Source organism: Mesoplodon densirostris, chromosome 12, assembly GCF_025265405.1.
Source record: "Mesoplodon densirostris isolate mMesDen1 chromosome 12, mMesDen1 primary haplotype, whole genome shotgun sequence".
NCBI classification, from domain to species: Eukaryota; Metazoa; Chordata; class Mammalia; order Artiodactyla; family Ziphiidae; genus Mesoplodon; species Mesoplodon densirostris.
Genome location: NC_082672.1, coordinates 3,487,251 through 3,559,339, shown reverse-complemented (window position 1 = coordinate 3,559,339; position 72,089 = coordinate 3,487,251). Strand labels below are relative to the sequence as shown.

At 44.5% G+C, this 72,089-nt stretch overlaps 1 protein-coding gene and 1 non-coding gene across 4 annotated transcripts; one reads left to right on the top strand and one right to left on the bottom strand.

The window, feature by feature from the left end:
• Window positions 1-27,786: 27,786 nt before the first annotated feature.
• TBXT (T-box transcription factor T) lies at window positions 27,787-35,963 on the bottom strand. 3 transcript variants are annotated; one of them, XM_060115165.1, is made up of 8 exons: window positions 35,758-35,963; window positions 35,016-35,280; window positions 34,121-34,255; window positions 33,242-33,303; window positions 33,064-33,125; window positions 31,138-31,314; window positions 29,953-30,082; window positions 27,787-28,060 (listed from the first exon to the last, which is right to left on the bottom strand). In XM_060115165.1, the coding sequence occupies exons 1-8, from the start codon at window positions 35,961-35,963 to the stop codon at window positions 27,787-27,789; spliced, it is 1,311 nt and encodes a 436-aa protein (XP_059971148.1). The 3 variants fall into 3 exon arrangements, with proteins under 3 accessions (XP_059971148.1, XP_059971147.1, XP_059971150.1); XM_060115164.1 differs by having other exon boundaries at window positions 31,138-31,311; XM_060115167.1 differs by lacking the exon at window positions 31,138-31,314.
• Window positions 35,964-62,071: 26,108 nt separating this feature from the next.
• LOC132500456 (U6 spliceosomal RNA) lies at window positions 62,072-62,176 on the top strand. The gene has a single exon (XR_009534046.1). It is a non-coding gene; the product is annotated as a U6 spliceosomal RNA (small nuclear RNA).
• Window positions 62,177-72,089: the final 9,913 nt, after the last annotated feature.

The window sequence follows — 72,089 nt, the reverse complement described above, 5'->3', positions numbered from 1 at the left end:
AGATATCAATTAGATAAAGGTGGTAGATAGTATTGTTCAATCATCTGTGTCTTTACTAATTTTTTGTCAGTTTGTTCTACCAGTTGCAGAAAGAGGCATAATAACTCTTAGCCATAATTGCAGAATTGTCTGTATGTCCCAATTCTGTCCATTTTTGCTTTATGTATCTGACGCTCTGTTATTAAGCATATATACATATTTAATTGCTAAGTCTTCCTGACGAATGGTTACTTTTTATTATTATGATAATAAAATGTCTCTGGTAATACTCTGATATTACAATAACCACTCAAGCTTTCTTATATGGTATTTATTCTTGCTCATGGTGTATGCTTTTTGTTCCATTTCTTTCAAGCTATCTTTGTCTTTATATTTAAAGTATGTCTCTTGTCACCAGCATATAGTTTGGTCTGACAATCTCTGGCTTTTAATTACCATGTTTAAACCATCAACATTTAATGTAAGCGTTGAAATAGTGGGGTCCTTGTCTTCCATTTTATTATTATTTTCTTGCTTTGTTCCTCTGATCCTCCTTTCTTTTGGATAATCTGATTTTTTTCTATTTTATTTTAATTCATCTATGGGCTTTTCAGCTATATCCCTTTGTGTTTATAGTGGCTGCTCTATGGGTTAAAATATACATACCTAATTTTTCACATTTGACTTAGAGTTATATTGTCCCACAGACTTGCAGACCTATTGGACCCTCTATACCTCCATCCTGCAAAGCTATCGTTCAGATTTGAAGGAGAGATAATGAGTTACAAAAAAGCAAAAGCTAAAAGATTTCAGCACCACTAAACTGCCCTTACAAGAAATGTTCATGCAGCTCAATATCAAAAAAACAAACAACCCAATCCAAAAATGGGCAGAAGACCTAAACAGACATTTCTCCAAAGAAGATGTATAGATTGCCAACAAACACTTGAAAGGATGCTCAACATTAATCATTAGAGAAATGCAAATCAAAACTACAATGAGGTATCATCTCACAATGGTCAGAATGGCCATCAACAAAAAACCTACAAACCATAAATGCTGGAAATGGTGTGGAGAAAAGGGAACCCTCTTGCACCATTGGTGGGAACGTAAATGATACAGCCACTATGGAGAACAGTATGGAGGTTCCTTAAAAAACTAAAAATAGAACTACCATATGACCCAGCAATCCCACTACTGGACATATACCCTGAGAAAACCATAATTCACAAAGAGTCATGTACCACAATGTTCACTGCAGCTCTATTTACAATAGCCAGGACATGGAAGCAACCTAAGTGTCCATCGACAGATGAATGGATAAAGAAGATGTGGTACATATACACAATGGAATATTACTCAGCCATAAAAAGAAATGAAATTGAGTTATTTGTAGTGAGGTGAATGGACCTAGAGTCTGCCATACAAAGTAAAGTAAGTCAGAAAGAGAAAAACAAATACCATATGCTAACACATATATATGGAATCTAAAAACAACAAAAAAAAGGTTCTGAAGAACCTAGGGGCAGGACAGGAATAAAGACACAGACATAGAGAATGGACTTGAGGACACGGGGAGGGGGAAGGGTAAGCTGGGACGAAGTGAGAGAGTGGCACAGACATATATACTCTGCAAAATGTAAAATAGATAGCTAGTGGGAAGCAGCTGCATAGCACAGGGAGATCAGCTTGGTGCTTTGTGACCACTTAGAGGGGTGGGATAGGGAGGGTGGGAGGGAGACACAAGAGGGAAGGGATATGGGGATATATGTATACGTATAGCTGATTCACTTTGTTATACAGCAGAGACTCATATAACATTGTAAAGCAATTATACTCCAATAAATATGTTAAAAAAGAAAAAAAAGATATAGAGTGGCTGAATGGATTTAAAAACAAAATCCATCTGTATGCTGCCAAAAGAGATTAACTTTGGATCTAAAAACACATACAGACTGAAAGTGAGGGGATGGAAAAATGTATTCCATGCAAATGGAAATCAGAAGAAAGCTGGGGTAGCAATACTTATATCAGACAAAATTGACTTTAAAATAAGGACTGTTACAAGAGACAAGAATGACATTACCTAATGATCAAGGGATCAATCCAAGAAGAAGATATAACAATTGTAAACATATGCACTCAACATAGGAGCACCTAAATACATAAAGCAAATATTAACAGACATTAGAGAGAAATCGACAGTAACACAATAATAGTAGGGGACTTTAACACCTCACTTACATCAATGGACAAATCATCCAGACAGGAAATCCATGAGGAAACAGTAGACACTTTAGACCAGATGGAGTTAATAGAAACATATGGAGCATTCCATCCAAAAGCAGCAGAATACACATTCTTTTCAAGTGCACATGGAACAGTCTCCAGGATAGATCACATGCTAGGCCACAAAACAAGCCTCAGTACATTTAAGAAAATTGAAATAATATCAAGCATTTTTCTGACCACAACAGTATGAGAATAGAAGTTAACTACAAGAAAAAAAACCCACAAACACATGGAAGCTAAACAATATGCTACTAAACAACAAATGGGTCACTGAAGAAATCTAAGAGGAAATCAAAAAATACTTGGGGACAAATGAAAATGGAAACACAATGATCCAAAATCTATGGGACACAGCAAAAGCAGTTCTAAAAGGAAAGTTTATAGCGATACAAGTCTGCCACAGGAAACAAGAACAATCTTAAATAAACAATGTAACCTTACACCTAAAAAAAAAACTAGAAAAAGAACAAACCATGCCTAAAATAAAAAGTATCAGAGCAGAAATAAATGAAATAAAGAGTAGAAAAACAGTGGAAAAGATCAACAAAGCTAAGAACACTTTTTTAAAAAGATAAACAACATTGATAAACCTTTAGCCAGACTCATCAAGAAAAAAAGAGGTCTCAAATAAATAAAATCAGAAATGAAAGAGAAGTTACAACCAACACAACTGAAATCCAAAAGATCATAAAAATTACCATGAAAAATTATATGTCAATAAAATGGACAACCTATAAGAAACGGATAAATTCTTAGAAATATACAATCTCACAAGACTGAATCAGGAAGAATAGAAAATATGAACAGACAAATTACCAGTAACAAAATTGAATCAGTAATTTTTAAAATTACTAACAAACAAAAGTCCAGGAGCAGATGGCTTCAAATGTGAATTATACCAAATATTTAAATAAGAGTTAGTATATCCTTCATGAACTATTCCAAAAAGTTGCAAAGGAACACTTCCAAACTCATTCTTTGAGGCCAGCATCATCCTGATACCAAAACCAGAAAAAGACAGTACAAAAAATATTACAGGCCAATATCACTGATGAGCATAGGTACAAAATTTTACAACAAAATATTAGCAAACTGAACCCAACTATACATTAAATGGATCATACACCATGATCAAATGGGATTTATCCCAAGGGTGGTTCAATATCCACAAATCCATCAACATGATACACCACAGTAACTAATTGAAGAATAAAAATTATATGATCATCCCAGTGGATGCAGAAAAAGATTTTGACAAAACTCAACATTTATTTATGATAAAAACTCTCAACAATGTAGGTATATAGGGAGCATACCTCAATAAAGGCCATATATAACAAACACACAGCTAACAACATACTCAATGGTAAAAAGCTGAAAGCATTTCTTCTAAGATCAGGAATAAGACAAAGATGTCCACTCTTACCACTTTTATTCAACATAGTATTGGAAGCCCTAACCACAGCAATCAGAGAAGAAAAAGAAATAAAAGAAATCTAAATTGGAAAGGAAGAAGTAAAACTGTCACTGTTTGCAGATGACATGATTCTATATAGAGAAAATCCTAAAGATGTCACTAGAAAACTATTAGAACTAATAAATGAATCAGCAAAGTTGCAGGATACAAAATTAATACACAGAAATCTGTTGCATTTCTATGCACTCACAATGAGCTATAAGAAAGAGAAATTAAGAAAACAATCCCATTTGGAATTCCCTGGTGGTCCAGTGGTTGGGACTCTGCATTTTCACTGCTGAGGGCCCGGGTTCAATCCCTGGTCAGGGAACTAAAGATCCCACAAGCTGCACAGCATGGCCAAAAAGAAAAAAAGAAAAGAAAAGAGAAGAAAGGATTCCCATTTACAGTTTCATCAAAAACAATAAAATACCTAAGAATAAATCTAACCAAGGAGGTAAAAAACTTGTACTCAGAAAACTATAAGACACTGATGAATGAAATTCAAGATGATACAAACAAATAGAAAGATATACCATGCTCATGAGTTGAAAGAATTAATATTGCTCAAATTACCATACTACCCAGGGCAATCCACAGATTCAATGCAATTGCTATCAAAACACCAATGACATTTTTCTCAGAACTAAAACATACAATTTTTAAATTTGTATGGAAACACAGAAGACCCTGAATAGCCAAAACAATCTTGAGAGAGACAGAGTTGGAGGAATCACACTCTCTGACTTCAGACTATACTACAAAGTTACAATAATCAAAACAGTATGGTACTATACCATACTGTTTTAAAGACACAGACCTACTAGAGAATGGACTTGAGGATATGGGGAGGGGGAAGGGTAAGCTGTGACAAAGTGAGAGAGTGGCACGGACATATATACACTACCAAACGTAAAATAGATAGCTAGTGGGAAGCAGCCGCATAGCACAGGGAGATCAGCTCGGTGCTTTGTGACCACCTAGAGGGGTGGGATAGGGAGGGTGGGAGGGGGGGAGACACAAGAGGGAAGAGATATGGGAACATATATATATGTATAACTGATTCACTTTGTTATAAAGCAGAAACTAGCACACCATTGTAAAGCAATTATACTCCAATAAAGATGTAAAAAAAATTATATATACAATAAAAAATACAGTATGGTACTGGCACAAAAACACACACACAGATCCATGGAAAAGAATATGGAGCCCAGAAATAAACCCACACTTATATGATCAATTAATTTATGACAAAGGAGATAAGAATATACAATGGGGAAAAGACAGCTTCTTCAATACGGTGCTGGGAAACTGGACAGCTACATGCAAAAGAATCAAACTGGGCTACTTTCTCACACCATATACTAAAATAAAGTCAAAATGGATTAAAGACTTAAATGTAAGACCATTAAAGACTTACATGAAATCATAGAACTTCTAAAGGAAAACATAAGCAGTATACTCTGTCACATTGGTCTTAGTAATATATTTTGTGTTTGCCTCCTCAGGCAAGAGAAACAAAAGCAAAAATAAACAAATGGGACTACATCAAACTAAAAATCTTTTGCACAGTGAAGGAAAGTAGCAACAAAACAAAAAGACAGCCTACTGAATGGGAGAAGATATTTGCAAATGATATATCTAATAAGGGTTAATTTCTAAAATATACAAAGAATTCTTACTACTGCACATCAAAAAAAAAAATTTTTAATGTGTGGAGGACCTAAATAAACATTGTTCCAAAAAAGACATACAGCTGGCCAACAGACACATAAAAAGATACTCAACATCAATAATCATCAGGGGAACGCAAATCAAAACCACAATGAGATGCCACCTCACACTTGTCAGAATGATTATCAACAAAAAGACAACAAATAACAAACTGCCATATGTTCTAGAAAATACCACATGATCTCACTTATATGTGGAAGTCAAAAACCAAAGCAAGCAAACAAACAAAGTGAAAACAGATGACTAGAAATAGAAGACAAACAGTGTGTTGTTGGGAGGGGGGTTGGTGTTGGGCAAAATAGGTAAAGGAGATTAAGATGTTCAAACTTCCAGCTTTAAAATAAATAAGCTGGGGCTTCCCTGGTGGCGCAGTGGTTAATTATCAGCCTGCCAATGCAGGGGACACAGGTTCGAGCCCTGGTCCGGGAACATCCCACATGCCATGGAGCAACTAAGTCCGTGTGCTACAACTACTGAGCCCACGCGCCTAGAGCCCGTGCTCTGCAACAAGAGAAGCCACTGCAATGAGAGGCCCGCACACCGCAACAAAGAGCAGCCCCCGCTCACTGCAACTAGAGAAAATCCATGTGCAGCAACGAAGACCCAACACAGCCAAAATAAATAAAAATTAAAATAATAATAATAATAAACTAAAATAAATAAGCCGTGGGAATGTAATATACAGCATAAGGAAGATGGTCAATAATATTGTAATAACTTGGTTGGGGACAGATGGTTACTAGACTTGGTATCATTTCTTAATGTATGCAAATGTCAAAGCAATATGTAGTACACTTATAACATAATACAACTATATTTCAATTAAATAAACATTAAATATAGTGTGACCGTATGCCCCAGCAATTCTACTCCTAGGAGTAGAATCTCCACTCAAGAGAAATGAAAACATAAGTCTACACAAAACATATATAAATGTTTATAGTAGCATTATTCTTAATAGCCAAAACATAGGTGTTTGTTTGGAAATGAACACAATTCAGAACAGTTCCCTGGGGCTTCCCTGGTGGCGCAGTGGTTGAGAGTCTGCCTGCCGATGCAGGTGACACGGGTTCGTGCCCTGGTCCGGGAAGATCCCACATGCCGCGGAGCGGCTGGGCCTGTGAGCCACAACTACTGAGCCTGCGCGTCTGGAGCCTGTGCTCCGCAACGGGAGGGGCCGCGACAGTGAGAGGCCCGCGCACCTCAATGAAGAGTGGCCCCCACTTGCCGCAACTGGAGAAAGCCCTAGCACGGCAACGAAGACCCAACACAGCCAAAAATAAAAATACATAAATAAATAAATTTTAAGAACAGTTCCCTGCAGTCAGGATTGTGGAGAATACAATCAGAAAGATGTTTAGAGAGGTGACTTTATTTTGCATTATAGATATTAAGGTGCTAATTGCATTATTCTTTGAAATTTTTGTATATGTTTTTATAACAAATTATTAAAAGGAAAGTGCACAAAAATTTGTATAGACGATCTTACTTACAAAGCAGAAATAGAGACACAGACGCAGAGAACAAATGTATGGATACCAAGGGGGAAAGGGGTGAGGTGGGATGAATTGGGAGATCGGGATTGACATATATACACTATTGATACTATGTATAAAATAGACAACTAATGAGAACCTGCTGTATAGCACAGGGAACTCTACTCAATGTTCTGTGGTGACTTAAATGGGAAGAAAATCCAAAAAAGAGGGGATATATGTATACATATAGCCGATTCACTTTGCTGTACAGTAGAAACTAACACAACATTGTAAAGCAATTATACTCCAATACAAATTTAAAAAAGAAAAAGAAAGTGAACAGAAAAAAGACAATACAAAAATGGTTGCAATCAACGTCATGAGTCCAGAAATGTCCTGGGAACTTCCCACAGGACCCAGGATTCAAGCTTCTGGTTTGAAAAACTTGACAGGGTCAGCAAATACCTTTGCTTTGTGGTGGTACTTTTTTCTCCACTGCGGGTTGCCTCCAAGGAAAAGAGTGTTTCTGTGGGATGCCCTGTGTCCCTGCGATGCAAGAAAGGGGAATCAGATGGAGAAGGAGGAAAAATCCTTCAAAAACCATGATTTCCGTGCCTAGAACTGTCTTGTGTTCACAGAGAGACGCCATCTGCCCATCCAGGAGGGTGCAGTGAGATTCTCTGCCCAGGCTCAGCAGGCTCCTGTGAACTATTTTTGTCGGAATTGATAACTCATAGCTTCAACAGAGAACAGTAGCCAGTCCCTAGCAACCATGCACCATTTTTCCCCCAGACATTTCCTACTTCTCTAGATTCCTATGGAGACCATTATTTTCTTCTTGCTTTAATCTTTGTGTGACACAAGCAAAACCTTCACAGCTTTTTTGCTTTCTTATCGGCAGGAGTGGTTGTGGATTGAGCCAAAACAAGAGGAAAGTAACAGTTGTGAACCCAAATCCCTCAAACCGCCAGACTGCTTTCGTATTTTTTTCAACCCTGAGGGACAGCTACGAGGAGTCATCTCAGCTCCCTCTTGGCTTTTACCAACTGCTTCTTGGCCTCTGGGGCGGGATGGACCCTGGACCAGACACACAAGGTTCATATGGCTTCCTGATTCTGGATGCTGCTATCGAACATCCAATAAAACACTGCAGAGAGCAAGGTGAAGAGCCACGGCAGATTTGCAGATGGATAAGAATAAAGAGGAGGAAAATTGAGCTGTTTTTCTAGCACTTCGTCTTTTAAACCTGGTTCTTAGGATTTGCTTCCACATTTTAGTCCTCATCATACTGGGCAGGGCTTAAGTCCCCATTGAAGTTCTCTTCCCTCATCTGTCAGTCCATCAGTGCTGTTTTAGCCCTTCCATTTCACCATCTTGTGGTCTTTGCCAGCTCCTTGCCCTTTCTGATCTATAAATGACAGTCCCTCCTTGGGGAATTCCCTGGCGGTTCAGTGGTTAGGAATCCACGGCATTCTCACTGCCATGGCCAGTGTTCAATCCCTGGTCAGGGAACTAAGATCCTGCAAGCCGCACGATTTGGTAAAAAAAAAAAAAAAAAAAAAAAAAAAAAGTCCCTCCGATTTCCATGCAGACCCCTCTTCTGTGCCTCACCTCAAAGTCTGCTAAGAAACCTCATCCACTCTTTGACTTCATCCACCCGTGCACAACAACTCCCATATTTATATACCCAGCTCAGACTTCCTAAAATGGTATTTGACGAATCCATGTGAAAATCTCACAGCTGCATCAAGCGATATGTCTACACTCGTCTGTTTCCCACCTGACGGGCTCTCCCCCTGTGTTCACTACCTCCACTAATCCTGCCATCATCTCCCTTCTCCCTCGTAACTGACCTGGGTGTCATTCTTGGAAGTGAGGGTAGTCATCAATTAGATCCATTAAACTGGAATTGGCTTAATAAATAATGAACCTGCCTTCACTGATTGAGCTCTCTTTGTTTTCACAAAAACTTTCATGTCCTCCAAGGGGCATGTAGTCTGAACATTAAGATGTTTGCTTGAGTTATTTTTCTGGAACTTGGAGTCAGCTGTGTCCAGTTCCAGTTCAAGCTGGTTAAGACTGGTTGGGACCCATCGACCCTCCAACTGGGCATGTGCGAGTGTCCAACAGGTGACCACTTGATGTCAGAGAGCCAGAAAATCCACCCTCAGAGCTGGCTAACGCTGCCATTTTCTGAGCATGCATCCCGTGAAGAAGTCTGTAGCAAGGCTGCATGTGGGCAAATCTCAAATATTCCTCCTGAAGGCAAAGGGCTCCGGATATTTATGGGAAAAAGAAACAGGGTGGTCTGAGGCCCGGGGAGCTTGGGGGAAAGTGATTTGAGATTTGTTCTCCCATCTCCTCAGGTGGCTGCCTCGAGTTTCAACCCTTTTTCCGCAGCAAACCTCTGCATCTCAGTGTTGGCTTTGCTGCATGTGGGGCAAACTGACCTAGCTGGGTAACACGCTTACCGCCCCACCCCCCTGCCCCTGGCGCCTCAGCTGCATCGAATCTTTTTCACTCCTCCAGGGAAATCTCCCTCTTGGGGCTGGAGTGCAAGTGCCTTGGGGCAGCAGGGGAGGCAACATCCTTTCTGACACCCCACAGAGTCCTGGGGCGGCTGCGTTTCCAGGAGGACAGGGCGCGGGGACAGTGGTGACGGTACTCAGTCCTGGGGCCAGAGGAGGGACCGGTGATGGCTGCCCGGGGCCAGGGCCGGGGCCGGGGGCACGCTGCGCTGAGACTTCCCTCCACGGCGCTTCCTTGGAGGTGAGGGAATATGGGAGCAGGGGAGCCAGGATTCCTGCAGCAGGTGGGAGACTTGGGAGTGTCACCCACCGCGCACAGCTCTGTCCCGGCTGCTGCGAGGCTGCACCTGGGAAGCACTGGGAGAGGGTGATGCGTCATTTTTCCAGTTACTGGGATCCACTTTCTGCCTCCTCCCCCAGGTAAAAAGTGTTCCCAGAGTATGACAGCTGTGTGAAAATCAGCAAGTTCCTGAAACAGCCGACTTCCCCTCCCATCACCCCCAGGTCTCGTAGGCCTGGAGGAGGGCAAACAACTTAGAAACAACACATAACAGTTTGTTTGTGCACGTCTCCATGAAGCCAACCTGCTTCTCAGACACATAAGCTCCTTGTCCCCTCCATCTGAGCAGCGCCGCAGTGAGAGCGCGTGGGACACCCTGGCAAGGTGTCACCCCCGAATTCCAAGGGGCACCGTGGGGCACGTACAGAAGCTGAGTCATGGCTCGGAGGACGGTGTACGTGACAGATGCCAGGTCTGCAGTGGAGGGTCGGGGCGTCTGGAGGCGTGGGGACAATGGGAGCGCCGGGAGCATGCGGAGGGCTCAGCCTGCAGCCCTCTAAGAAGGGTCCTTTGTGGGCAGTGAGCCTCATCAGCCTTGTCCGAGCCAGGCCAGCCATACAGGGTCAAGGATCAAGGGCACACGGCCAAGCTCACAGGACGGCTGCTGAGGAAGTGCTTCCCCCTTCTAGACTCAGGCAAGGGGGCGAGGACCGCATGTGTTCATTATTAATTACGTAGTATTAATTATGAATTTTCCTGTGCAAATTCTCTCCTATCTCTGAAATGTATTTTGCTCAGAACGGCAGAATGAGAAGAACCACTTCATAAATTGTAATAAAGATTAAAAAGGCGATGATTAAGTTTTTCCTAACTGGGTTTTCCTGACAGATGAACTTTTAAAATAGCAAGAAACATTTTATTCTTTGTGCACTTGTATACACTATTCACAGTTAAAGGACCTTTATCGCTATTTTCCTTTTAATTTCACCCTTGCCGAAATAAAGCTTTTGGTTGGGAAAAAGTAAAATAAAATAAAAATTAAAATATATGTGTGTCGGGGGCTTCCCTGGTGGCACAGTGGTTGAGAGTCCGCCTGCCGATGCAGGGGACACAGGTTCGTGCCCCAGTCTGGGAAGATCCCACATGCCGCGGAGCGGCTGGGCCCGTGAGCCATGGCCGCTGAGCCTGCGCGTCCGGAGCCTGTGCTCCACAACAGGAGAGGCCACAACACTGAGAGGCCCGCGTACCACAAAAAATAAAAAAATAAATAAATAAAATATATGTGTGTGTGGACATGTATATATGTTTATGAATGTGTATATGTGTATTAATATGTACATTATGTATATCTATAAGATAAGTATATGTACATTATATGAATATATATGTGTGCATGTGAGCCTATATGAATATGTACCTATGTGTGTGGATATGGATATGTGTGTATGCCTAAATGAATATGTATATATGTATATGAGTATGTATGTGGTATGTAAAGTGACCATCACATGATCACCTCCTTGACCCCTGCCCCAGGTAGGCCAAGCCGCCCGCCTGCACCCACACCACCCCAGGTCCCAGAGACCCCTTCCTGCCTGAGAGCAGTGCCCTGCGGAGGCTTTGCCCTCCTGCATCCTGGGGGGGGCCACACCAGCCTCTGCAAGTCAAAGGTGTGGCCAGTATCCTCAGGACCGTCCAGCTTGAGCTGACTCCTCCAAGAGATTGTCACACCAAGTCACTCTGTCACCCAGATCGTCCTCACCCAGACCCTTTCCTCTGCTCCGTGCACTCCCAAACCCTTCCACTGCACACCTGAAAGCTCTTTTTGTTTCAAATTTGTACAGCTTTACTGGTATATAAGTAACATATAATAAGCTGCACGTGTTCAATTTGTGCAGTTTGATGAGTTGTGACATGTGTGTGCTCCTGTGAGGTCACCACCACGATCAAGGTCATGAGCATGTCCATTACACCCAAACATTTCTCGTACCTTTTTGTGAGCCATCTCTCCCTCCCAAATTCCACCCTGAAGCAACCACAGATGTGTTCTCTGTAACTGTATATAATTTATATAATTTTATATAAATGGAATAATATACTATGACCTTTTTGTTGTCTGTCTTCTTTTTTTTTTTTTTTTTTTTTTGCGGTTTGCGGGCCTCTCACTGTTGTGGCCTCCCCCGTCGCGGAGCACAGGCTCCGGACGCGCAGGCTCCGGACGCGCAGGCTCAGCGGCCATGGCTCACGGGCCCAGCCGCTCCGCGGCATATGGGATCCTCCCAGACCGGGGCACGAACCCGTATCCCCTGCATCGGCAGGCGGACTCTCAACCACTTGCGCCACCAGGGAGGCCCTGTCTGTCTTCTTTTATGCAACATAATTATATTTAGATTCTTCAGTGTTATTTCATGTATAAATAGTTTATTCTTTGCTATTACTGAGTAGTATTCCATTGTGTGGATACACCCAAAATATGCTTATCCATTCACCTGTTGATGGACATTTGGGTTGTTTTCAGTTGATAGGTAGTACAAATAAAGCTTCTGTAAGCATTGTACACCAGTATTTCTGTGGAACAAAATTTCCATTTCTCTTGGACAAATATCTAGGAGTGGAAAAGCTGGACCACATATAGATATGTCTTCAATTTTTAAAGAAACTACCAAACATTTTCCAGAGTAGGTGTACACTTTTACATTGCTACCACCAGTGTGTGAGAGTTCCCAAATCTTTGTCAATAATTATTACAATCAGTCTTTTAAATTTTAGCCATGATAGCAGGTGTGTGGTGGTTTCTCATTGTAGTTTCAATTTGCATTTCCATAATAATTTTATATAGTGTATTTTCATTTTTATTTGTTATCTATATATCTTATTTTGTGAAGTGTCTGTCCAAATCTTCTGTCCATTTTAAATGAGTTGTTTGTTTTCATATAATTTAGCAGTAAGAGGTCTGTATATGTACAAGTCCTTTGCCGGATATATATTTTCTTCCAGGCTGTGACTTGCTTTTTCATTTTCATAACAATGTATAGGTATTTTAAACAGAAAACATTTTCACTTTGAGGAAGTCAAACTTATTGATTTTTTTGTCTTTTATAATTTGTGGCATTGGGGTTTAAACTTCTTTAAATTTTTGCCAAACTCAAGGTCACTAAGCTTGTCTCCTGTGTTTTCTTCTAGAAGTTTTATGGTTTTATCTGTTGCATTTGGGCCTGGGGCCTATTTCAAGTTGATGCTTTAAATGGTGAGAAGTAGGTGTTTACACTTTTGTTTTTGTTTTTATATGGCTACCAATTGCCCCAGGACCATTTGTTGAGGAGATTATCCTTGAATTGCCTTTGCACGTTTGTCAATTGATTATAGATATGTGGATCTATTTTTGTAGTTTTTATTTAATTTATCTTTTTTATCTTTATGCTAGTAACACACAGCTTTGATTAATGTAGTTTTATGATATGTCTTGAAATCATTTAGGATTTTGTCCTTTTTCAATGTTACTTTGACTATATTAGGTCATTTTCATTTCCATTTAGAGTTTACAATTAGTTTTCAACACCTAACAAAAAAGGCCTGCTGGGATTTAATTGAAATTGCCTTGAATCTATAGGTCAATTTAAGGAGAACCAGCATCTTAATAATATCGCCTTCTAATCTAATCCCTTAACATAGTGTATCTCTCCATTTATCTAGATCTTCTTTTATTTTTCTCAGCAATGTTTTGCAGCAAGATATTACAGATAAGACAAATGTCCATAATTAGGTAATTTGTAATGTATCCATGTTATATCAGGTAAGAGACAAGTTTTACTAGATAAAATAGAAAACTCAAATTACAGTAGATTGAAAAGATTGAAGTTTAATTTTCTCTAACGTATAAATCTCGACAGAGGCAATTCAAGGCTTGTACTAAAGGTCCATGATGTCTTAGAGGCCCAGGTCCTTCTAGATTTCTTTTCTATCATTGTTGTCACAAGGCTCCCATCTAAGGTCAAAGAGACTGCTGGAGCTATAGTCAGTGTGTCTGTAATACACACAGAAATTCAGATGGGGATGACAGTGGAAGGAAAACTGCTTAAGACACAGTAGTGAGGTTTAGGACACAATTCAGAAGCAAGCAGAATAGAGTGGGAATGAACAATGATTCGAAGAAGTAAAGGTAAAAGTGATGAGTGCAAATGACATGCATATAATGCATGACAAATGTATAACAGATACCCCCAAAACAGGGAACCAAAAGAACAGGACAAGTGTCAAGCTATAAATTATACAGAAATACAGAACAAGTTCAAAGAAATTTTTTAAATATATTCTTTAGGTTGAAAAGTCCACAGCAGCCACTGAAAAACAGACACCGAACATTTCACAAGTTACTGAAAAGCAAGGTAAAGAAGAAACCTTTAAACATCCAGACAAAAAAGACTAAGTCACCTGTCAGAGAAAAATATCAGACTGGTTCCAGAATAATTACTAGAAACGTTCCATCCATCTGTGGAAAAATATCTACAGGTTTTCTAAGAAAGAATGTGACCGATAAATTTTCTACCAAGCCAAATTGTCACTTAAATATAAAAGGATAGAACAGGAAGTATAAATGGATAATAATAAAAGTAACTGCTAGAACAAAATACAAATGTCCAGCTTACTAGAAGTACACAAGTAAAACAAAACAACCACAAAAACAAACACAGATCAATTTAGTGGAAAACATGTTTTAAATAAGCAATAAAAATAGTAAATGTAACGTAAAAATATGACAAAATACTAAAAACATCCTCCATAACAATCAATGCAATTGAACTAATCTCATTGGTAAAATATAGACTCTCAGGTCAAATCAAAAGGCAAAACCTAACATATGCAATACTGAAAAAAATAAAAAATAAAACCAACGAAAACGAAGTACAACTGAGTGAGAAGCTCATGATGGTCTCGCCTGAGAAATGGGACCACCACCGTCTGAAGTGAGACAATGACTTTTTCTTTTCCACAGATGACACTGTATATAAAAGGGTCTCAATTCAGTGTTTGCAAGAACCAGGAAGATACAGTTAATTAGTTAAAAAAGCAGAACAGAATAACAGGCATTGATGGGACCTACCTGGAAAAGGCATTTAAATTCAAATTATTTTTAAAACTAGGTGACCAAACGAAATGTTTCTGCAGGTCAGACACACAGGACAAGAGTCTCTGATCCTGGTAGTTTTACTCAAAGGAAAAAAAAGTCTTTACATAAGAGGCAAAATAAGGAAGTCAAATTACTGTTGGAGTGATGGGGGGCGGGAGAGAGTTCTGAAGGGGCCAGTCTGTGAGGGGCTTGTAGGAGAGCCTGCAGGACCAAGAAGGAGCAGGTCAGGCATTAGCAGTGGTGGGCTGTGCGGAGGGTAAGCAGAGCAGCTCAGCATGTAGTCACTGAAGTTCAGTTCATGTCTATCCCATGGCACTGTGAGCTTCATGTTATTACTTCCTTATCTGCTCCTGTGCTTTGTACTTGAAAGAGAGACCACCTAGAGTCACAGAAAATCACCAGCTTTGGAGCTGGATGAGCATGGATTCAATCCCAACCAATTACTACCCACATTCACAACAGCTATGCTATTTGGCTTCGGCCAAGTACAGTAAGATATGTGAAATATTGAGGGCAATACTACATATTGCAACGTTTATCCTTAGGACCGAAAGTCAGGCAAAGGCCAGGTCTCAGCCCCAGGTGCTGGCGGTCATCCTCTCTCCACACCCCAGGCCCCAGCTCATCTCCCTCCCACTGCACTTCTGCCCCCACTGTCCTTGGATTCAGAACTGTAAGACTTTCCTTCAACCTAGTAAAGCATCCAGAACAAGGGCCCACTATGAACTTGTGCACAGTTACTTTTGCAAGTCACTCAACCAGCCTTAGGAGCCCTGCAGTCCGACCTGTTTACCCTCCTGAATAACCACGCGTTCAAGAACACACATGGGCTCTGTCTGCCTCATCTGGAGGGAATGTTCTCACAGTCAGGACTGCAATAGGCAGAGTCGTATATCACCCTCCTCCCCTTGACATTTTTGATCCACTGCCACCCCACCCACACCCAGAAGGACGGACTCTACACCGCCAGCCACATCTAATTAAAAGTTATGGGGCCTAAAAGGTGTTTTGGAAACAAATGAGAAATCCATCTTAAAGAATTCTAACTCAAATAGGTAACTAATGAGAATCTGCTGTATAAAAAAAATAAAAATAATAAAATTTAAAAAAAAAAGAATTCTAATTCAACATGTTCTCTTCCTAAAAATTGCATCAGAAACTTTTTCATGAGTCGTCACCATGACATGAAGAAAATATCCACAACAGTGCCAGATTCGCGCTGGGAGAATCTTATGCCCACCCAACTTTCAGTTAGCTGGACAGAAAGCAACAATTAGGCACCCTGGCCACCTCGTCATCCACAGAAGGTAACTCAGCCACCACTCTGGGACGTGCAGTCACTCTGCTGTGCTGATCACCTCGCCCGAGAACACATGGACACCATGGGTAAAAATCCCTGTGGCTTTACCTACAGGAAGCTAGAAAACCATCTCAGTAAATATGGTTCCATCACGTCTTCAGGATTTTTTAAATCTTTTCTGTGACGTTCAATGTTATCCACTGGAAATTGTTTTCAATTGCATTATCCATGGCATTAATTTACCACGATAACGAAAAGAACTAAACAGATTTCACAGTAATACTTTAAATTTAGACGGTAAGAAATTTTGAACAATTGAGACAAGTGTCATCCCGTTTGAAGCATACACTGTCATACTTTAAAGAGTTATGTGGAATGACTTTTAAAATGACTAATCCAACAATCTAAGTTTAACTTAGTTACATTAGATGAGAGGGACCACGTCCCATGGTAACTATCTTGTCCCTGTAAGCAACCTGGGCAAGAAGTAGTGGAAAGGTCACTGGCTTTAGAGACAGATACAGACCTGGGGTTCACTTTCAGCAACCCATTAAGTAAGTAAGCTTGGCCAAGCGTCTGAAAACTCCAAGATGCAGTAAGATTATAAAAGTAGTTATGTAACCCCTACCCCATCAAAGTTGTTGTGGTGACAGATAGCTATGGCGGGGCATCTCACTGTCCAGCATAAGACTGACATGTTGATTTCCCTTTGACCTCCTGTGGTTTTCTGTAGTTCACATCTGAATTTGGGAATGTGTTGTATTCTGAGGTCCCAGGGCTCTGCCGTATAAATTGCATGTAGGAACGGCGCTTGCCCCAATGGGTTAGTGTGGAGAGAAAATAAGAACACATTATTAGGTATAATTCCTGGCACAGAGTAAGTGAGTCTGCAGAGTGAGTGAGTCTGTGAGCTATGATGACCATGCTTTTTCAAGGTTCTGTCTGACTTTTTGAAAGGTCAATATCTGTAATAGAAACAGAAAATGAAACTGTGGAAGAGATGCTATGAAAGGAGCAGAAGGTGAGAAGTTAGTAAGGGAAGAGCAGAGAGAAAAACTATCCATGTCATGGAAAGCAGCTAATTCTGACCAAGGCAGAAGACATGAGGGGAATAACCATTCAAAAATAGAATTTATCTTACTATACTCTGTGTTCTTCTCCATGACGGTGTTCATGCAGAAATGAAACAAGATACATGGAACTACTCATTAACACTAAGGCCATTAGGCTAATCTATGCCTTGCAAAACTTACACAGATAGAGTGGACACATTTTCAAAACCAAAAATGGAAGCCCAGAATTAAGTAACACAACAAAATAGTTTATTTCTGGTAGTACAGTAAACTAAAAATTGCAAACAAATAATTCATATTTCATGAGTGCTTACCATGTTTCTAATACAAGATTCTTAAAAATGCAATCCTTTCTTGCTTTTGAATACTCTCAACATAGTAGCATTCTTTTGAAAACAACAAAACTAGGTTATTTCTAATTCTTAAATAATTTGCGTGCTCTTTCTTTAATCTCATCTCAATATATCGAATAACAATGTAAAACATCTCAGAAACATTCTTAGTTCACAAAATACTGTTCTCTGGGTATGTTCTTCAGGGTATTCATTTTCCCTAATATGAAAATATGTGTTAAAAACAAGTCACACGAATGCCAATTGTTTTTATGAGACACTTTATTTAAAAAGTCAGATATAAGTCACGGTTCAACCATAGCTAGTTATCTGTGTCAAAAACGAGCCCTTTAGACACTCTGAAGAGGTGCCACTTTCTTCAAAAACATGTACCGTTTAACTGGAATCCGCATCACCTCCTGCTTTTCAGCCCACCTTCCATCAATCACTCAAGCCCAAGGAATTTTCCTCAACGCTGTCTGAACTATGTGTTTTTCCTGATGAGAAAATTCTCCTACATAGGTGAGGAATGGCATTCATTTACACACTAGGCCTCTAAGGGCAGAGCACACACACAAGACTTGGATGGAGACGCAGCCTGCAGTGGGAGATCGGAGCTACGCACCCCCTGTCCCCGTGTGTGCTGGCCTCAGGGCAGCCCCAATTCCTACCAGAGAGACATCGTCGTAGCTGTGTCGGGGGAGTGCTTTCTTGTCTCTATAAAATGAATCAACAAAAATGATTTTAACAAAATCTTGGTCTTTGACAGGAAAATAGCATGTCCAAATATTGCCGTAGAAATGGTATGTCCACGTTCTGAGGGAAGTTGCCTAAAAGAACATGATATAGTCAGGAATACTCTGGAAGCCCTATCTGGGCTGGAGGAGATTATTTGAAGAGCAAGGTCATGAAAGAAATCTGTTCTACACTTCATGTAATTTTTCAAACCATTTTTGGTCTGTCTTCTAGTATATTATTAAGCAACATTGCTAAGTAGAAAATAAGGCAGAATTCTTGCTTCTAGAAAATTAGGCATAAATTCAAAGCAATGAAAAGGGATGAGGATGAAGCTACAATATGTAGTACCATCTGAGAAGGAGCTGGACAAAAGGTTATATAGATGGTGGTATCATTCGTGAAGGACCCGAAAGATACTCCCTTGGCCACCACCATCACTTGTCAACATTTCAACACCCATGTCACATTGGAAGCTCCATTTCCTAGAGAAGCTTCAGTAATCTGCACATTTTCTTAGCTTACTCAGCCCTCTTTTACTTTGTTTGTTGTTACCACAGAGATTATAAAAGCTGTCTGTAGAGCTTTTTTCAGCCTCCCGCACTGGAGGCCTGGAAAGGTAGCAGTCCCCCGACAAGGCAAAAACATAAGGGTTAAATTCAACGTGGCAAAGACTGCGGAGCTGAGAAAAGAATCTGGGCTCCTGTTAGCAACATGAAGCCTTATCATAAATCCTGGACTACCCCTCGCCAGTTTCTCATTATGTGATGCAAAAAGAAGGTCCAACTTTACCCAGGACTATTTGGGGTCATGTGGTTTTTGCAAAACTCATACCCCTCTTGGGTATAAATAAATTCTAATCAGAGCCTCAGATCCCATATACATTAAATCAAGTAAAAATATTCGTTGAGCCATGTGGACTTAGAATTTTGGTGGGCTGCAAGGAAGAATCAAGAGTGAAAGGCGTGTAGGTATGCCCCCTACATGCAGCCTGCTTTCAGTGGATTTTGGAGCAATACTGCTGCAGGGCCCAGTGTTGAGGCACTAAGTTGTACCTAATTGCATGCATACCAAGGATCTGGTAGAAGCTGATTTCTATGATGGCTGAAGAGCCCGGTGTGATGGGCTTGACCCAGGAACAAGGTGTTAACTGTCATTTTGTGTGCTGTAGTGAATGTCTCTTTAGGCAGAAGACAGTTGTAAGGGTTTTTCGAATTAGAAAAAAAAGAAAACATTTCACTAAAAATTCTATTAATCCCTAAGGGACAAACAAAAAATTTTTGGAACTCCTCTTACAGAGTGAAATACAAAAGTGAGATGGGCACGCTTTCCCCAAATATGCCAGTCATCTTTTACCTTTGGCACTGCAAGGGTTCCAAGGCAAACCTGGTGGCCCCCAGGCAAGGACAGCTTCAGTGAAAGCCTTCGGTGTTCAGCCAGAGATGTAATACTTGACAAACGGGAGCACACCCAGGTTTTTAAAACTACAGCAGTCTCCAGGTGAGGCAGGTACTGTATATAATAGTGCAGGATGTGTCTGTCTGAGTGCACCAGGGAGAGAAGAGTTGTGTCCGAAAGCCAGCTTGCACCCCATGCTGCCCACCCAACATGGCTGCATCAGTCCAGAGCAGGTCTTCACTCTGATATGACAAGGATTCCATATGGGCTAAAGCCAGCTCTGGAGACACCGTTCAGTGGAGAAAGAGCACAGTCCCGAGGACTTGCAAAATTACGAGAGGGAAATTTTGAGGAATCCAGAACATTACCTCAGGGCCTGAGAATGAGAGTCAATAGTAGCTGGGTTATTACTCTGATGAAGGCCTAGAAACTCAGATTACATGGTTAACGTAACCCATGAAAGTCAGACTGCGATACAAATTACTATACATTTAATTACATGCTAAATTATATGTGTCAAAAAGAAGTGCTCAAGAACTTCAGACTTAAATTACGATCATTAAGAATTTAAAAATCAAGAAGTTAAATTGGAAGTGAAGATATCCACAGACAGGTTATATTGGAAGAGATAAGTGTGTCATAGAGACAGAAGAGTGACACCACATCATAAGCACAGTACATTTTTTCACCTATCTCCATTAGAGACATGCATGCTCACACACACACATGCACACGCACACACGTGTACACACACACATCTGGGGAACAAGGGAAATTCCTGCTAGTGTAAAGCATGGTCTTACACTTTCCTTTCAATAGCTGGGCAGGAAAAAAATCTCATTTTATGTAAAGATGATTAATGAAAAAGTAACCAGCTCAATACCTAGACATTTAAATCTCAAAAAAAAAAAAAAGTCAGAGGAAAGAAAAAGGAAAGCATTTGATAGGTGAATAACACATTGACACATCAGAGGAGTTTTTGCTTCTGTTCTGAATTAAAAAACAAGTTGCCTGAGACCATTGATTTTAACTTAATAAGAAAAAGGAGGTAAGCTACAAAATGACAAAATTTGTTCAGATTTCTGAGGACACAAAGATATGCAAATGAACTAAAGTCTAGAAAGTGACAAGCCATTCACAGAAGGGAAGACACCCAAGAATGCTCGCATCCATGACAGAATGGCAAGACTAGGATGAATCTACCATGGATGAGGGTAAGAAGAAATAGCCAAATTTTTTACATCTGCATGTGAGCTGGATGGGCTAGATAGAATCCTGAGTAGCCGGAATCTTGAATCAATTCTGCTCCCAACTGCCAGCCGTTCTCCATAGGCCTCCACTGAGCACTTCACTGGGTGCTGAGAGCAAAAGCTGATCAGAGAATGAGAGCTGAGAGTGAGTCCAGTCAGGTGTGCTGGGTCTCACCCAGGTACAGGGAATCACTTTCAGAAGGCCAGAGGTGCACAAGAGAGCGGCCAGCATCCCTTCTGAGGTGTCCTGAGACTTTCAAGACTTTCAAGATTGCAGGGCAACAGCTAAGATGTGAAAGAGCTGAGACAGCCCCTGGAACCACGCCCGTGCTCAAATCCCAGGCTCTGCTGACCCATCCATCAAAATATGTCAGCAAGTAGTGAACTGAATCCAAGTGAAACAGCAACAAAACCCACACTGCACTGAAGTACAGATCACACTGGCTTATCCCCTCACTTCAGCCTGACCAAGTAAGATCTTGCCTCTGTCTGGAGGTAAATATTATTTACTTTAGTCTCTACTATTCTTTTCTACAAAAATATCCAGCAGAAAATGGAAAATTACAAGACACATGAAAAAGTAAGGAAAAGAGACCCATGTTTTTAAAAAAAGGAAATTGTCAATAAACTCAGAAGTTTTAAAGAGTTTTTAAGAGTCAGAGACTTTAAAATGGCTATGTTAAAAATGCTAAGGTATCCAGTGGAAAAAGATAGCATGTATAAGAGACAGCTAAACTCAGCAGACACATGAACACATGAACTCAGCAGACACATGAACACTAGGAATTAGAACCAGTTTCTAGAATGCTAGATGTTAGAAACACAGCAATTAATAATAAAGAATTCATTACATAAGTTTAATAGTAGATTGGATGCTGCAAATCAGTGAATCGAAGACACGTCAATGGAAAGAATCCTCACTGAACAAAAAGAAAAAGAAGTGGAGGAAAATCAGGCAGGAGCAAACAATATTTGTGGGACAACATCAAACATGCAAATAATTGGAGTCCCAGAGGAAGAGGAGAGAGATAATGCAACAGAGGAAACCTATCAAGGGACAATAGCTAAGAACTTCCCCAAATTGGTGAAAAACACTAACTCGTAGATACAAAATCCTCAGCAAACCCTAAGCAGGATTAATGCAAAGAAAAATAAACCTAGGAACATCATAGTAAAACTGATGAAAACAAAAGATAATTAACAGATCTTAAAAGCATCAGAGAAAAAAGTAAAGTGATCTAGGTATAGCACAATATATAATAGTGATGTGAATGACGTCCAGCTTCTCACCAGAAAAAGTGGAGGCCAGAAGACAAGGGAATGACCAAAAAACACCCACGGTATATAAACAAACAAACAAACTAGAATTCTATACCTGGTAAAAATATTATTCAAAATTGAAAGTGAAATAAAGATAGTCACTGACCAAAACTGAAAGGATTCCTCTCCAGCAAACCCATCCTATGAGAAATGCTAATAGAAATTTCCCAGATGGAACTCCAGATCTGAAGGAAAAGGTGAAGATTACCAGAAAGGGTAAATATTATATCACACATTGATGGTTTAAACCAAAAATAATAACCATTTGTCAGAGGTATATATATGTATGTGTGTATATATATATATATATATATATATATATATTATAAAGTAATAAAGAAGAATAAAGTTGGAGAGCTTACACTCCTTAAATTCAAGAATTATTATAAAGCAAGGCAGTGAGGGTCTTCCCTGGTGGCACAGTGGTTAAGAATCCACCTGCCAATGCAGAGGACATGGGCTCAAGCCCTGGTCCGGGAAGATCCCACATGCCGCGGAGCAACTAAGCCCGTGCGCCACAACTACTGAGCCTGCGCTCTAGAGCCCGCAAGCCACAACTACTGAGCCCACGTGCCACAACTACTGAAGCCTGCATGCCTAGAGCCCATGCTCTGCAACAAACGAAGCCCACGCACCACAGCAAAGAGTAGCCCCCGCTTGCCGCAACTAGAGAAAACCCATGCACAGCAACAAAGACCCAACACAGCCAAAAACTAATTAATTAATTAATTAAAAAGCAAGACAGTGAAACACTGGCATAAAGATAGGAAAACAGATCAGTAGAACAGAATAGAAAGTGAAGCATAGACCCATACCTGTATGGCCAATTAATTGTTAACCAATGTAGAAAGGAACTTTTTTTTTAACAACCATAGGTGGAACAACTAGACATCTCCATGGAAAAAAAAATGAAAAGTAACCCCCTACCTGATTTCATACTCAGAAAATAAAATGTATGGTACAGAGCAAACCTAAGTATAAAACTAAGAACCACACAAATTCTAGAAAACTTGGAGAATATCTTCACAATTTTGGGTGAAGTTACAAACTCCCTCACCACCTCTGACAGCCATCCCCAGGCCTGGCACATAAGGTGTGTTCAACACAGACTTGTGAAGGGAGGGAGGGAGGGAGGGCCAGGGGGGTGGGGGTGGCTGGGCAACAGCAGCGCGTGGAGGTTCGGGGTGACCCACTAACGTGCTGTGGACGCTCTGCAGGCCCATGGGCGGCTCTTACTCTTTCATGGTCCAGTCACACCTCAGCATCTTGGTCCCTGCACCCTATCCCCACCTCCACCTCAGCATCCAGTCTCAGGTCCTTGTAAGGCAGGGTAAGCCATGTCTTCGCTGCACGCCGTCATCAAGGTATCAGATGCGGGGCTTCTCTGGTGGCGCAGTGGTTGATAGTCCGCCTGCCTATGCAGGGGCCACGGGTTCGTGCCCCGGTCCGGCAAGATCCCACATGCCACAGAGCGGCTGGGCCCGTGAGCCATGGCCGCTGAGCCTGCACGTCCGGAGCCTGTGCTCCGCAACGGGAGAGGCCACAACAGTAAGAGGCCCGCGTACCGCAAAAAAAATAAAAGGTATCAGATGCCTCTTGTGATTCTAACAGCTCACCAGACCCTTCTCCTAGTACTATGGCAGGCACCTCTGTGCATCCCGCTCGACCCTCCGTGGTCCCACGTGATTAGACCAGGGAAGCCACCTGACTTGCTTTGCTGGGCCAAGCCCACGGGGAGCAAGCAGGGGTTCCACACTCAGATTTCCCGGGAGCACCTCTCACCCCTCCCCTCGCTGGCTGTATGACCTGACCTTGGACAAGGTATTACACTTCTCTGTACCTCCACCTGCTTTTCTGTAAAAAGAGGAGGGGTTTCTTAGGAGGTCAAAGTGACACAAGCAATGTACTTAGAACAGGGATAGGCACATAATAAGCACCCAGAATGATAGCTGTTATCCGCTCCCAGGAATTTAAAACTGGGAGCCAGATCGGAGAGCTTTCTCTGGGCTGGCTGGAACTAAGTGATGTGTGTTTGGGTGCGAGAAGCAGCATCCTCTACCATGTGGATTCTTAGTGGGATCTACTGGGGAGGGGAGTTTGGGAACCTTTATGAGGCCTTAGAATTGAACAATTTCTTTTCGTTTGATGTCCGGAGGTTTTTACACCTGAGTCAATGAAGATCCTGGTGAGTCGGCCGTAAACCTTTCTTCTAAGTGGAAAAAGGGCAGTAGTGAAAGGTTGGGAACGGGGACCCTCCACCTCAAGGTCCTTCTCAAGCAGACCCGCTTTAGGAAAGAGGAAACGTGGGACTGAGGATCTGGGAAAATGTGTCCAAACTTTCACCAGAGAAAGACGCTCTGCAGAGAAAACAGGTGTGGATGCTCCTTTGCAGCCCTTATACCATGGATCGGACGTCTTACACGCCCCCTTCCCATGCATTCACCTATGGGACATTGCACCTTCTCACATGGAAGTGTCCAGTGTAGGTTTTGTTTTGCTTTACTTGTATTTTTGGTTTTCTAAGGGATTTTGCTATTTCCATTAATAAATGTCTTTGTAATTACAGTGCTTTCTTGTTTTTATTTTTTAATCAATTTATTTATTTTTGGCTGCACTGGGTCTTTGTCGCTGCACGCGGGCTTTCTCTAGTTGCGGTGAGTGGGGGGCTACTCTTCGTTGCGGTGCACGGGCTTCTCATCGCGGTGGCTTCTCTTGTTGTGGAGCACGGGCTGTAAGTGCATGGGCTTCAGTAGTTGTGGCACGCTGGCTCAGTTGTGGCTTGCAGGCTCTAGAGCGCAGGCTCAGTAGTTGTGGCGCACGGGCTTAGTTGCTCCACGGCATGTGGTATCTTCCCCGAGCGGGGATCGAACCCGTGTCCCCTGCCTTGGCAGGCGGATTCTTAACCACTGCGCCACAAGGGAAGTCCCCTTTCTTGTTTCTAAAGCCAAATTTTATTTTAAGAAGAAGAATGTTTGCTAACACAGGTCTTCTGTCCGTCCGTGGTAGACAGTAATTACAGGTTAAAATGCAGGGAAGGATAAAAGGGGGGTAAGCTGTCCTCTCTCTACTTGTGGCCACCTTCTGCCGTCTGTACTGTCACCCAGGCTCAGATGCAGCGCCCCTCCCAACAATGTGAAATCCTCTTCAGATGCTGTCATTCCAATAACTTCTACTTCTCCTTTCCCTGGTGGCCTCTTTCCCTCCTCTTGTGTGACACAGTCCTTTTCCTTTGTATGCTGTTGATGAAAAGTCCTGGTGTCTTATAGGTTACGTTTCTTCTTGCTGATAGATGTCACAGCATTTTTCAACTGGCCGATGGGACACACGGAGGTCCTGATGTGTGCTCAGGGTAAAACAGATCCATTTTAACACCACCCAGTTTTTTCCTTCTCCACCTTGACAGATAAGGAACTTGAACTTCTGGAGTGGTAACTAACTTTCCCGGGGTCCCACAGCAAGGGAGGCAAATGGACACTCATATCCAGGCCTTTTGTACCAAGTTGCAGGCTCCTTGCGCTATGCGGCTGCCACTGCCCCACTGCATAGCTGAAAAGATGCTATTTGGTATATTAGAATATGAACTCCTTGGATTTCAACTCTGGGTCACCTTTAGAAACTCAACCATGTCAAAGCCCTAAGTAGAAGGTCCCTGGGGCCCGGACTGTGTGACTCTGTCTCCCCGCAGCCCCCAGCGTGGAGCAGGGCCACGTCCCCCGGCAGTGCTCCCGGGAACACCTCCTCAATAAGCTCGAGTCTCAGTGGACCCAGGCTCCTCTTCGTCTACAGGTCAGTCATTGCTCATTAGCGCTCTGTAAGGCCTGGGAAGGGACGGGGGCTGGGGAAGGTCCTTGGAATATAGTCCCAGCCTTCAGAGAGCAGTCAGGGTGATGGAGGAGACAGACAAGCTTCCTGGGAAACACCTGCACTACAGGATCCCGGGAGCGCAGCGTGTACCATCCACCCCTCACCTCCTTCCCTAAGGCCCCTCACCCTTCTCCAGGAGATCTTACGCCTGGGGCCAGACCACTGAGGCCAGTTTACTTCCCAATCCTACTTGGGCAGTGTTTTTTTAAAAAAAAATATTCTTCCAATACTTTTATATCAAGAAATTTTCTGATCTGGGGTATTTCTACATGAGTTGCAATAAAACCTAGTAGGAATAAAACCCAGAAAAAGTTTAAGTGACAAATAGTTTACAAGAAGCACTTCCCACTTGGAAAGCAGGCACACACACAGTAAAAATACAGCCCTTTACACTTACATTCTAAGCTTACACTCTTTTAGAAAGCAGAGGTTCAGAATATCAAGCTTGAACCAGTAGGATTAAAGTAAGGATTCCGCCACTAGATGGAGAAATTGCCCCAGTCTAGCACAAGCAGGTCTTTGGCTCACTGCTGGGAAATCTTACCTGCAGGAAAGATATTTACAAGTGCCATATTGTTTAAATGACTGTGGCAACTACACCTTACATTTATAAACTGTAACATTTTGTCAATTCATTTTACGTATTTTTGCTTGAATGGGGCAGACATCCCATATTAATCTTTATGGCATCTGTATGTTCTACATTCTGCCATTACCATATTCATGATTCAGGGCTATTTAACTCTCTCCAAAATCTTTTAACACTGTTTGCATTTTGTGGCAATTAGCACTGAGTAAATAAATGTATGCAAATTTCACTTCCAGTCCTGCAACTGATTAGGTAAAATATTAAAGTCTGGAACAGATTGAAACGCTTCTCCAGGACAGTCTTAACCACCAGCTATAACGAACAGCAAAATCTCAATCCAAAAGAGAAGTCTGAATAATAACTAGACCAACCAAATTTTGCACATTGCCTTTATTTTGCAGAAAATGCTTTCTGCTGATTGTCTTTGGCTACATTATCAGAAGAAAAATATAAACAGTTGTAGGTTTAACAGTACAAGAGATTAGCTACATATGTGTAAAATAAACATATTCTAGTGGGCAGAGCTGGACACTGCCATTTTAACTACAATCTGCCGTCCTCAACTATGATTTAATTCTGTCTTTCACAGCTCAGCTCCAACTGTGACCCCTACCACAAAGGGGACCTGAAGGCTACTTGAAAGCAACAAGGAAGAGAATTAAAAGTGTGCTTTTTATCTCACTAGAGTAGGACCAGTGGAGTTTACATATTGATGTGCCAGAGTCACCTACGTGCTGTACGAGAAACAAAGTTTCTGCATGTTAGCAAGTCATTTTTACTGTGAATCACGGCGAGTTAGGCCAACTGCATTGCTTGCACACTTGAATTCACCTGCAGCACACAAGGACCCAGGACGGCACTGGCACCGTCACCACCAAGGATGAGCAACGGTGGTGTCAGTGGGGCTCTCGTACGAACGTGTATTCTCCTCTTATTTAAAGTGAGGTTAACAGGCTTTATTCCCTTCCCCGCCCCATGAGCCTACCAATCAAATCAAGACTTGCTGCCACGAGAAAGTCATTGCATCGTTAAGACACAGGCTCCGGCTCACATGGACGGAGGTGACACGGGCGTCCATGAGGCCAGGAGGCGGGCTTGGGCCGAGGCATCGTACTGGCTGTCGGCAATATCTGTGGCCGAGGAGGCCCCTTCGTACAGTGGGGATCCCGAGGAGGAGGGAGCCGAGACTGGATGGACGAGAGAGGCAGAGTGGGCAGGGGAGCCTCGAAAGAACTGGGCTCCCAGCCCGTTGGATATCCCTGCCGTCTGGGCACCGGGGGTGACGGTGCCGTTGCTCACGGACCACAGGCTGGGGTACTGACTGAAATGGAAAAGTGGAAGAACAGACAAGTGAGAGACCTGGGAAGGGGCTCCAGATCCGCTGCGGGAGGGGAAAACAAACCCCCCAAATCCCACTCCTGGTAAGTGGGTTATACGGCAGCTTTCTTTCAAACGGGCCACTTCCTCTGTGTTATTAAACCACACTCTGACGTGCATAGAAGATATTGTCTCATGTGTTAGCAATGAACAAAATCATTAGGACAAAATCAATAGTTAAAAAGGCTGCTGACGTAGACATAACTCCTGGCAGAGCAAAATACTCCAGCTTTGCGCTCATGTTCAGAATCCAAAATTCTCAGATATACTGAATCAGATGTTTCAAAGGAAGTGTTTAAGTATCTGTTAACTAGCATGCCGCCCACCCTGCAGTGATTCCCTTCGAGGGAGACGACACGCTTCTCCAACACCGAGTGGTGGAGGGTGAGCATCCAGTGGCTGCTGTATGGGCACCACGTCTCCGCACGCGTTAGTTAGCCTGACCCACAGCAGAAAGTGCACCAGCAGTGAGACCCGGAAGCAAACCCCAATTAATTAGCTTTATCACGTTAGCCTTGTTCTGCGACCGCCTCTGAGGCTCTGTTTCCCCATCTCTGAAAGAAGGAATTGGAAATGGGTATTAAACCCCCCGGTCTGGGAACACAGGCTTGAATAGCATCACAGTAGGCTACAATTTTGTCTCAGGAAAATGTCTCTCTCTTATAGTAGAATCCTTTCATAAATGAATAATGAGACGGTACACTGTCGTGGGCTGTACAGTTTACCAAGCCATGTCCTGCGCTTCAGATGCATTTGAACGTGCAAACAGGCCTGAGTTAAGTGAGGTAGGTTACCATCCCCATTTTACAGATGCAGAGAAACAAGGCTCCAAGATACACTGACGTCCTCTAACATCCTCGGGGAGGGGGGGGCCCTTTGTAACCTACAGATCATCCAATTTACAGCAGTTTTCTAGGTGCCTTCAGAGCCCTGGAAGAGCCTGCTGATTATGTATTGCTTGCTTTATTTTTAACAGTAGACAATTAGATTCTTATTTTAAAGGAATTGTTTCCTAAAAATAAAGAATTAAGATCTTAGGCAAATAGCGATATTCTACACACAAAAACTGCGTTGCTTTTGAGGTCAAGATGCCTTGTCTACAGACTCAGTCTGCTGTAAGCCAACTTGTCCAATCATTTAATATCTTTGAGTCCATTTCCTCATTAGAAAATGTGGACTGACCTCTAGCTTTGTTATTTTAGTTCTCTATTGTAACAATCCTATGAAGAAATGCAGTACATTTACCGACCGGCTTGATTTCTTTCAGCCAGGCTCCCTCTATATAATTTTCAAGTTAAGAAAATAGTCATCATTCTTTACAAGTTACCCAGCGTACACGTTAAGAACACTGATTCTATATCCACAGAAATCCAACAAAGTTATTTCCTTAATTTAAATTTGCCTGTCAAAAAAGGTTCTGGAAACATTTCTGCAAAATTCACCTACTGACCCCAATAACCCTGTAAAGACAGGCTGAGGCTGGGGTTATTTAGTGCCCTTTTCTTGAAGAAACAAGGCTCAAGAGACTTGTCCATCACAAGAACTAGTGAATAGCAAAGCCAGGATAGGGTTCCTGGTTCCCTTGCATCACAGCCCAGCTCCCATCCAACCTGAGGGAGCAACTGGTCTTCCCAAAGAAGAGGCTGAAGCAGGCGCTCACAGCAGTCATGTAACCTGGGGTCCCCGGACACACCTGGCTGAATGGTCAAGTTATAAACAAAAACCCAACACCCGTAAGAGAAGGGCAGAATAGAGGCCAGTGACTGAGATGGCATGACATCATAGGCACTCAAGAGTTCCCAGGACAGTTTGCATCATTGCCCAGACATACATTACCTAGAGCCCGTAGGAGGGCCAGTATTCGGAGTCATGGGAAGCATGCTGGTGTGGGCAGGCATTCCAAGGCTGGACCAATTGTCGTGGGATGGGAGCATGGACAAACATGCAGGTGAATTGTCAGAATAGGCTACGGGACATAAGAAAGTGTCATTACTGATGGGATCTTCCAAGAGTGACAAAACGCATTGAAATACTTCCAACAGCTGGAGCTACCCGACATTGAAAACAAAATGTGTGCGATGTTAAGTAGAGAAAACAGTCCACTAGCCTCTGCTAAATTGGTCATCAAAGGCTAATCCTTATTGTCAAATGTATATATTTGAATATATTCCAGTACCCAGGCTTTTTCTTTATCATTAGATCACTAGCTGCCCTGTAGAAATGGAATCCTACTATCACATGACTGAGGATTACTTATCTTTAAACATAAAATCAATGTAATTTTAACCTGCCTTTTCCCCAAAGGATTATTTCTTAAGAATTAAAAGGGCTTTAGAAACCAGGCAAAATTTAAAATATGATCTTCTAGCCTCTGGTTGGACAACTATTTCCTTCCCAAATAAGCTCCTTTCATTTCAAATAAGCTGTAATTGCTTCATTGTTTTATGGTGTTCATTCGCTTTTTCCCTCCTTTTGGAGCCAGACAAAATGAAGTCTGGGCATCCATGGTGTTAGAGAGAATTAGGTCCAGGGATCTTCATGGTCTGGCCCGCTGATCACAAGACTCAAGCCTGCACCAGGGTCGCCTAGGGGCTTGTTAAACCACAAAGTGCTGGGCCCACCTCTAGAGCTTCCGATTCTGTAAATCTGGGGGCTTTTCAGATGATACTGGGGCTGCTGACCCGGGTACCATACGTGGAGAAACACACGTGTGTCAGTCAAGCCAGTAACTCGAGTGCCTGGCTGGCCCGACATCATCACTTTCAAAGGGTTCATAAAATATCCCAACCTGGGCGCCTAGACATGGGCCCACAGTCCTGGAATAAGAACGCTGGAGAAATAACGGTCACATTCAGCCCCAAAGGCCCCCTGGACGGAGCCAGCAGTAACATGGACATGAAAAGAAGGTCCCTCCTGAGCCGAACAAGAGCCTGCTCTCTGGAGCCCTGCAGACTGCCTTTCCCCTTCCAGAGGTCTTCCGGCCACCCCCAAAGCCCCAGCCTCCTTCCGCTCAGGACTTACTTGGAGAATTGTTCCGATGCGCGTAAGGGCTGGGGTAGGGGGCTGGGCGGTGGTTCCTCAGGGCCGGGTACCTTTCACAGCCGTGCGTGGAGGGAAGAGAGAGGGGGCCTCCAAACTGAGGGTGAGGGGTGGCAGGTGGACACAGGGTGCTGGTTCCAGGAATCAACCACCCCCCTGCTGTGAGAGAAGAATGCTGAGTGCCTGACTTTTGCATCACTTCCACCATTTAAAGGACAGGAGGGGAAGCCCCCAGAGGTCCAGAGGTGAGGGCTCCGAACTCTCACTGCCAAGGACCGGGTTCACCCTGGTCAAGGAACTAAGATCCCACAGGTTGAGCAGCATGGCCCCCCAAAAAACCCAAAACACACAAACAAACAAAAACTACCAAAAGACAGGAGGGCAGAGGCCAGGAAGTGGTGGGATTTTTGCTCAGGATTCGTGAACACCGAGCACCCAGCGGAGTCTTCAGGTACCACAGGCTGGCCAAGGTTTCTAAACCCACAGGACAGCCGAAACCCTGGGAGACTGACCCCGACCTCAGCCAAGCCTGAGGCCTCCTGAACACCCCCAGAATCCTCCCAGCCTCTTAGGGGATGTTCCGTTCCCGCAGGCAGGTGAGCTTTCAGGGCCTAACCGCTGAGCTTGAATATAACGTAAAGAAGAGACAGAATTCAGATTCAGAGCCAGGCGCATTCAGGACACCTAGGGCGAGCGCCCCTCGTCCCACCCCACAGCATCACACGGAGGGGCTACTGTCCTGGCTGCAGGGGCACCCATGTTCTGCTCACCTTTCTTCTGCTTTAGGCCCACACTCTCCCCGCCTTACACATCAATCAGAAAATTGTTCCAACATTGCCCTGCCCTCCTTTAAAACTCCAATTTCTTCTCCATTTCCTTTTTAACTTTAAAAAAGAAATCAGAAAAACAACCACGAGGAGGAGGACAACTCTGGCTCCAATTCCCAAACTACAAACAATTCTTCAGACAACATTCAAATGAGGGGAAGGTCCGGGTGTGGCCACAAAGTTGGGGCTCCATCACTTGCCAAAGCAGTTGTTCATATTCTGCTCTATGACACGGCAGCCCATGAGCCACTTAGGAGAGCTGTGTGTTCAATTAGTCCATAAGATGACAAGAAGGAGGGAAGGAAGAAGGAAGGGAGGGAGGGAGGAAGAAAGAAAAAGCAATAGAAAAAAAGAAACACACACAGTTTGAGGAGGGTGCCATGCTGGTTCGTCCAGACTCCTGAAGTGAGCAGCAAACACTAACTTTCCTCTCTCGGGGTCCCCTCCCTGCGTGGAGAGGAGGCCTAGACACAGCCCTTCCTCCTAACAGACTCTGCTGCAGACCTGCATCACTTCGCTGGCTCACGGAACTCCTAAAGGAAGCTAGACTTAAAGCAGACTTTCCCATCCTACGCTCCACTGTTTCCAGCATGAGCTGATGGGCCATTCCCAGAACCGAAGCAGGCTAAGGGGAAACCCACACGTGATCATAAGCATCGTTCCAAACATGGTCCTCCAGTTTTCAGTCATTAACAAAAAGAGAAACCATCTCAAAGTGGGTATGAGCCGGGCTCTCCTCTTGTCCAACACAGCAGGGTGTAAACACCCATCCAGGCCATGGTTGGAGCTGCCTAGAAGCACAGCAAAGAACCCCAGTAAATTCTCCCCAGGCTTCTCTGTCAGGAGTCCTGTGGGCTGGGGGAGCATCCTCAAGCCCCACATGGAGCAGAGGCTGAGGGCCAGTACGTTGAGGACCAGCAGCAACACCATCAACACATAGGGCCAGGTGCCTTGCACAGCAAAGGGCAATGTGCCCCCCAAGCGCACCCAGAAGCTCTGTCTGCTCCATCCCCAGCTCCCAGCTCCCAGCAGGCTAGCCCCTGAAACAAGGTACATCTGGCCAAAGCGCAACAAACCGTACATGGGGAGTGCCCAGATTGCTGGCTGTCTCCAGTTTCTTCCATCATGTCCTTGTGATCGCTTCTGCCAAAGAAGTGCAGCGAATTGTCAAGGAGGACATTCAGAACATAGTATTTGCAGCAATAGTTCATGTTTCTGCACACTTCTTTGCTCAAAGGGTATAGTTAGAATTCTCTCACCTTTCCTTTGCATCAAGGAAAGCTTTTGCAAATGGATTGTATTTAATTTTAAGAGCTGTGATCTGAAAAACAAGAAGTTGCGTTTACTAGTATGTTGCTCATTCGCCAGAGGATTTAATTTGGCACCAAGAAATCAGGAACTACCAGCACCCCCTTTAAATATTCAAATATAAACAGATTTATTTCCAGGTACATTTTTCTATTTGGATCTGAAGTAGCCGAGTAATCACCATATTTTATAAAGAAGAGCACAATTATGAAAAGCTTTTAAATGCTGATTTTCCGAGTGGAATTCACAATAAGTTTAACCTACTGCTGACAATATTCTGTGTGCATCAACCAAACAAACAAGGCACAAAACATAACCCAGGTCTGCTTAGGAACAGTGACTGCTAGTTCTAGTTGGCAGTCAACACCGACAACTTGACCAGCTAATCACAAACCGCCTGTACTTTGGGGGCAGACTTAGATAGGGATTTACAGGCACTAAACTGTATTCTGTATCTAGTTGACTCTTCACACCACAGATTTGGAAGGATGCCCCCAACCCTTTTAGGAAGATTCCCAGAGTAAGGAGAGGCCCCCCTTTCTCTGAAGTCCTGTTCTTAAATTCTTACAGTCCTTTACCCTAAATGTTTTATTCATCTTTTCATTTTGAGCCTTTAGTGGATGCTTCGAGTTTTGGACACTTTTATGGAAAGCTAAAGGGGAAAGTGCTTGAATGAGTACTTATTTTAAAACGTTTCTCCCGCTGTCCCAATTTTACAGTTACGGTAAATTCCTTGACAAGGCATTCATTATCAGTCTAAAAGTACAAGAATCACACAGGCTCTTGGCATTCGCGGCACTCTCCAGACCGAGGGCCGGTGCCCCTCTCACCTCTTCATTCTGATAAGCGGTCACCGCTATGAACTGGGTCTCCGGGAAGCAGTGGCTGGTGATCATGCGCTGCGGACCCCCAACTCTCACGATGTGGATTCGAGGCTCATACTTATGTAAGGAGTTCAACATGATCTGAGAGACATAAACACGGGAATGGTGATCATCAAAGTCCTACCGTTAAGACAACAAAACATCCATTTGTCCTGCTGAGGAGGGGAAAAATACAGCCAAGATGCAGAAAATCCTGCAGCTCACAGGAAAATGTCTTTCCTGTTGAAGTTGGTAGGTTTCCCATCAGGTGCTGCTCTCACGACTAGTTTGGAAAAGGAATGTGGGATGCTGCACACCATTAAAGGCAATGAATGCCCATCACGAAATGCTTTGACCTGGTAGAGTAAAGTTCTAAGGCTTCCAGGGCAGCTGCAGACAGCTTTAAATGCCTGAGCGAGATCGCAGCTTACGGGAACACCGGGTCTCCCAGTAACAATCCCCAAGTAAAGATGTTCTGTAGAAAAGAACAGATTTACAAGTTTGTTCACACTCCACGCAGTAAATATGTGGACATATTCAGCGCTACAGCGACCATTTACTATCAAGACTGATATTTTCTCTACACTTAGGAAAGTTGAGGGCTAGGATGCAAAAGTTCCCCCAAACTTGAGATCTGCCCGAGTGTTCCCAGGGGAGGCTTTGCGCCCTCTCCCCGCTCTCCAGCCCTCGGTGTTACCGTCGTCAGTTTACTATCAACAACACTGCAGGCTGAACTGAGGAAGGCAGATGTCACCTCCGTGCACGCAGAGCCTTTCCAAGGCTCCCCGAGGACAAGGTGCAGAGTCTCGGGGCCCCTCCTCGCGTCGTCCGCCACCCCGTCCCCGCACCCCATCACACCTACCTGGCCCCCTCCATTGAGCTTGTTGGTGAGCTTGACTTTGCTGAAGGAGACCGGCGCCTTCATCCAGTGCGCCCCGAAGTTGGGCGAGTCGGGATGAATGTACACGCAGCTGGGCGCCTGCGGCTCAGGCTTGCCCCCTGGCACCCACTCCCCGTTCACGTACTTCCAGCGGTGGTTGTCGGCCGCCACAAAGTCCAGCAGGAAGGAGTACATGGCGTTGGGGTCCAGGCCAGACACGTTCACCTTCAGCACCGGGAACATCCTCCTGGAAAGGAAGGAGCGCAGCTGGAGGACCCCGGATCTGACCCGTTAGAACGAAGAAGGCAGGGGCATCTGCATTTGGAGCAAAAAGGAGCCCCCTTGGGAACTTACAAAGGGGACGCCCGAGCTCCCCCCTTCCCAGGACTCTCCTAGATCCACAGGCGCCCTCCTCACTACCCCCTGGCCTCCAGAGGCAGGGCGGGAAAGGAGCTGGCAGAGGGTTGCAGTACCCGGGCCCAGCCCTCGGGGCAAGCGTGGGCGAGGCGCGGCTCGGGGGAGTCCCCCGGGAGTCCCTCGTGCCCAGAAGTGAGGATTACGCGAAGTCCCAGAGGGACAATTAGGGGCCACAAGGGTCTGTTCCCCAGTCTGAGCGGAAATGAGCAAAAAGACAGGGAGAAAGTGTTGGAAGGTAAGGAACCCTGCAGCCCGGCTGCCCGGCCCGCCCGAGTGCGTGGCACACGCCGGCTTGGTGCGCGCCTACCTGCCGTTCTTGGTCACGATCATCTCGTTGGTGAGCTCCTTGAAGCGCAGCCACAGCTCGCTCTCCTCCAGGCCCACGCGCAGCTCGCGTTCCGTGGGGTCGCCCTTCTCGCTGCCCGCCTGCAACTCGCTCTCCACGGCGCTCAGCAGGTGGTCCACCCGGTACTGCAGGCTCTTCCCCGCGCCCTCGGTGCCCGGGGAGCTCATCCTCCCGCCCGCCCCTCCCCACCGCCCCCCGAAGCCCCGACTTGCTACCCGAGAGCCACCTTCGCCCCAGTAGGCGGCCGCTCTTCCAGGAAGAGGGGCCGCTCGGGCCAAGACCCGCGACGGCGCCCGGGTGCCTGCACAGACCCGGGAGGAGGGCGAGGACAGAGATCCGGGGGGGAGGGGCGGGGGAAAGGGGTGGGGGGAAGGTTATTCCACTTGAACTCCCGCAAGGAGCTACTGGAGGAGGTCTCAGGGAGAGAAAAATCACCCCTCGGCATAAATAGAGCCTCGAGAGCCGCCGAGGGGGCGCGGCGGATTGGGCCGCGCGCCCTTTGAAGTGCCAGGGCCGCTGCCCATTGGCCGCGAGCGGCCATATCAGACTCAGCCTGGCGCGCCGCGGAGGCGGGGGGGCCAACAATGGGCTCCCGCGCCTACCTTCTGTAAATCCGGAGCCAGGCCCCGCGAGCCCCGGCCCAACGCCTACACCTCCGCCCTCCTCCAAATGTTTGCACCTCCATCAAAGCGGCCGGGCTGGCCCCGAAGGCCGGGAGGGGATGGGGGACGGACGGGGTGGGGATGGACGGACAGGGCTCCCGAGCTCGCCCCGGCACGCACCTCGCCGAGGAGTTGCCCGGCTGCCCGCGAAGCTCCCCAACTCTCGCGCGCGGGGCCCTCCTCTCTCTCTCTCTCTCTCTCTCTCTCTCTCTCTCTCTCTCTCAGCGCACCCGGGACCCCGCAGGTGTGCCAGCCTGGAGTCGGTGTCCGTCCCTCGCCAGCGACCATCGCGCACAGCGCCGCTTAAGGGCGCGCCCTGTGCCTAGCCCGGGTCGGGCTGGTCTCCGCTCTTCCGAAGGCTCAGCCCGCCACCGAACCCGGTCCCGTCCCGACACGTCCCTCGGCCCGCGGCGCTTCAGGTGACTCCGCTAACACCCACGACCATGGATCAGCCCATCCGGCGTCCCCTGTTCTCCGCAGCCCTCGCCTGTCTGGAAAGGGAGGGCCCACGTCGGAGTCTGCCCACGGGCGCATCCAGCGCCCCGAGAGGGAGATAGGCCGAAATCAACCAAGCGACCCCTTTGGGGATGTTTCCTCGCTCCCCCCTTATCCAAGCAGGACTTTGAGGACGAGGTCTGTGCGTGCACTGAGTGTAACCCGAGAGGTGGCTCCACTTCTGTGGGTTTTGGTCTCTGCTTTCGCGGAAGGTGGGAGTGGGAGGGGGCGGGCCAGGCGTTCCTGGCGAGCCTGGTTCCAGGGGCGTCTCCCCACCCGGCCGGCCGCAGCGCCCGGCCGTGCGGGGCTCGAGTGGTTTATCACCTTTCGGGGAGAACCTCCGCGAGGAGAGCGAAGGAAAGGTGACAAAGAGCAGGAAGTAGTTCAGTAGGGTCTCTTCAGACAATAACATTCCCCCTAAAACGGGAGCCCCGGAAGGGGGACGGCAGCAGATGCTCGGCGTCGGGACGCGGTCTGCGCGCCTCGGTAAAGAGGGCGCGTGGCCCCGCCTCGGTTCCCCGCGTCTGCTCGGCGCTCACCCCACCTCACGCCCTCTGGGAAAAGCCACGCATCGGCGGAGCACCCATTCCGAACAACCCTGCGCCTTAGCAAGGGGGCTGGCTCTGCGGGGAGGTCGTGGACTCTGCGCCCCGCGCTAACCCTGCCCTGCCCCGCGCGGGGCCGGGCTCGCTCCGGGGTCGAGAATGCCGGGGGACCGAGGGAGGGACCGCGCGCCCGCAGCCCCATGGGGAGGGGTGAGCGCGCTCCCCCGGCTACCTTTCCGCCCCTCTCCAGATGGGGCCTGCGGAGTCGCGAGGCCCGGCGCACCCCCACCACTGTCGCATTTCTCAGTTTCTTTTGTTGTCTAGGATGCACGGAAATGCCCAGGGAGCTGACCCGAGGGAGAAAGTTTCCTTCTGGAAAGAGGCAGCAAAAGGACCTCATTTGCTCCCGGCACCCGGACCCTGCTGAGTGGCCTTCCACCCGGCTCTTCGGGCCATAGGCTTTGGGGGGCTTTCCGGAGAAATTAAAGATGTCTAAAGGTCATCTGTACGGTTGAGACCTCCCGAGCCTGCGCACTTAGAATAAAGGTGGGGTGGGTGTGAAGTGGAGGGGGAAGAAGCGTGGGTACCAGGCAGTTGGGGGTCTCTGAAACCCCCGGCCGGGAGCAAGGACACTCCTTGTCCCCTGAGGCGGGAGCTCTCTTGGCGCTGATGCTTCGGGGTCGATTTTCCCAAAGTCTGGAAGCGCGGGTACCAGGTCGCTCCAGTAACTGTGGTTCCGATTTCAATTCGGCTCCACAAACGGGAGGGGGCACGGACAAATAAGAATAAAGCCCCGGCAGAAAAGAATGTTAGTTCTCAAACGTGAGTAGCGACATTTCTTCCCTCCAGAAGGAAGGTCCAGGTTTCCAGAGCGGCGCGCGGAAGCTCGGCGCGCAGCTGGGCGAGACGCCAGGGCTTAGGGGCTGCGCCGTAGCTGCGGAGGTCTCCGGACTGTCACCGCCTAGTATTTTTCCTTTCTTCTCTGTGCCTGATTTTCTGGATCTTTGTTCCTTGGTTCTCAGGATAAGCGTCTCCACTCTCCGGGTCCTTTCAATGAAGGCTGCCGTGCATGACAGTTTACAGCCAAAAACTTCCTCCCGCCCAGCTATAAAGAATTCCCAGTTAATAACAAGGTGCTTCCTTGGGGGAGGAGGGGCCAGGGCTCCCCAGATGTTTCTTTCCCAAGGTCTTTCTCCCGTTGGGAAGTCTAGCCAGCCGGTCCAGAAAAATAAGTGAAGGCCTTACGGCTGGGCCTTAGGCTCCACCAATAACTTAGGAAACATTTTACACAAAAGCACATAAAAACACACACACCCCTCATTTCCCAGAGAGGCGGTTTTCCCCAGACCCACCCCCCTCTCAAGCAACAAAACCATTTGTCTTGTGGGAGCGGGTATCAATGGTGCCATAAGAGGCTCAAGGGCAGTCAGGGCAGGGACAGCGTTGTGGGACCCCCGCCACGCCCTCCAGTTTCCTTCTTTTATTTTTTCTTCTTCCTTAAAAAATAAATTGATTTTTGATTAGATGGTTTGTGCTCACTGTAGAATATACTGTACACATGATGGATGTACATATCTGTATATACATGATGTGTGTGTGTGCGTGCGCGCACGTATGAAAATGCAAACCTCGAGTGCTAATCACTGCATGTGTGGGTGTGTTTTCCTCAACTTTTTCTTTTCATTCTGTTCTTCAGGTGAGCCCTTCGTCCATACTGGTGAAGCAGACTTAACAAAAGCATTTGCGTCCTAAATTTAAGACAACATATAAAGGGCGCTTGATAGCAAATCTTTTCTGTCACTAGTGGTTTTTCTGTCTATCCCACTGAAAGAAACCCGATGAATTTTGTTACGGTTTTTAAAGTTGCACAATATAATTGAGACTCCTTAGCGTTGAAAGTTTTCAAAGGCCATTGGGTTGTCTGGGGCATCTCTGGTTTGTGGAAGAGAGCAAAGACTTGTCTCTCAAAGTCTTTCTCAGTAGTGTCTCCGCCCTGGCCCTGGCTGACCCATCACTGCAGCCCCAGGAAGAAGGCAGCCGGGCTATCATTTTGAGCTTCCAGACCTCTCTCCGGAAGTGCACGGGAGGGTGTGGCCTTGGCAGGTGTGGAGTTGGATTATTAGCCCAAGGAAGTGCTTCAAGACCAAATCCATCCTGGCTATACTTTCTCAGCCACAAAGCTTTGTCACACATGACAGTGTATGGTTTCCTGATGGGCGTTCACACACTAAAAACAAACAAACAAGCCTGGTGAGGCTGAACGCCTGGGATTGTGACTTTTCTCCATGAAACTCCAGCGCAGAGGCAACTCCGTTCTGGAATCCCAGGCAGCAGAAGAGAAATCTGTAGGTGGCTGGACTATGGTCCCTTCTGTGGCGGGTAGCTTGTTCTCCTGGGTTCTTGAGTTTCTCAGGCCTCATAGTTCATAGTTTGTCTTCAGGGTGGAATGTCTTTCTCCCGGTTTTTCCAGGAAGGCCGGGAAAGCCCCTTCAGCCATCTCTTTAGCTCTGGCCTGTGTTGTGGTAACAATTTCAGTCCTTCTGTTTCCACCTTATCTGTGCTTCCAAATCAGATTTCTTGCCTGTTCTCAGCTTCTCCACTGTTTCATCCCTTAGCCTTTTCTGTATGTATTAAGTGGCTTGTGAAATGTTTTTCCCACACCACTCTGTCAATTTGCTTTTCTCTGTCACTTTTGGTTTTTACTGCCTCCAGGGAAGAGTTTCTTTCTCTGCTGTCGCCTCGGTTTTCTGACAGTCCCGATCCCCCAAGTCCCTCGCCTCTGCCTTGAATCACAGTCTCCTCGGTCCTTGAGGCTCTCTTTCTTAGAAGCCATGGTTTTGTGTCTCACCGAAAAGGCCAAACAGTTTCCTGAATTCATCTTCTGGTTCCTGCCATTTACTATTTCCAGAGGCTGCTTCTCCTCTGAGTTTTAGGAATAAGCCCACTGCCCCTCACCCTTAACCCTCGGCTCCCTGCTCTTTTCTTTCCCCACCTACTCCTCCTCCCTTGGGGTGGGGTCCCCAGCCTGCCGCACTGTGAGGCAGGCGAGGTGCAGGGTCTCTTACTTGAACCAGCACTTGACGCCTGCTGTTCAGTGCCTGGATTGGCAAAATTGGGATGCTGCCAGCACGTGCTTTTATTTATTTATTTATTTATTTATTTATTTATTTTTTGCGGTACGCGGGCCTCTCACCGTTGTGGCCTCTCCCGTTGCGGAGCACAGGCTCCAGACGCGCAGGCTCAGAGGCCATGGCTCACGGGCCCAGCCGCTCCGTGGCACGTGGGATCTTCCCGGACCGGGGCATGAACCCATGTCCGCTGCATCAGCAGGCAGACTCTCAACCACTGCGCCACCAGGGAAGCCCTAGCATGTGCACTTAAGGAGGAACAGGAGCTCAAGCCCCCCCTGGAGAACTGCTAGGGGAGGGGGAAGGGTAAGCTGTGACAAAGCGAAAGAGAGGCATGGACATATATACACTACTAAACGTAAGGTAGATAGATAGTGGGAAGCAGCCGCAGAGCACAGGGAGATCAGCTCGGTGCTTTGTGACCGCCTGGAGGGGTGGGATGGGGAGGGTGGGAGGGAGGGAGATGCATGAGGGAAGGGATGTATATATATGACTGATTCACTTTGTTATAAAGCAGAAACTAATTTAAAAAAAAAAAACACGGGCAAAACATTAACCCTTAACATTCACGAAAATGCAAGAGCCACAGAACCCAGAGCGGCCTTTCTTGAGTCACTACTCACTGACTTGAATCGCCCATCGTCCTGAAGACAGTAAAGCAAGGGTCCCCTGTGGAGTTGTGTACAAAATGAGACCCAAGAATTAAAAGAAATTAGCTCTTCCAAGGGAAGCACTGAGAGTGACACAGTAGGAACGTCATTTCGGGTATAAAGTTACCAAGAACTCCTGCCCGGGAACTCTACCCAATCCTTTAATCGGTGACCTTATAAAATGGCATTTTCCCTTTCTCTATACCTTATTTTAGAAAATCCTCCTTTGGCGCTGAATTAAATCTGAAGTCCCGAACCAATTCTCTTATGGGAAAGAATGCTGGACACAAACGGATTTGGGAGTGACTGGTATACACTACTTATGCTGGACCAGCTCTGAGGTTCCCAGTGTAACTGTTCAGCAGGAAAGGCCAACGTTATGTCCCAAATGAGGCCAGGTTGTGATTGTTGCTGTGAGAGGGGTTGGTACGGCAGGCTCTGAGCCCAGAGATTCAGGAGCCTGACCCTTCCTAGAGGAAGCAGCAGGGAGAGGGCAGGGTTCCAGGCCCAGGAGTGGGAGGGAGACTGCTCTTTCTATGGAAAAAACAGTATGCAGTGTGGCCAGATGTTGAATTGGAGCACAGGCAGAGACCTGAGGGCGGCTGCATGCAGTGGGGTTTTAGTGCCTTAATTCTGGGGCAAAGCTGAGGACAACTAAGAGAGACTGGATTTTTAATGACAGTGGAGACTACAAAGACCCAATCACCTATTTAGTAAGAACAAAAGGGACGTTAAGACAGGAGGGCCAAGTCTGGCGGGAAAGCTCACAGTAAGGCCGGTGTGCTAGGTGCCCGAGTGGTTTGGGGAAGAGGACACCGGAGGGCAGAGGTCAGCAGGCAGGTATGGGGGTGGGGCACTGGGCAGACTTTTGAGACGGTGGGATTCTGGGATCTTCATGGACTAGATAGGAAGAACTCTAGAAAGGTCTGCACTGTACCCTAGAAACTCTGGGGGCACTTTTAGAGAATTCTTGTAGAAATTTCCATAAATACCATAGACAAACACGAAAACAAGGGAGAATGAGAGATATTGTAAGGATATTTGGGGAAGGCATCTCTGGGGGAGGGGGAAAGAGGGGAAGACAGACGGAGCCCTGAGCAGAAATCTGCAAGAGCGTTTGGAGGGCAGGCGGCTGCAGCTGGGGTGAGAACAGAGAGCTGGAGGGTGACCATGGGGGGCGCCCCGAGGGAGAGCTGGGGGCTGGGACGACAAGAAGGAAAAGCTAAGATGCATCCTCCCTGCATATCAAGTACCAGACTGATAGTAAAAATCGGGACAAAGGGGAGGGCTTGGCATGTCTGTGAGAAAAGGGCCCCCGTCAATGGTTCCCACCACGGGGAACTTGCCGGCTGAAAAGAAGTCACTGAGGAGGAAAACCCATTTGGAAATTAAGGTTAGCACGTTCTACAACCTCAGCTCACACAGCTTCCAGGGTCCGACGTGTCCCCGCCCGAGGACACAGGCAGGAGAAAGTAACATTCACCGCGGTCTATTATACACGAGGATTCCTGCATATGTTATCAGCCAGACATCAGCTCTGCAAGGCGGTGAGAGCTCCTCTTTTATATTCAGGAAGCTAAGGCTCCAGAGAGAGGGGAAAATGGAGAGCCGCTGGATTTCTGATTTGTCTTACTTTAAACTCATCTTGTTTCCACCAAACTAGGGTAAATATATGGCAAGTGGAAACAAATGTATTTATCTCTCTCCTACCCACCGCAATCAAAAAACTATTTATAAATGGAATGTGGCGTGTGTGTGTGTGTTGTTTGGGGAGGGGAACTGGTTGGCTTAAATACTTTGAAAAATCTGAAAAAGTTTTGTAATACGAAAGATGACAATATAATAGGAACTGGAGGAGGAAAAAATCTCATCCTTAAACAATTCACAATCCAGTCGGAGATGCTGGTAATTAGAGAGAAAAGCAAAGGCCAAATAGTGCTTAGGCCTGAATACCTCATCCTAATTGTGCTTCCAAAGCACCCTATGCAAGTCAGGATTATTATCCTCCTTCTCTTAAAAATTTTCATAATAAAATAAAATGTAGATCAGAGAGGTAAAGAAGTCTCCCCAGGGTCACAGAGTTCATGTGGAACTGTAACTCCAAGTTATACTAGTGGACTACAGTGATTCCAGCACAGAAGTAAGTAGGAAGACTCAAATTGTGTTCTTGGCCTATGCCTGATTCATTATTTGTCAACTTGTATAACTTTCAAAGATCATCATTAACCTCAGAGGCTGGCTTTTAAAAAAAGACCATTCTACTATTGTAGCTACTTCCTTTGGGTGCTAGAGGAATTGATGAGGTTAAAGGCACTGAGAGAGAGAGGGACTTCCCCGCCGGTCCAGTGGTTAAGACTTCATGTCTCGAATTCAGGGGGCCAGGGTTCAATCCCTGGTCAGGGAACTAAGATCCCACATGCCGCGCAGCCAAATAAATAAAGGCACTGAAAGAAAAACCTGGAACGTTGTGGGAACTTGCACAGTGTTATCTGCTGAGGTTTGAATACAGCTATAAATTTATACATCTTGTGATGCCCGTGAGTAAGAGTTCCCATAGATGAGCTGTAAGCCTAGAAAGGGAATTTCTGGGTAAGGTCCACCTTCGGTATTTATAGAATTTGCTGACTTGTTTTCCAAAAGATGTTGCACCAGTTTTATACGCCACCTGCAGTGAGTAAGGTTCCTCTTCTTCGCATCCAGGCCAACACTTGATATTGTCAAATTTTACAATTTTTCCAATCTGAAGGGTATAAAAAAGGATGTCATGGTTTCAAATGGCATTTCCCAGATTACTAAGGATTTTTGAGCATCCTATTGAATCTTTTTCTTTTCTTTTAATTGAACTATAGGTGATTTACAATGTTGAGTTAGTTTCTGGTATAGAGCAAAGTGATTCATTTATACATATATATATAACTTTTCCATATTCTTTTCCATTATGGTTTATTATAGGATATTGAACATAGTTCCCTGTGCTATAGAGTAAGTCCTTGTTGTTTATCTGTTTTATATATAGTAGTTTGTATTTGTTAATCCCAAACTCCTAATTTATCCCTCCCCCACCCCCTTTCCCCTTTGGTAACCATAAGTTTGTTTTCTTTGTCTGTCTGTCTGTTTCCGTTTTGTAAATAAGTTCATTTGTGTCATATTTTAGATAGCATATAAGTGATATCATATGGAATTTGTCCATTGAATTTTTTTTAATTCAATTACAGGAGGTTTTTTGTAATGCTAATACTAATCATTTGGCTATTTTATAAATAGTAAAACATTCTCTCCCTTAATGACTAGGCTTTCATGTCCTTGATGATATCCTTTTGCCAACAGGAATTCTCAATTTTAATATGGTCAAAGGTATCACACTTTTCCTTTCCACTTTATGGTTTTTGTGCCTTTGTTTAAGAGAGCCATTCCAACTCCCAAGATAGTCTCTCATATTTGCAAAGCTGTATAGCTCTGCCTTTTTATGTTGAGGACTTTAAACCACTCAGAAATGACTTCTGTGCATAAGATGAAATAGAGATCCCCTTTCAATGTGGAAAATCACTTGTCTAAGCACTGCTTATTAAATCATCCATTGTTTCACTAAAGCAGCAATAAGTCTGCCATAAATTGTTTCTGTTCTGCATCTGATTCTGGGCCCTCGGCTTCTGGGCTCCCTATTCTAATTCATTGATGGATGGTTTTATCTATGCTAGTGCCAATGAAGCACTATTTAAATTGTTCTATGGCTTTAAGTTAGGGCCTGACATGTAGGACAAACCCCAGCCCTTACTATTTTCTGTTTCCAGTGTGTCTTGTCTGTTACAACTGGCTGCTCTTCTACATAAACGTAAGAATTAGCTTCTCAAATTCCATGAAAAATTATTGAAATTGCATCAAATCTAAAGATCAGATTGGGGAGAACTGACATCTTTGAAATATATAGTATTTCTCTCCATGAGCATGACCCTCCTTTTATTTAGGTTTTTTTTTTTTTTTTTTTGCGGTACGCGGGCCTCTCACTGTTGTGGCCTCTCCCTCTGCAGAGCACAGGCTCCGGACACGCAGGCTCAGCAGCCATGGCTCACGGACCCAGCCGCTCCACGTCATGTGAGATCCTCCCGGACCGGGACACGAACCCGTGTCCCCTGCATCGGCAGGCGGACTCTCAGCCACTGCGCCACCAGGGAAGCCCTTATTTAGGTCTTTTTAAATGTCTCTCAGTAATGTTTTATAATTTTTTTCATAAAGGGTTTGCACATTTTTTCCCCAAATTTAATCTTAGATAATTAATTTTTACTGCTATTGTAAATGGAATATTTTACAAATTATTTTATAAAATCAACGTTTTAAATAATATTTATGTAAACACTTTTATCTTATTACAAAATCTCATATAACACCTCATTATAATACAAACACTTAGTAATCCCCACCCAGATCAAGAAAGAGCCCATTCGCAGCACCCCAGAGGGTTCGCTTCCCAATCACAAGCCCCAACCTCCCCTTTTAAGTTAAACATTTTCTGGAAAATTATAATAATTACTTTCTTGCTTTTCTCTGTTGGTGTTTTTCTATTAAAAAATAGTTTTATATCTTTTATGAACTTTATGACTTTTCTTTTTCTTTCTTTCTTATTATACTGGTCAAACTTCCAGTCCAAGCTTGAAGAGAAATAGGAATAAATAGACATCTTTCTATCGTTCCCAAATTCAAAAGGAACAGTTTCAACATTTCACCATTAAGTACATTATTTATTTACAATTTTTTTAAAAATATACTAACAGATTAAGGAATTTCCCTCTTACTTATAATTTGCTATCATTTTCATTATGAGCAGAAATTACTGAAGTAAACAATATATTACTGGGCTCAATTTGTTAATTTTTTTTTTTTTTTTAATTTTTTTTTTTTTTTTTTTTTGCGGTATGCGGGCCTCTCACTGTTGCGGCCTCCCCCCTTGCGGAGCACAGGCTCCGGACGCGCAGGCTCCGGACGCGCAGGCTCAGCGGCCATGGCCCACGGGCCCAGCCGCTCCGCGGCATATGGGATCCTCCCAGACCGGGGCACGAACCCGATCCCCTGCATCGGCAGGCGGACTCTCAACCACTTGCACCACCAGGGAGGCCCTGTTAATATTTTGTTTAAAATATTTGCAACTACATTCTTGAGTGAGATTAGCCTGTTTTTTTCCTTCTAGGTTACGCAGGTATCACAAAAAGAAATGGAGGATGCGCCCTCTTTTTCCATTTTCTGGGGAGTTTACTTATAAAAGATGACATTATTTTTCCCCTAAATATTTGGATGAAATTCACTAGTGAAACCATATGGGCCTAGAATTTTCTTATTTTCTTTGTGGGAGGGTTTTCAAATTATAGATTCAATTTATTTAATAACTGTAGGACTATTTGGATTTTTCTATTTCTTCTTACTAAAATAATTTGTCCACTGTTGCTATCGAGATGTCGTCTGTATTTCTAATTGTTATTTCTTTGTGAGCGATCTGTCCTTTCTCTCTGGCTTCCTTAAAGAACTTCACTTTACGTTTGGTATTTTTTGTTGTTTTTTTATCTATTGCTCTTGTGGTTCTTTGGAATCCTTAAATCTGAGGATTGGTGTCTTTCATCAATTCTGGAATTTTTAGAATTTTTTCTTCAGATATTGCTTCTTCCCCATCCTCTTGATTACTTCCACCGGAACTGTGATGAAATGTATGTTGAACTTTCTTACTCTGGCCTGTATGAACTTTAACCCTCTGTTATATGTTCTACCGCCATTTTGTTTCTCTGTGCTGTATATTGGGTAATTTCTGTTGATCTACATAATTCACTAATTCTATCTTCATATATATGTCTAATCTACTCTTTAACCCACTTGTTAAATATTTTTATTATTTTTCCACTCTAAATATTCTATTTCTTCCTTTTTCAAAACGAATTTGATTCATTTTCATAGTCTCCTACTCTTTACTCATAATTTAAAATTTGTTTGTAAAAGTTATTTAACCGTATCAATCATACTTATTATACTTTCCACATAACTTCCATTATCTTGATATTTTTGTGAATCTAATTCTGCTGATTCTTATTTCTACTGGTTCTTATTCATGGTTCTGGGTTTCTCCAGGAAAATGTCACATTTATAATAACTATATTATTATTTACTTGATGGTGCCATCATTGCTTTTCATAACTTTGAATTAAAGAAAAAGAAATCTGCCATTTAATTATTTCTTTGGGAGTTTCAACATTTCTTCATCCTTTGCATCTAGGTAGGATACTACAGTCTCATTCTCAATCTGCATACTTAGTCCAATATTGACTTGCTGTCTTAGCCTCCTAGAATCAAAAAAGGGAAAAAACTACATGTATGAACTCTGAAGGCAAAGTGCCTTGGAGATGTGCCACTCCCACTGTAATTCTTGGCTATTTGCTCTTATTCACCAAGGAATTGGGAAACAATTCATGCCCCTTCACTTTCCCCCTGCCATTATCCTGGGTTTTCCATCTCTTCAGGCTGCTGACCCATCTAATTCAGCATCCCTGAAATCTCAGTGACCTTCACCCCCTCTCCGCCAAGGGCAGGAGCTCACACTCTTGCCCTTAGGCATTGTCCAGAGCTGCGCAGACTCAAATCTTAAGCTCAGTGTCCTGCTCCAACCACAGTCTCTCAACCTCTAGCATCTCCTGCTTTTAATCCCTCTCTAACTCGTTCTTTGATCTTCTGGGGAACTACATCCTCTAAGTCTCTGGGCAGAGAAAAGACAGGAGCCAACCACAACATGGTGTATCTGAATTGCTTGTTCCAGGGTCAAGGGTACTATGGTCATCCCCGGAGAAGCAGGCTCACCCCTCATGTGTTCTGGGAGGTTAATCCTAAAGGAAAGAGACAGAGTCTTCTCTTTTACTAACAATGAATCTTCTGAAAAAGAAATCAATCCCATTTACAATAACATCAAAAATAATTAAGTACTTTTAGGAATAAATTTAACCAAGAAGATGAAAGATATCTACTCTGAAAGCTATAAGATGTTAACGAAAGAAAACTTAGAAGACACAAATAAATGCAAAGGTATCCCGGTTCGTGGATTGAAAGAATTAATATTGTTAAAATATTAATATTACCAAAGGTCATCTATAGATTCAACACAATCCCTATCAAGATTCCAATGGCATTTTTTGCAGAAGTAGAAAAAAATCTTGTAAAATTTATACAGAAACACAAAAGACCCAAAATAGCCAAAGAAATTCTGAGAAAGAAGAACAAAGAAGAACAAAGAAGGAGGCATAAAACTTGCTGGTTTCAAGCTATACTGTAAAGCTATAGGGATGAAAACAGTATGGTACTGACATTAAAAACAGATAAATAGACCAATGGAACAGAACCAAGAATCCAGAAATAAACCCAAGCATATATGGACAACTAATATTTGACAACGAAGCCAAGAATACTCAATGGAAAAACAGTCTCTTCAATAAATGGTGCTGGGAAAAATTGGATATTCACATTTAAAGAGTAAAACTTGATATCTCTCTTACATCACTCACAAATATCAAATTGAAATGGATTGAAGACTTACATGTAACATCTGAAACCATGAAACTCCTAGAAACTTAACATGGATGCACCTCGAAGGCATGATGCTAAGTGAAGTCAGTCCGACAGAGAGACAGATACTGTGTGATCTCACTTATATGTGGAACCAGAGGCAAGACTTCGGGAAAGGGAGAATTAGAAGAACTTGATCAAAAGTTACAAACTCCCAGTTATAAGATAAATAAGCACTAGGAATGTAATGTATAACATGATGACTATAGCTAACACTGCTGTGTGTGGTATATAAGAAAGTTGTAGTGATACTTAGGAAAATTGTTAAGAGAGTAGATCTTGGGAGTTCTCACAACAAGAGAATTTTTTTCTTTTCTTTTTGTTGTATTTATATCAGATGATGAATGTTAACTAAACCTATTGTGGTAAACATTTCACAGTATATGTAAATCAAACTATCATTCTGTACACCTTAAACCTATACAGTGATGCATGTCAATTACTTCTCAATAAAACTGGAAAAGAAATTGTATTTAAATCATTTTTTCTATACATAAACTCTTTAATTGGTGGCAGTACCAATATTAACAATGGTTACTATACCAATGTATAATTTTTTCTGCAAATAAAAGGTTTTATCCACTTCATTGGATAAAACTTCATGACATTTAACTTTTTTTTGATCACAGACCTCCTTAAAAACTTAATTTAAAACACACACTATGAATCCTGTCTGTAAGAAAATCATATGTACATAATCATATACAACATATTTTAAGGGGTTTACACCCCCAAAGTTTCTGAATTTTATGTTAAGCACCCTGGTCTACTCTAAGTTTGACAATAGATTCACCAATTCAGTGGTTCTCTCAAGACTGTTTTACCTGTAAATTTTCTCATTGTGTATCTATCCACCCTCACCAATATTCCTACTTTCTTTCCTGATCATGTAAATTCACAAGGCTCTTATATCTCAACTTGGAAATTTTGACCACTGGGGAAATTATGGAAACGTTCTCCAAAATTTGGGGGAAAAAGCATATAAAATTTGGATTAGCATTTCATACTCAACAATCCTGCTTGGAAAGATGATTTGAGAACCACAGGTACTGGCTAAATAAATAAAACAGCATCAGTTTCTAGCAAGACAAATTAATCAATCTTCACCAAAATCAATTATCAGAGAAATAAAAACAAATAGTTACTAATAAGGGTATTATGTATGTATGGGTGTATGTGTACGTGTGTATGTGTCTGTGCATAGGAAAAAAATCATCTCTACCGCAACTTGCATGAAAATCCAAACTAATGACTGATGAATCCAAATCTGCTGTTTATGTGTTGACTTGAAGTTAATATCTGTAAAACACCTATAAATGGATAGAATTTGAAGGCTTCCCCAGGAGATAGAGCCTAGAGGACAACTGGTATCAGATGACCCTGTCCTGTCTTCAGTGATGGGTCTACACCTGCGTGCCCAGAAGCAAGGCATCCGTGACATTTTCGGAGGGCAGAGGCAGGCTCGGCCTGGACTGGAGGGGAACTTCCAACACCTCACCAGCAGCGGGCCAGCTTTCTCAGGTGCCCCCAGAATGCTGGCTTTCCCGACCTCTCTGCAAGGCCTCGGCCTCTGACTGATGGGGGCTCTTTACAGTGCAAGGTCCCTTAATTAAAACATGAACTCTGTTCATTTCACACCATCTGATAAGGACCCCCAAAAGACAAGGGGAGTTGACCAGAGAGCAAAGTAGTAAGAGACTGAATCCCAGGGTCTTGTCTTGAAGGCTTTCCCGTACCTGCCACGTCAAACGGGACTAACGTCGATCTGGACTCACAGATGCGATCGGCTACCATCAGTGACCAGGCTGCAACTGGGCTTCTTCTAGTCGGAGGCTGGCTCACCCATGGGGCCCCAGCGGGCAGCCCAAGCCTCCCCTTCTGGTTATTTATGAGGTTGTTGGGAAAGGTTGTACCTGGCATGGAGGACGTGCAGCATCGCACACTAGAAACACCACCACCACCTGAATGGATGCAACCCATCTTGTACAACGTACTGGAAAGTCAAAGAGCTTGTACCATGAGCCGGGCGTTATGTAAGCACCTTAACTACCTTGCTGAGTTCATCCTCACAGCAACCCTGGAGTAGATATCCTTGTACCCACCGCACGAAACCAGGACATGAAGGCCGGGCCACACTAAGGTCACATGGGTAGAAAGGGTCAGACAGGAGCTGAACCAGGCGTGTCCTGCCAGCCTGTGACGCCATCCTGCCTCCTAGCGAGAAGGGGGGGTGTGGGCATTACACAGAATTTATAGATGGAAAACTGAGCTAGAAGGAGCTCATTTACTCATTCATTTAGGAAAAATTAATTGATTTCCTCTGTAGGCCAGTTACTGTTCCAAAAGCAGGAGACCCTGCAGGGACCAAGACAGCCCTTGCCGCCTCACTGGGTTGCCAACATGGGGGGGTGGAGTGGGGGAGGGAGAAAGGAGGGGAGCAGACGGACAAGCCAGCGTCCGTCACTCCACGGTGATGAGAGGAGGAAAGCACCAGATGGGAGGGGTGAGGGCTGTGGGAGGGCAGTGCGTGTCCCCTGCTGCCCTGCGGCATCCCAGAAGGATTCCTGGAGGAAGTGGTATTTGGGTTGAGGTCGAAAGGAGGAGCCACACAGGGACGTCCCCGGCGGTGCAGTGGTTAGGACTCCAGGCTTTCACTGCTGTGGGCCCGGGCTTGATCCCTGGTGGGGGAACTAAGATCCTGCATGCCGTGTGGCACAGCCAAAATTAAAAATAAAAAAAAATGGCATAAAGGAGGAGCCACATTAAACCAGAATCTCTCAGTTCCCTTCCTCTCTCTCTAGCAAATTCTTCTCAAAAACAGCAGGATTTTTTGTTCTTTTTTTTGTTTTTTTCAAATATTTCTCATTTCTGGTGTTTTTCTAGACTACTCACATGCCACCCAGGGCCGCTTGGTGTCTTCTTGTTTTCTGATTGGAATCTTTTTTCACTGGCTGGGCTGTGGGAAGCCCAGGAATTTGAGGGGAGGCCGTGCTTTGGGCTGATGACCAGCCAGATGGCAGCCCTCTGGCCACCTCCCTGGGGGCTGCACCCCACGCTGCCTGTGTGCCCTGGGGAACACGGGACCCAGCTTTCGGAAGCAAACGTGATTTCTGTGGTTATTGTTTTCATTACATCCAAAATGTGGGAAACAATTTTTAAAACAGAATTTGGTAAAGTTGGACTAACAACGATCACTAAAATGTGTATTTATTTATTCATATTGCAAATTTTCATTATATACTACTTGATATTTTAGAAGATATTAGTATCTTATTGCTAAGAAATACCATTCAAGTCAGGGTTCATCTCGTCTGTGATCGCCTACCGAGGGGCAGCTTTGCTGGGCCGTGCAAGTCCATGGAGAAAAGTGGTAGGAAAATCAGACAACAGAAAGGCGGGCACTGCTTTGGTTTCATTTTGTTTGTAGATTAGACTCAAGATTCGATTTTTATGTCTCTAAGACCAAAACTAATGTCTCTGTCCTCTGGTCACCACGAGACCCAGAATGAAAACACAGTTCAGTACACATGGATGTGCCTTCATCCTTAGTTATAAACGGTGGCCACCGCTTCCAGGCAGCCCTCCTGGATGTGTCAGGACTTTCACCACACAGTCTGCTGACACGCAGCCAGGAGGGTACTGTGCTGTGGCCGCCCCTTCCCACGCCCCCCACCCCAGATCTAAGACAGAGCCTCACTGTGCAGCTTCCAGACCAAGACCACACTGCCAGCTCTGCCCTCTGGGTCCACATCTGCAAACTGGCCGCTCCTCTCCAGCAGTCTGCTCAGGGTAGCACCAAACAGAGAAAAGCAAACACAGAAGCAAGCTGTCAGGCTCGGCACGCCTTGAACACACAGTGCTGTTATTAGGATGCCTCCATATTTTTCCTCGCTGGAAGCCGCCGGCTCATACTCGTCCTGAAAGAGGCAACAGCAAACGACGGGGGGACGAAAGCATTCCCCGACCCCATGCAGTGCGCCTTCACGTGTGGACAGAGTTATATGGATTCTGTGTGACGCACATTGAATCCACCCATTATTATAGCCCAAGAAACTGCGTTTTCCTTTTATTCCTCTAGAGCATCAGTAATAACACCTGGCACAAACTGGGTCTAAACCCGGGAAGTCCAGGGCTGAAGGAGAGTGCATGGCTGGAGGGGTGCCTCCCGGAAGGGTGTGAGGACTCAGTCCCCCCGCCTGTCCCCCCGCCTGGGCGGGCTGCTCACTGCTGTGGACACAAGAGCACTCAAGAGCCCCTCAGCCTGCTTTCTGGTCTGCAACACCAGTGACTCAGAGAGGGACAAAGGGACACACGTGCAGGAGGTGCTTGCCCGGTGCCTGTAACACCATCGGCCTCACTAGCTGCCACCTCCGTCTCAATGCTAATAACAGATGCAATATTTGTCACCAGGCTGTGCCTTCCCTCCCTTGCCTGCATCCTGGTCAGATTGGGAAGATGGGGACAGAGGCCAGGGGGCCGCGGTCTCATGGGGAAGTCCCTTCAGGAGGCCGGGACCCAAGGGTTACCCTTGGGGCCACAGTTTCGGACCCCACAGGGATGGTGACAAGGACATGTCCCTCCGCAGTGGCAGCCGCAGGCCGCATGCGCTCTCACCTGGTGCTCACAGCGGCTCTAGAGAACACGGTGTAAGGGTTGTCGTCACCGGTCGATTTGTGAGGACACAGACTCTAGAGCTGGTGAGACAAGTGCTCAGGGTCACAGCTCCCAGTGGTGGCCCTAGCCTAGGCCCCGGGGCTTCATCCTCCCTTTCTGCGTTGCTTCTCCTGGTGAGGCCAGAACAGCTGAAGCAAAGTACAGGGCGACCGCCTGCCCTGCGGGCGAGCTCTGGCGGGGTGGGCGCACAGCAAGGCTTGGGGGCGCCAGCAGCGGGGGGCAAGTCGGGCTCTCTCGGCACGGGTGCCCCTCACACCGGGATGAGACAGATGCCTGAACGCCCTGTCTGCCGTCTGTCTCTGTACACACGATACAGCAAACACCGAGGCAGAAACAAACACAGCCTTTTATCCCTCCTGGGGAACAGCTGTTTGACAAATTGCTTTCCTTGGGAAAGTACTCAGGCTTGTAGGAGGACACACAATAATTAGAAGACACGGTACCTGCCTTTGAGGCGCTTACAGAGCTCAAACAGCTAAAGAATGTACGTGGAAGAAGGGCAATTTCAGCCCCAGCTTAGGAGGAGCAAATGAGTGAAGGGAATGCATCCTGGAAGCCTTCCTGGAAGGGGTGATGGATTTGTGGGCAAGCAGGGGAGGTAAAGGCAATGAGTCAACCCAGTCTCAGAGGAGGGGCTTCGCCTGTCATCCAAAGGCAAGTGGAGCAGTAAAGGAAGCCAGCAAATGTTTTAGCTAGAAGAGTCGACAAAACGTGCTTTGGTTTGCACGATGCCCTCTGAAGGCCCACTGCGATGCCGGGAGCAGTTTCTCCTAGTTGCTGAGTCAGGTCTTGGGTGGAGGAGGGGAGAAACATCTTCCTGCGTCTCTGAACATGCAGAGCAGAGCTGGGCAGCTTCGGAATCGCTGCTGTGTTGGTTCCCCCCAGCTGGAGCCAAGGCCGGGGGTCCTGGGTCCCTCCCTTGGGCTGGGGCCTCAGGCTCACAAGACCTCTGGTGTTTTACAAGCACCTTTGCTGGTTGCTCAGTGGGGATATGGTCAAGCCTGTCATCCTCGCAGCCCAGGAGCTGCAGGCCCCGAAGTGCTGCCAGGAGCTTCCTACAAGGCTGGTGGCCTTTGCTGCAGTATCTGGGTGCAGAAGTAAGCAATCCTGCTAACCTTGGCTCTGAGTTCGGCTGCAAACTCATCAACTTTGCAAAGACCTTTTTTTCCCCAGATGGGTTGTCCTTAGTCATCTGCGCTTCTAAGAATCTGAAATCTTCACATTTCCATGTACACAATATGGGAAAAATGTGAGCAAAATAAAGGAACAATGCGGCATATGAAGGTTTTTGAAAACCTGGTCTTGCATCTTTTTAAATTTGAAATTTTGCAGTTTTTATTCATTAGAAAAGTAAACAGGATGTCTCCTAAGTGCACAGATTAAATATTACAAAGTGCTCCCAGGAGCTGGGGCCTTGGCTTCTAAGAGAGTGTTGGTGTCCCCCTGGTGCCTGCCATGGAGCCCCCCGCTTCCCTCCTTGCGTGCAGGAAATGGATCAGCGGACTGAAGAGGACACCTTGACCATCCGTGATTCAATCATGTCTTGCTGCGTTTCTGTAATTATTGCAGTTGGTTTAATCCAAACAAAGAGAATATTCTGAAGACGTTCAGCCAAATTCTGATGGACAGGACAGCCGGCCAAGGGAGGCTCTGATGTCCCTGGGCTGAGATGTCACTTGAGGGAGGGCCAGGAGCTGCGTTTGCATTTCCGAGGCCAGACCACACTTTACCCATATATTGCCATTTCCCCAACTATTTGCCCTGATTAAAGGAGGGTAGAAAATTACTTACGCCCCTAAATTGCAACAACAAAGGCTGGGTTTCTCTTTTCAATCAAAACAGCACGGCTGCCTGATTCAAATGCTAATAGCGGGGGCCTGAATTGGCCACTAAAAGAGGGAGACACTTTTCTCTGCAAATGACCAGAAAGTCACTCCATTGCCCAAGAATCTGCAGGATCCTTCCAGCTGGACGTCTGTGAAATTGCTTCATGGGAAACCTCCCGGAGGTGGTCTCGGGCTGCAGCCTGCTTAGGGTGCAGCCTCTGGGGAAGAGGAGAGCACCTTCGATTGGAGCAAAGCTCTGACCCACGGGGCGGGGTCTCTGCGGAAACGCCCCTTCTCCCTGTTGAACATCCGGGAAGAGGTGAACACCTCCGGAGCAGCTTTGGAATTCTCTGTTGGAAAAGGCGGCAGTCTGAGGGTTGGCTGCCATCATCCTAATGCATGCTGATTCCGACCTTGCTCCCATTGGCTTTAAGGAGGAAAGGAGGTGTCTCCTCAGCTGCTGCAGCCGCATCCCCCTAGACCCTCCCACCAGGCAGCCCAGGGCTCTGCTTGCTTGCGGGGGGGAGCTGGAGACGGCAGGGCTTTGGCCGATGATCCAAGTTCCAGTCCTGCCGCTTGCTCGGGCCGTGACCAGGCTCTGCCCTGTGTGCTGTGCCCCTTGCTCGCTGCGTCCTCAGGAGTGCGGTCTTAGGGCAGAGGGGGACCAGCGCCTACCTCCCCACTCAGGTGAGGAGCCGTGCACACACACGCATGGGGACCCGGGCCAGACTGACTGCAGCTCCACGCTAGCCCGGCCCTGACCAGGTCGGCTAGCGCTCCCGCCCGAGTGCCCTTCCACGTCACAGCCCCTCCTGCGACACCAGACGCCGCGCCACGTGTGGGCGCCTGCGCTGTGGGACTCGGGGCCCCGGCAGGCGAGGCATCGGGGGGATGACACAGAGGTTTTGAAAACTTCTCGTTCTCTACGCCTCGCTGCCATTATCACAGTATATGTCTTTTCAACGTTTGCTTCTGTGTTCACCTTACCCACCAATCACGCAGTCGTGCACATGTAGACTTTGCACCCACCCCGTGCCCAGCTGGGGCGCCTTGCTCGCCGAGGGCGACACCCTCGAGCCCCTGGTGCATTGGCTGGACTCGGCTCTATTCTGGAATCTTGCGTGTTTGGTGGGGGTAACGCTGATTTTAGATCTGTATGAGTTAGGAGGCTTTAACAATTTGCAGTCCCAAGGGAACTATTACATGATCCTCCAAGATAGCCATCCCTTTCTCTCCTCTCTACCCTCCCCCACTACAGTCCCGGCAACCTCAAAGGACAGGGGTTACTTTTGTTTACTTTTCAGATTTACACTATGCTGGTTACTTTCTTATGGATTATTTATGATGCTTCTTTTACTGGGAAATAGTACTGAAACCATATTGTGGAGTGACAGTTCTTTCATATACCTGTGAAAACACCATGAATACGACTGTGCAAAAGGTATTCGGAATAGGCATTCATGCGTGTGTTAGAAAGAGACTTACCTCCTGGAGAACTCCATGTTAGCAAGGGAAGTAGAATACATCTGATGTAAGTGACCAAGATATCTTTTACTTTGAGAATCCTTCTCATCTGATTTACAGATAGTCTTGTTCTGAAAGAAATGTTTTATTTTTATTTTTTTATGTTCATGTCTTACCTCCAAGGCTAGACTTTAAGACTGTGTAAATGGGCACTTATCCCTCTTTATATTTCTAATGCACAGATTCATGTATTACACACAGTCAGTGTGCACTACATTGTTGTGATAGGGAAGGACCTTTGTCTTCTATTACAAGTTAATCACTAAGGGATGTTGCCAATAAGCTTAAATTATACATAATGGCCCATCTTTGGGAACCCTGCCTTGCAGGTCATGAGCATTAAAAGCTAAAATACCTTGTTTAGCTCACAGGAAACATTATGACCAGGCCCATCTGTGAATGACTGCAGGAAGGAAGAAATTAACACATTGCCTCCTGAAGTGGACCAGAACCAGGAAATATTTGACTTTACTCCCTCCCCTTTTAGTATAAAAGGAGCCTGGATTCTAACTCAGGCAAGATGGTTCTTTGGGACACGAGTCCACCACCTTCTCCGTCTGCTGGATTCCTGAATAAAGCCACTATTCCTTGTCCCAACAACTCGTCTCTCGATTTATTGGCCTGTCATGCAGAGCAGTACAGCTTGGACTCGGTAACGTTGTTTCTTATGATGAGTAAACCCAGCAGTTATTCTCCATACTTTACATTTATAATGCTTTTGGATGCATGTCAAAATATTCTTGGTATGCTATGAATACTTAGACTTCTCTGCCTTGGCCTTCCAGTATAAATTAGTTGACAAGATAACACTGATGCCATTGGACAGCAAAAACATCTGACAGACAGCTAGATCCCCAGGCTAAGATTGGTACAAATGAAAAGATATTATTTAGCATAGCGTAATTAAGGGTGGTATCAAGTGCAGTATTTGAGACAATATTTTAAAAATCCAAAAATAGTGATGTAAATTACATCACTGTAAGTGTAGAAGATGAGGAGAAATTTAAAAAAAAATAGAAATAGCTGGAAAGCTAAAGTAATCTGATGTGATGGAATTTCAGGTTAGAGAAAATTCCAAACAGATGAAAATAAACCAGGAAACAAGTAGGACCAGGAAGGCAGAAGAATGGAAGGACTAAGAAATCAATGGCATAGTGTCACATTTTCAAACCCTAAGACCTTGGTGAGGAAACTTTATGGATAACTCGGAACTCATTCTCATTCAGTGCTCCAAGGAAGGAGCTCTGTGATCATGAAACATCCTTTAATTTCACGTCTGCCGGATCGAATCAGCACCAGTGGTCACAACCAGGTACATTGATTCAGGATTTCTCAAGTTTGTCTAATCGTCACAGGAATTCACTGAGAAGCTTGATAACAATACAGATTCCTGGGTCCCAACACAGGTCAACTAAATCAGAGTCTTCAGACAAAGGCTTAGAACTGCACATTCTACCAGGGGCCCCCAGTGACCACTGTGATTCAGCACATTTGGGGGACACTCGTTCAGCCAAGGATGACTCAGGAAGAGAAACCGGAAATAAGGAAAGAGATGGGTCCATCTTTCAGACAGCCCCAGAGCATGTGCATACGACCTACCATTATAGTCTTTGCTTAAAGAATCAGACTTGGGGCTTCCCTGGTGGCGCAGTGGTTGAGAGTCCGCCTGCCGACGCAGGGGACACGGGTGCGTACCCCGGTCCGGGAAGATCCCACATGCCGTGGAGCGGCTGGGCCCATGAGCCATGGCCGCTGAGCCTGCGTGTCTGGAGCCTGTGCTCTGCAACAGGAGAGGCCACAGCAGTGAGAGGCCCGCATACCGCAAAAAAAAAAAACCAAAAAAAACAAAACAAACAAAAAAAAAGAATCAGATTTAAAGCTAGACTATACTAGTGATAGGACAAGATTTGTTTTACACATGAAAGGCATTAGTAAGTGTGTATGTGTTTCCAGTTTACTTGTCCCACTGGGGTGGTGGTATCTGGTCCCTAGATTTCTAGACATGTATATTCATGGCATTTTACAGTCTGAATGAGTCTCTAAGAAGATCATCTTCTCAAACTCCCTCATTTGACAGACAAGAGATGCACCTGTGTGCTTGTAAGTTTGCACATCTGTGCATATAAAACTATGTATTATAGGTGCGGGTCTTTGACCCTTTTCGGAGTTTGGGGGAATTCTGGAGGCTACACCCTTAACCTATAGCCTGTAAATGAATTAAACAGAGTCCAATGCTAGCTTTCATAATCCATGACAGTAAGCCTTTGGAAGAAAGTTTGTTCATTAAATTCCACAAGTTTCAAGAATTCACATGCACCCTAAGAAGCTCAAATATGGCTCAGGTTATCCTAACGTGACCTCAACATGCTTTTGGGAAACTGAGCCAATATATCTGGCTTTGAGGCTGAGGCTCTAGATCAGTAAAGATAGCCCCCTGTAGGAACATCTATAGGACGGGAACCTTTGCTCAGCCCTCAGCCAGGCTTTGTGGGTATTCTCATGATAAAGAAAAGCATTTGTCTGTGACCTTTCTTTTCTTCTTCTCCACTACCACCTCAGGCCTTCTCTCAGGCTGAACCAGCTGAATCCACATGGGGCCCAGTGTGGAAGGAGGCAGACGGGAGGTGGGGGGAGGGGGGAAGTGTGGAGGGGTCCAGCAGAGAGTGAAGGACACACACGCACACAACTCACCTTCTCTGGGCCTCGGGGTCACTTGTCTGCAGTTTCTTGCTGTTCACACTTTTCCCTCCACTCCGTAAGCCGAGAAAGAAGGCCCTTAGAGGGAAACGTGAGATATCTTTTTACAAATATCCTTCAATGCCGCAATTTATTAACACTGTCAGCCGAGCTGTGTCCCTCCAATTTCCACCACAATTTACAAAGTGGGAAACTTGCCTCACCATTTTGTACCAGGCCAAGGGGCAAGGTCCCCTGTAATTTAAGACTAAGATTCCAAATGCAGCCCAGTGTGGCCAAGACCCAAATTTCAGTAATAATTTCTCATTCCCAGTTTTAAGATGTGTGCATCTTCTCTCTGGTTTGATGGTGCCAGAACCTATCTTTCTGAATTATGATGGCACTGCGTCTTAGGCAGAATGACAGCGGCTGTGTTTGGTCTCTTGTTCTCTGGTTAAGTATGAGTGCAATGTATCAGATCTATAACAGTACTGATGATTTCCTGCTTATTTGCTTTGGTTCCTCTCATTGCTGGTTCTACAAGCATTCTGAGCACCAGGTACAGGCGCTTCACGGCCATCTGCCTGGTGTCAGTGCGGAGTCACTGCCAGGCCTAGCAGGTGGCCAGGACTCTTGCTTGGTGGCCTCACTGCTGGCTGCCCACCCAACACCAGTCACCCATTTTCTTCCTTACTAAGAGTACCCTGGTATTGCTCTGGGGTACAAGGTACCCAGATGAAGAAAACTTCATAGTACACGAGACGCTCAGTGAAACTGGTTAGTTTTTTTTTTTTTTTTTTTTTGTGGTACGCAGGCCTCTCACTGTTGTGGCCTCTCCCGTTGTGGAGCACAGGCTCTGGATGCGCAGGCTCAGTGGCCATGGCTCACGGGCCCAGCCGCTCCGCGGCACGTGGGATCCTCCCGGACCGGGGCACAAACCCACGTCCCCTGCATCGGCAGGCGGACTCTCAACCACTGCGCCACCAGGGAAGCCCGAAACTGGTTAGTTTTGATCCTCTTGTGCTAACCCACTGTACCTGGGACTCAGGACCAGGTCAGCCTGTCTGGTCTTGCTCAGTCCCTTCCCTCTCACACTGGCCCAAAGTCCTGGAGCCAAATGTATGCTCTGTCTAACCTTGGGATCAGTGTATTTGCCAGAAAGCATCTAGTCTCTCCCACCCCAGTAGGCCTGTCCTTCCAGTCCTCCAGGCAAAACAAATGTAAAGGTTTTCAAATATTTTATTTCCTTATTTTAGTCTAGAATTTGTTGTGTCTCAGAGTTTATAGGCATTCTCAAATATGTCTAGATATTGCAATCTAGATCTTAGGTCACTTAACGTGCTTTCCCTTTATGACCTGTATTCATTTTCTCAACACATTTTGAAATTTTGCCTGCACTGAAGGGGTCAAATCAGTCACCTCCATTTCCAGAAACTTGCTCTTGTTTACAAGTGTTTCATGGGCTTACCCACTTTAATCAGAGTACCATCCAATCCGCTACCATATCTGTATAAGAGCTTAGTTGGATTTCGTCCAATCTTCAGCCTCAGAGAACTTATTTGCCTATGGTTTCTGTCTCAAATGATTTCTAATTCATAAAAAGCTTGTCAACTGGCTTATGAAGAGGATGCTTTCCCACAGGTTCTGCACATCTTAGACAATATCACTGGACCATCCAAGGGAATCAAAAATGCCAAATTCTGTTGAACTGTTTTCTGTGCTTGGAAACACATACTGACTATTGAGTATACTTGCAGTTAGCACTGTAGTTTTGTTTTCATTCTATCTTTACTAGTAATGCTAATATACTGAAGAAAAATAGAACTAAGGCTATTTTTATCTTGGAATCTATGATATCCTCAGGTAAAGTTGAGAGGGAATTATCTTTTTAACTCTAAGGTTTTTCTAACTGTTTATTTGGAACAAATTTCAAACTTATACAAGGGTACAAGAATCGTACAATGAACTCCCTAAGTCCTTCAGATAGATGTATCAATTGTAAACATACTTCATTTTGTGTCACATAAACTGCATGTTTTATGTCTCCCTTTCTCTCTCTTTACATATGTTTTTATATGTATACATGTATGTACATATACATATAATTATACTATTATTATTATTAGTTCCCCATTTAAGAGAAAGTTACAGACATAATGACCATTTACTCCTAAATATCTCATCATATATTTCCCAATAAAAATGTCATTCTCTTATATAACCTCAGTAAAATGACCAAATTTAAGAACTGAATATTGCTATAATGCTATTATCTAATTTACATCCTAAATTTCACCAATTGTTCCAATACACTGGTAAAGTTATAATGTTTTAAGGACATGTAGAAATTTAGTCAACATAGACAAGCGGATGTTAACTTGCTTTTGAAAATGAATCTATTCAATATATTACAAAGATAAAAAAATCTATGTGAGAAACAGATTTTATGGTGAGAAATAGACTCAATCAGCAAGAATTATTTAAGTATTCAAAAAACTATTGGAAGGATCACTTTGGCAATACATATACTAAAACTGAAACAATGCAGAGAAGATTAGCACGGCCCCTGCACAAGATGATACACAAATTCTTGAGATGTTCAATATTTTTTTTCAGAAGGGGAAAGAAATGGTTGAGTGTTATGGACTGAATTATGCTCCCCCCAAGTCCTTATGTTGAAGCCTTAACCCTCAATGTAATATATTTGGAGATAGAGCCTTTAAAATCGTAAGTAAGGTTACATAAGGGTGGGGCCCTAACCCAATAGGACCAGTGCTCTTTTGGGAGGAGGAAGAGACACCAGGGGTGCTCTCACACAAAGGAAGGACCATGTGAGGACCCAGGGAGAGGGAAGCCCTTTGTAAGCCAGGAAGAGATCTCTCACCAGGAACCCAACCATGCTGGCACTTTGATCTTGGACTTCCAGCCTCCAGAACTGTGAGAGATAAACTTCTGTGGTTTAAGCCACCCCATATGTGGAATTTTGCTATGGCAACTCTAGCAGTTTAATTCACTGGGTAAAAATAGAGGTAAAAATCATAGACTATCCTTCTCATGAGATTCTTAAATTAGATTTGATGGTTGAAGCAAACATTATAACACTTAACACTATCTGATGTAGTGCTCCATGTGTATAGAGGAAATACTTAAGACAATTTTATTTAAAAAGTAGAAAAGGGTTAAAGGTACCCAAATGGGAGTAAACATTCAATACTTCACTCAAAGTGGTAAGATGTTGATATAAGGAGGCTGTGATGAGTTACTTATATATGTTGTAATATCTAGAACAACCACTAAGGAAACTATATAGAATGATATGATCAAAAACATTATAAATAAATAAAAATGCTATTCTAAAATATGCTGAGGTAATCCACAAGAAAGCAAGAAAAGAGAAACAGAGGAATGAGAAACAGAAGAAACAAAACAAAAATTGAAATGCCAGACATAAGCCCTAAGTTTCAATAATTGCTCTAAATGTAAAGGGTCTAAATACACAATTAGACAACAGAGGGTGGCAGAATGGATAGAAACACACAACCCAAATATACACTGTCTTCACAAAACTCACTTCAAATTTAAGTACAAAAGTAGTTTGAAAGTAAAAGGATGAAAAAAGATATATAATGCAAACTCAAAAAAGGAATGGCTATATTATATCAGATTAAGTAGACTTCAGAGCAAAGGAAATCACTAGGCAAAAAGAGGGACATTGCACAATGAGTAGAGAATCAATTCACCAAAAAGATATAGCAATTCTAAATATGTATGCACCAAACAATAGAACTTTAAAAACATGAAGGAAACACTGAAAGAACTTAAAGAAGAAAAAGAGAAATCCACATTTACAGTTAAGGACTTCATGACCCCTCTGTTAACAATTGATAGAACCTCTAAACAGAAAACCAGCAAGAATACAGAAGAATTGAGCAATGTCATAAAACAACATCACCCAAGAACAGCAGAATGCACATTCCTTTTAAGCACCCATGGAACATTCACCAAGACAGACCATATCCTGGATAATTTTTTTTTAATTTAGCAAATTAAAAAAAACCTGAAATCATACAGAGTTTGTTCTATGATCATAATGGAGTCATAGTAGAAATCAATGACAGATGGAGTCATGCTAGAAATTGATGACAGAAAGACAAAAGGAAAATCTTCAAACATGGAGAGTAGCCAACACTCCTAAATAATCCATGGGTCCAAGTGGTAGTCTAAAAGGAAATTTTAAAATAAATTGAACTGAATGAAAATGAAAGCACAACATATCAAAATTTGTGAGATGCAGCTAAGAGGGAAATTTATAACACTAAATGCATACATAGAAAGGAAAAATCTCAAAATGATTTTCTAAGTTCTTACCTCAGAAAACTAGGGAAAGAAAAGCAAAAGAAACCCAAAGCAAGCAGAAGGAAGGCAATAATAAAGATAATATTGTAACTCAATAAAATTGAAAATAGGAAAACAATAGAAAAAATCAATGAAACAAAAGGTAGCTCTTTAAGAAATCTCAAAAACATCTGTAAACCTCTAGCAATACTGACAAAAATAAAAAGACAAAAATCACCACATCAGGAATGAAACAGGAAATATCATCACAGGTCCTTCAGCCATCAAAATGATAGTAAGGGAATACTGTAAAATTTATACTCATAAATTTGACAACATAGAAGAAATGGATCATTTCTCAAAACCCACAAAGTACCAAAATTCAGCCAAGATGAGAAAGATAACCTTAGTAACCTTAGAAGTCTCAAAACCGTTAAAGAAATTGAATTGATAAATCCCCAGACCCAGATAGTGTCACAAGATAATTTTATCTAACATTTAAGTGAGAATTAACACAAAATTTTATACAATCTCTTCCAGAAAATAGAACTCATTTTATGAGGTTAATATTACTCTGACAGCAAAAGCAGAGAAAGATAGCCTCCCTCCAAAAACATGTACAGAGCAATCTCTCTCATGAACATAGACTCAAAAATTCTTGACAGAATATTAGCAAATCCAATCTAGCAATGTATAAAAAAATTAATATACCATGAAAAAGTAGAATTTCCAGATATGCAAAGCTGGTTCAACGTTCAAAAATCAGTCAACATAAACCACCATATCAATAGGCTAAGAAATAAATTGATACAGGCACAGGATTTGAACAAATTCTATACTCAGTGATATAAAATCTCTCAGCAAACTGGGAATAGAGAGGAACTTCCTCAGCCTCATACAGATTATCTACAAAAAGCTCACAGCCAATATCACAATTAAAGGTTAAAGACTGAATTATTTTCCTTTAAGACTGGAAATGAGGCAAGGATGCCTGTGCTCACCCCCCTTGTTCAACATGGCACTGAATGTTCTAGTGCAATAACAGGGAAAAATAAAAATACATAAAGCCACACATTTGTGGGGAAGAAATAAAGCTGTCTGTATTGTAGATGATACATGGTTGTCTATGTAGAACATCTCAAGCAATCTACCAAAAAACTTCCCAGAACTAAAAAATGAGCTTAGTAAGATTACAGGACACAAGGTAAACACACAAAATTAATTGCATCTATATATCCTAAAAATGGACAAGTGAAAACAGAAGTAAAATATAGAAATCAACAAAATGTTGATATAAGAAATCAAAGAAGACGTAAATAGTTGGAGAGACTTGTCATGCTCGTGTATTAGAAGTCAATTCTCCACAAACTGATCCATAGGTTTAATGGAATCTGTATCAAAAGTCCAGCAAAATTTCTGTAAACTTACACAAGTTTATTCTAAGATTTATACGGAAAGGGAGAGACCCTAGAACAGTCCCCAAAAAATGAAAAAGAAGAAAGTGGGAGGAATCACTCTTCCCAATATTAGGGCTTACTCTATAGCTACAATTATCAAGACTATGATTGATATGATATTGGTATGATATTGGTAAGGATTAGACACACAGATGAATGAAACAGACTAGAGAACGAAATTATCAGATTGACAGAGGTGCAGAAGCAATTCAATAGAGGAGGAATAGCCTTTTCCACAAATAGTGCTGGAGCAAACTAGTAATTGTAGGCAAAAAAATAAAATAAAATAAAATAAAATAAGCCTTTCTCAAGAAAATATTAACAAATCAAATCCAACAGTGTATTTTAAAAGTATACACCCATGACCAAGTGTGATTTATCCCAAGTAGGCAAGGCTGGTTCAACATTCAAAAATCAGTTAATACATCACATCAACAGATGAAATAGATGCCAAAAAATCATTTGAAAAATCCAATAGCCATCATGATAAAAAGTCTCAGCAAACTGAGAATAGAAGGGAACTTCCTCATCAATAAAGAGCATCAAAAAACCTACAGCTAACTTCATGATTAATGGTGAGAAACTAGATACTTTTCCCCTAAGAACGGGAAAAAGGCAAGTATTTCCCCTCTCACCCCTCCTAGCCAACACTGTATTGGAAGTTCTAGCTAATGCATTAAGGAAAGAAAAGGTATATAGGTTGAGAAGGAAGAAATAAATGTCTTTGTTCACGTATAACCTGACTGTCTATGTAAAAAAATCCCAAGAATTGAGCCCCAAAAATGCCTCAAAAAAAAATGCCTCGAATTAGTTGATTATACCATGGCTATAGGATACAAGGTTAATATACAAAAGTCAGCTTTCTGATATACCAGCAGTGAACAAATGGAATTTAAAGTTAAAAACACAATATATTAGCACTGAAAAAAGTACTTAGGGATAAATCTAACAAAATATGTACAAGATCTATATGAGGGAAGCTACAAAACTGAGAAATCGAAGATTTAAATAAATGGAGAGATATTTCACATTCATGGATAGGAAGACTCAATACCATTAACACATCAGTTCTTCCCAACTTGATCTATAGATTCAATACAAAATCCCAATCAAAACCCTACCAAGTTATTTTGTGATTATCAAAAAACTGATTCTAAAGTTTATATGAAAAAGCAAAGGACCCAGAGTAGCCAACACAATAGTGAAGGAGAAAAAGAAAGTCATAGGGCTGACCCTACTCGACTTCCAGATTTACTGTAAAGCTACAAAAGTTAAGACAATGGGGTATTGGTGAATGAACAAATGGATCAATGAACTAGAGTAAAGAGCCAGGACACAGACCCAGTCAGACCCACGCAACTGATCATTGACCAAGGAGCAAAGGCTGTTCAACAGATAAAGAACAGTCTTTTCAAGAAATCATGCTAGGGCTTCCTTGGTGGCGCAGTGGTTAAGAATCTGCCTGCCAATGCAGGGGACACGGCTTTGAACCCTGGTCTGGGAAGATCCCACATGCAGCGGAGCAACTAAGCCCGCACGCCACAACTACTGAGCCTGCGCTCTACAGCCCGTGAGTCACAGCTACTGAGCCCTCATGCTGCAACTACTGAAGGCCACGCTCCTAGAGCCTGTGCTCTGCAACAAGAGAAGCCACCACAATGAGAAGCCCGTGCACCGCAACGAAGAGTAGCCCCCGCTCACCGCAACTAGAGAAAGCCCGCGTGTAGCAACCAAGACCCTACGCAGCCAAAAATAAAATTAATTAATTAATTAAAAAAAAAAGAAATCATGCTGGAACAACTGAACATCCATGTGGGGAGAAAAATGTAGATTCAGACCTCAAACCTTTCACAAAAATTCAACTCAAAATGGATCGTAGACCTAAAAGTGAAAGGCAAAACTATAAAACTTCTAGAAGAGAATGTAGGAGAAAATCTAGGTGACCTTGCTTTGGCAATGAGTTTCTGAGATACTACACTAAAAGCAGCACAATCCATGAAAGAAAAAATTGATAAGCTGGACTTCATTAAAATTAAAAACTTCTGCTCTGTGAAAGACACTTTTACGAGACTGAACAGACAAGTCAGAGGCTGGCAAGACATACTTGCAAAAACATATCTGAGCGTTTGTATTGCAAATATACGAAGAACACTTGAAACTCAACAATAAGAAAACAATACAATTAAAAAATGGGCCAAAGATCTTAAAAGACAACTCACCAAAGAAGATATACATGTGACAGATAAGCATATGAAAAGATGTTCCACATCATGTGTCTTCAGGGAAATGCAAAGTAAAACAACAATGAGATACCACTACACACCTGTGAGAATGGCCAGTGTCTGGAACACTGACAATTCCAGATGCTGACCAGGATCCATTCACTGCTGATGGGAGTGCAGAATGGTATAGCCACTTTGGAAGATAGTTTCAGCTTCTTATGAACCTGAACATACTCTTACCATATGATTTAGCAACCATACTCCTTGGTGTTTACTCAAAAGATTTGAAAACGTATGTCCAACAAAGACCTGCACACAGATGTTTATCGCAGCCAAAACTTGGAAGCAACCAAGATGCCCTTCAATAGGTGAATGGATAAATAAAGTGCGGTCCATCCAGACAATGGAATATGATTCAGCACGAAAAGAAATGAGCTATCAAGCCTTGAAAAGACATGAAGGAAACTTAACTGCATATTACTAAGTGAAAGAATCCAATCTGAAAAGGCTACATACTGTATGATTTCAACTATAAGACAGGAGGGAAAAGGAAAAACAATGGAGACCGTAAAATGATTACTAGTTGCCAGGGGCTGAGGAGTGGGAGGGATGAACAGGCAGAGCACAGGGGATTTTTAGGGCAGTGAAACTACTCTGCATGATACTCAAGTGGTAGATACAGGACATTACACATTTGTCAAAACTCATAGAATATACATCACCAAGAGTGAACCCTGATGCAAACTATGGACTTCAGTTAAAAATAATAAAATGTGATCATTTTATCTTTGCTTTGAAGGATCTTGGTTAGACTTTTCTTTTTAACTCTAAAAGGTAGCAATCTAGCAGTCATTTGTTATCACAGAAAAGGTCAGCAAATTTCGAACACTTTCCCTGTGTAGGAGAAAGGTATATAATTCATCAAACATTGACATCTCCCAAGTGCTCCATTCAGAAGGAACCAATAACCTCTGTGAGGTATGAGAGTGCCATGGCCAGGGCCCATGTCATGACACATGCCATTATAACAATCCTGACATCTTTTACGTTTTATTTTTATAATCAGATTAGTGATATCGTACATATCTTTGCCCATTTCTGGATTCCACTCATTCTGCATGAGCTTACCTAGGAATGATGCAATGAATTAATTTCACGTATGATGCTGTATCTATAACCTTGCCCCAGACTCATTCTCTGTAATTCCTGTCAAAGCTGTCACTACATCAGCAATTGCATTTTCACTGATTTTCCATAATGTTTAAATTAAGAAGTTATTTACTCTTAAGAATATATCTTTATTGTATACACCCATGGGTGATATTCAAAGTGTTTAAAAACAGTATTGCAGGGCTTCCCAGGTGGCGCAGTGGTTGAGAGTCCGCCTGCCGATGCAGGGGACACAGATTCGTGCCCCGGTCTGGGAAGATCCCACATGTCGCGGAGCGGCTGGGCCCGTGAGCCATGGCCGCTGAGCCTGCGTGTCCGGAGCCTGTGCTCCACAACGGGAGAGGCCACAACAGTGAGAGCCCTGCATATTGAAAAAAAAAAAAAAAAAAAAAAAAAAAAAAAAACAGTATTGCACAGATACCTAAGAGTTCGACCAGAAGCTGGCTGTCCCTGGGGTTCAGCTGCTGGACTGTGGCCTGAATGGGGGATGTGGGAAATATTTCCTCGGAGCAGAGGCTGTTCACCAACCTGCAGAGAAGTATTTCGACGTGGTGTCCCCTCCAATAGCCCACCAATACATTCAGGCTGACCCTCCATGCACTGGGTGGCCTCAGGGTACTTCACTTACCGGTGTGAATTCTTTTTGGTAAAGAATTCCTCAAATCCCACTTTTGTCCCCAGAACTGTATAAACTCCAGGTCCCACAATTCCTGGCCTGGCCCTGGCGCTGTGGGACCCACTGTCACACGGGACAGTGAGCTCGGGGTCAGCCTATATATTAAATGGGTTACATTTAATTCCTTTTTTATTTTTAGAAAAAAATTATGGGTAGACGTTTTCTCCCTCCCCTAAATGGGAAATTTTGAGCAGCCTATTTTGGAGGACACTGACTCCCAGGCTTATGTTTCTGGATTATGCTTCCGTTTGCCGGGGAGTTCTTACCTAAAAGGCAACCACGGTGGCTGGTGACCAGGCCTCCCTGGGCCACCGCAGGGGATGCAAATCCACAAACCCTGCACGTGAAGTCACGAACAGTGATTTATTCTGCTCATTCAGTGTTTAACGAACCTGTCATACCTGGGGAAGATGTAAAAGGAATATAAGTGTTCTGCGCTGTCAGGGTTTGCAAGCAGCTACGAGGAGAAGACAGGGTGAGGTGGACCGGGGCAAAGGGAGATGCGTGTTCTCAGCGGGCAGCTGGACTGTTGGGGGAAAGGGAAGGTGGGAAACAGTGGAGAGAGTGTGGCTTCGGGTGGTCTTTGACGGGAACGCTTTGAACAGGTGAGGGAGAAAAGAGTTAAGTGGTGGGAAATCCCTTAAAGCCTGGAATGTAAATGCCAAAGTCAGAAGGCGGAGGGTGAGACAAAGTTCGGGCCAGTGAGACAAGAGGGTGGTCGCCAACCCCCTCCAGGGATCCGACTTAGCCCAGCAGGCAGCTGGGCGGGACTGGGAGTGGTGGCCCGCCAGTGGAATCTTCCCGTTGGGAGGATGGGTGTGTGGCCTGGGGAAGGCCTGTGGAGAATGGGAGGCGGGGTGTGGCTCCAGCGGCGCCCCCGGGGAGGGCCCGAGGCAGGACTGAGAGCTTCCCAACAGCAGTGAGGCGTGCCCCATCCCTGCCCCGGCCCTTTACAGAAAGGTTTGCAGACCCTGCAAAAGAGAAACGAAAAGTTCCAGATCTCAGACTAACTGTTGACTCAAATTAACCAGTGAATCACTTAAACTTTCCTTCCTTAAAGTATTTTTTTCCTTCGAAAGGATACAGCTGACGTAGCTACGATACGACCGAGGGCCTGGGCCCTTTGGAGCTGGTTTCCTTAATCAGGCCGAGTGGATGAATGGCGTGGAAGCAGGCCGGGTGAAGGTGGCCATGGGGGCGGGACGCAATCCGGTCCGGCGGGGCTTCCTGTTGTTCTAACATTAACATACCTACCCGGGATCAAAGGGAGCCTGGCTTCCCCGCGCTCTCCACGGGGGAGAAAAAAGTCTAATATAATTAAAAATAAGCTGCAATTTGGTATCGTCTGCAACTGTGACGCTTTGTTACTGAGGATGAAGGTTTATGGTGAGCAGTTGACTCAGCACTAATTTAGGATAAATACTCCTGCCACTTCTCTGTAGGAGATGTACTGTCTTTGTATCTGCTAAGACATTTTCTCAGATTCACTTATATCGAATGATCTAGAAATCATTTTGAAGGTAGATGCTTTTTCATTTTCCTCCACACCAAAGGCAGTTGGCCCAAAGCTGCATATGTCATTTAATAGGTAACATGATCCTGTTTGATTGACTAAAAGGACAGGAAAAAGGAAATACATGTGTAAAAGTGCGTCTTACATGTCAGACTCTGTGAGAGGCTTTATTACATTTCTCGTCCACTCTGATGAATAGTCCATCAACGATCTATTGAGCGTTTGCTGAGACCTGTGCCAGCCATGGTGGGCCCACTGGCGAGCAACAGGATTCCCGTCCCCAAGGAGCCCAGAGCTCCTCAGGGGACACAGATGTTATTAACCAAACAGAAATACACCCGCAGCTGCAGCTGGGTGAGCAGAATGGGGACCCCACCCGAGAACCTAGAATAGCAGGGGGAGGATGGGCAGAGGAAGGGCTCCTCCAGGAACGAGGCCCACCTGCAAAGGATGAGCGTTTTCTAAGGAGGCAGACGGAGGAGGAGGGAGCAGAAGGGAAACGTGTGCGCAAGGCTCCCGTGAAGAGCCGTTCCGTCCACCTCGGGACCCAAGGGCCAGTGAGACGGGAGCTGAAGGCATGGAGACCGCCAAGATCAGGGTTTGCGTCTTTATCTTGAGAGCACTAGGACAACACTGAAATATTTTGAAGAGGAGGCTGACATGATCCTGGGCGTGTTTTGAAGCCACGATCCTAATGAAAATCCACATAACAAGGACAAGAGTGGATGCAGAGGCCATTGGTCTGGGTGCAGATGACAATGGCCAGGCCCAGCGTGGGGTGCGGAGATGGAGAGAAGGCTTGGACCTCAGCGACATTGAAGTCTGGGGTATAAAACACAAGTCTGCGGGCGGATTAGGTATGGGGGAGGGGGGAAGAGAGTGAGGGGAGGGGCAGTCCCCAGGGTCCTGGCTCCATAACAGTCCCTTGGTGTTACCACACTGAACTCTCAGGAGGACCCAGCAGTTCATTCTGTAGGCACAGGACCAGACAGGGCGAGAGGGAAGTAACATCCAGTGCTCCCAGACCCTGGGGCACTGGGTTCCCCCGCGGCTTCCCAACGCCATGCTACACCCACTTCACGAGCGCCCCGAAATTCCCTGAAACCCCACTGAACCCACCAACCAGATTAGCCCACAGTGCTCTTTGAAA

Coding starts and splice junctions, on each gene's coding strand:
- TBXT (XM_060115165.1), bottom strand. CDS start 35,963: ATGAGCTCCCCGGGCACCGAGGGCGCGGGGAAGAGCCTGCAGTACCGG. Junction 31,315..33,063: donor GCAATCTGGGCACTCCCCAT/GTACGGTTTGTT, acceptor CTTCTCTCACAG/CAGGGGGGTGGTTGATTCCT. Junction 28,061..29,952: donor GGCCCTCCTACGGGCTCTAG/GTAATGTATGTC, acceptor TTTCCATTTCAG/TCAGTACCCCAGCCTGTGGT.